At 31.2% G+C, this 72,089-nt stretch overlaps 1 protein-coding gene across 1 annotated transcript; it reads left to right on the forward strand.

Annotated features, from left to right (window-relative positions):
• The first annotated feature begins 10,989 nt into the window (after window positions 1–10,989).
• LOC139526261 (acid-sensing ion channel 2-like) lies at window positions 10,990–28,873 on the forward strand. The gene is made up of 9 exons (XM_071321393.1): window positions 10,990–11,121; window positions 11,655–11,746; window positions 12,979–13,142; window positions 14,052–14,129; window positions 15,757–15,862; window positions 20,218–20,281; window positions 21,798–21,908; window positions 24,867–24,942; window positions 26,505–28,873. Exons 1-9 carry the CDS (start codon window positions 11,012–11,014, stop codon window positions 26,907–26,909), a joined length of 1,206 nt encoding a protein of 401 aa, XP_071177494.1. The 5' UTR covers window positions 10,990–11,011; the 3' UTR covers window positions 26,910–28,873.
• The last annotated feature ends 43,216 nt before the right edge of the window (window positions 28,874–72,089 follow it).

Raw genomic sequence — 72,089 nt, forward strand, 5'->3', positions numbered from 1 at the left:
CCAGATCTGTTCATTGCGTCTTTTTGTGTCGGGATGTATAAGTACCGGGCCACGTCCACTTGTATTTTTGTCCATCTGATGAGTTAAGCCTTTTCAACTGATTTTTATAGTTCGTTCTTATGTTGTACTGTTATACCACTGTCCCAGGTTAGGGTGAGGGTTGGGATCCCGCTAACATGTTTAACCCCGCCACATTATTTATGTATGTGCCTGTTCCAAGTCAGGAGCCTGTAGTTCAGTGGTTGTCGTTTGTTTTTGTGTTACATATTTGTTTTTCGTTCATTTTTTTTAAAATAAATAAGGCCGTTAGTTTTCTAGTTTGAATTGTTTTACATTGTTTTATCGGGGCCTTTTATAGCTGACTATGCGGTATGGGCTTTGCTCATTGTTGAAGGCCGTACGGTGACCTATAGTTGTTAATGTCTGTGTCATTTTGGTCTTTTGTGGATAGTTGCTTCATTGCCAATCATACCACATCTTTTTTTTTATATTTATCATATACCTAATAGAAAAATTAAATAAAACATGTGGTCAACGTTAATTTAAGCTTCCGAAAGAAGCATACATTTTTGTTAATATCCTTTTTTTCTGTTGAACTAATAGGAGAAATGTAAGTAATATCGAAATAAAACAGAACTAAACTACGGAAATTGCTTAATTTTTAGAATTATTTAGTTCATGTACAGCTTATTTGAAAACAATAATAAAATATTGGTCACCAATTAGTTAAAAAAGATATGTCAATTTTTATGCCACAAAATGGCATTTTTCCACCAAAGGGAGATACTTTGGTCCTTTTTCAATATAAACACTTTTAAAGTCATCTGGGGCCAAACCGAATCGATTTTGTTGGGTGATTTTTGTACCATATCATAATTACTAATAGTGTAATAAATAATATTTGTAATGAAAAAATAAATATTTATTTATTTTTCTTAAATTGTTGTACCCGCGAGCCTCCTTAAGCTATAATCAAGGATTACGTGTATAAAATTACATTAAAAAAAAACTAAAATATCATTTAATACATTTGAACCAAGGCGTCAAGTCATATGCATCTGCCCAAATATTCATATAACTATATATATTTAATTGTGTATCTCGTACAATTGAGTACTATTAGTGTGAAGTGTGTTCACAATCAATGTTCAGTCTTTGTGTCAATTTCAGCTGACATTGAAATCACAATCTGGGTCGAATGTCGTGGATCCAAGCGTATACGTATCTAGCAAAATATGTATAGTTTAGGCATTTTACTGTCAATCAGCTAAACTAAAACTTGTAGTCAATGTAAACGGAGTAATTCTCTTCAAATGTTATAAATGGAGCTTTGTCGTTACTCACATTTTCAAAAAGACCATTTATTATTAACTCAATCAACAAGAAATAGTGATACATGTAACACGCAAAGTTAAAATATTTTTATCAATATCATGACCATTTACCTGACCTCATCATGCTTTTGAACTTTGGACCTCAAAGAATTTGTCTTTACCACTGACGTTTAATAGGAAGCAATGTGATTTCATTTCACTAATGCAAAAGCAAAAAATCAAAGACATTCATTAACGTGTAATGGAATCGATTCTGTCACAATTGACTGAAACATCCTGAGAATTAAGCAGATAGATGAAAAAAGAAAACAAATTAATAACTTTTACGGTTTCAGAGATTTCTCAATAATAAGAGCAATACTATACGGTAATATAACTTCTAAATTAAAATGAGTTATGTTACAATGTTAAAGTTTGAAGTTTTTTTGTTAATTTGTGACAAAAAAAAAGGAAATTGACAGGTCTATCCATCTATCCATGGAAATGTCCTGCAATATTCAGTAAGTTAGTGTATACTAATGCATGTCAATCGTACACTCATACGTACGTATTTAGCGAGAGTGCACAAATATGTGTCACACTCCCAAATGTGTCCTTCCCCCCAAACGTGCCCGATTCCCCAAACGTGTCTATTCTCCACAAACGTGTCCGTAATATCAATTATATTCCCCAAACGTGTCCAATTTCAGAACCCCAACCGTGTCCAATAATTGTTAATCGCCAAAACGTGTCCACTATTACACGCCAGAACGTCTCACGTCGTTTATCGCTAATACATGTGTGTCCAAATGAAATCGATAACGTTTACGGCAATTCTATTAAGAGGGAAACAAATGATGAGGTAGCCATTTATTAGCATTAGTTTGTTCAATGCCTGTTGTTAATGATTATCATAATTACAAATTTAATCTGTATCATATGAATTAAATTTTGACTGAAATTATTTATTGTCCAGTTGCAAGTATTTTATGCTCATTAATAGCGAACATACAAAAAATTAAAGGTAGTTAAATTAATTGTTTACTGTGTAAATTATTTGTGTATTATAAACTCCGGTGATGTCTTTTATATCAATCCAACGGCGATCGTTCAGCAAAATTTACTTCCATTTATTCAACAGTTTTTATATTTTAAAAACTCTTCAAATCAGTAATTGTTATTCAGTTTTTTTTTAATAAATTTTAGGTTTCGAGCGTCACTTAAGACACACGATTAAACATAACGTCCAGTGCCAAATATTTCATGCATTATTTGATTGACATCATGTTAAAAATTTAGATAGGTTCTCCAAATGTATTATAATACCGAGAGCCAGTCCACATTTGTCAAAACTGGTATCACGCAGTATTTTGATTTTTGACAAATGTGTCCTGTGGAATTGTTTAGTAAAACTTCCTGGACGATATGACCAGCTATAAATATTACAATAAAGGAGATATCATTGATTACAGAAACAATCCTGCTATGAACCTGTTTTTAGTAGCGGTTTCCAGCGAAGAGTTGTAGTAATACAAATAGATAATTGTCCTAGACGAGGCACTTTTTACACTGTTAAAGATGATATAACAGACTTCTGTTTTCAAATAAACAGACACTAGATAAAAATGGCACAATAAAAATGTATTTTTACTAATTGCAAATTAAATTTGTACGGTTTCTATTAACTTTAGACTGTTGATTGCGTATTTCAAGTTTCAAGTATGTCATGCATATTTAGAGAGAACATACAAGTTTTAACGTTTAAAATTTTTACAGTTGTAGTGTATAAATTAACTTTAAACTGTTGATCGCGTATTGTCCAGTTGCAAATATTTCATGCATATTTAGAGAGAACATACAAGTTTTAATGATTTTACATTTCTAGTATATAAACTTTAGACTGTTGATTGCGTATTTTCCAATTGTTTCATGCATATTGAATGAAAAGAAAATTAAGTTCTAATGCGCAGAGAAAGGGACATTTTGACCAAGTATATGTACAGTTTATATAAACATGTTTGCTTACATACGACATAGCCGAAATGACGCCCCCACTTTTACCCAGCTTATACTGCTGGTTTAAAAAAGACCTGACGATTTATCTTTATTTCTAATGAAATGGTAAAATTATTATACATTAATGAAATAGCAATAACCAAATAACGCTTGATATGGACACGTTGGGGATTGGACACGTTTGGGTGTTAGTTGCAAAATGGACACGTTTGGGCGCCCATACATGTTTTGGTTTCAGTGACGTCGATATGGACACGTTTGGGCAAATCGGACACGTTTGGGGGGAAGGACACGTTTCTGAGTGTTACATATGTACCAAAGGCAGGGGTGTAGGAGTAATTTCAAGCATTTTCATTATCAACTTTTGGGTAAAATACAACATCATAGGTAAAACTGTTAAAAATAGGGGTACATCAGTTAAAATGGTGTTATAATCTTAATCAAGAAACTTTTAATTTACTTCTGTCATTGTAGTTACAAGATAAATAGAAAGGTGTCAACTCTCAATGCAGATCCTTATTTTCCATCCATATCATTTTGCGACTTGAATCCACTGAGCCATAGAAAGATAGAAGAATACAAAGATGATGTCGAACTAGCGACCCATTTAATAAAAATAATACAAAGAAACCAAGCTGCAGTTGATGGATTGAAAAATGGAACTGTTGATATACGTAATGTATGTGTTTTATATATCAATTAAGAATAGAATGCTTCTTTTTGTAAATTTATTGGAGTGAAAAAGCGTTGACCGAAGTACATTTTGTATGAAGCTCGGAAGCGCTTCATTCTAAAAATGTACGCACGGTCAACGTTTTTACAACCCTATAAAGTTACAAAAAGAAGCATTCAATACTTATAATTACATTTTTTAGCTAAGATCATGAAAACACAAATTTTATATATTTTATTATTTAATTCACCTGAGCACTTTATTGTTGGAGCACGTGTTATCATGAGTGAAAAGTTGTATTGAGCAATGCAACTGCTTACGGAATAACACGTGATGTGCAGTTAGCCAATCAGAATAAAATATTATAATGAAACATACATCTAATGTAATTATTACCCAATACAACACATCATTCTGCATGTTCTGAACATGTATTACATATTTGCCACTGAATGATAAGTATTAAACAAATCAACTAATCAACAAAACAATGAATATGAAAAACTATAAATATATATAAAAGATTTAATGGGAAAGGCTTTTTATTTAGTATGTTTAGTTTCGTTTTTTATCATCTTTTATCTGATTATCGTAGGTATTGAGATAACCTATTTACTTTACATGCATCATATGGAGTGTTAGTCTATTACTGTATCCCTGTACAAACTGGAAAATGTTATCTCTTTATAAAACTCCTCAACATATATATCAAGCTGACTATGTGTTGTGCCTATAAAATATACGTCTAATTCGAAACAATTAGCACATTAACACATAAATGCTTTGTAAATCGATGATGTATTTAGTTTTTGTGGCAATGGTCTAGGTATTCGTACAGTTGAACTTCCTTCATGTAATAATAGTGATGAACACATTTCACATAACAAATGTTCACATAAAACTTGTTAACACTTTTTACAGGCTTTTTTTATTTATAGTTAAGCTCCTTAGTTGATATATATTAATATAATGAAATTCCTGTACCAAGTCAGAGATATGACCGTTGGTTTCAATTCGTGTGATATGTTACAGTTTTTAATTAGCCTTTTGATAATGTACTTTCAGTTTTGAATTTTAATTGGATTTTAGTATTTAGAGGTTTTTTTTTTATCTTTTGGTCAGATGTCATTGTCCGAATAACACACGATCTTGTAATGGTCGCAAACATATATAACTCAATTAGCTTCAAGATAATTGGATATACACTACATCCTTTTAAACTATGAGCCTCACTTCATATGTCTAAAGTTGTAGAGTGGTTAAAGCAGAAAAGGAATCATTTAATTTAGGTTTGACATCATTGTTTTTACGTGCTGTCAATCATATGTTTTCCTTTGATCTCTGTATTTGTTTTAGTTTTTAGATAAGTAAGGGTGATGGGGTTTTAGAAATCGATATTATTAGTAAATTATCTTTTGTAACTACAAAACTGTATATACAGTATAGGCAAAAGTAGCTAGTTTGAAGGAACCATTAGTTCATCAAGTATATGAGTTTAGTTAATATTTTTTATACTTCAAAGTGTCACTGGAAATAGAACAAACTGAATCTATATAGCGCGTTGCTTGCACAAAATAATGCAAATCAGTGGCACCATTGCTCAATTCTATGATTTCGACAATGATGTTCATTGTTTAATCATTATGTGTACTATTATGTGTGTAGTAGCAGTTTTTGTTAGTTATTGTTGTGTTTTTTGTCATTTGTTGTTTGTTTGTTTTTAGAAATAACATGCAAAAAAGAAGAAAATTACAAAAATATTGAAACCGGAGGAAAATTTAAAAAGAAAAGATGGCAAATGGTAAAATCAAAAGCTAATACAAATGTAAAATAAATGTTATATTCCTGACTTTGTATAGGCATTTTTTTGGTAGAAAATGGTGCACTTAACCTTGTTTAAAAGCTAGCTTAACCTCTCACGTCCTTTAAATCTTCATCAAATTCTATTAAATTGACAACGATGTGTGAAAAAAACAAATAGACATTATAGTAAAAATGTCAAAATAAGGAGTACAGCAGTGAACATTATGTTATAATCGTAATCATTATAAAAACAAACACAGATGTAACAAGTGCAATATAAGACAACTATACACAAATGTATCTTGGTACAAAATACAATGACGGAATGTTTAATTACACAGCCACGCCATAAATGTATCAAAGAATCATAAAAAAGGGCATACTCGGTATAGACAAATCACATTAGCAAAAATTAAGACAAGAATACAAAATAGTTTTACCAAAGCACAGGCAATCAGCACTAAATAAGAAAGTAAATGCGATTCAAGTTGTAAAAAGACAAACACAATAATTAGTATGATTTATCAAAATTGTACAATATTACAATTATATTTTGTCACGAATAAGAATATATCCTGTAGCCATTACGTCAATTCTTTTACAGATGCTGATATAAAATGAAAGTGGTCAAACTCATTATAACATTTGAAGGTTATATTCATTAATGCCAAATTAGATCAAAGCATTGTTTTGACAGTAGTTTTCCGTTTGCGTGATTTGTTTAATGAGGAAAATTTATTCGGCTATTTACTTAGTTCACATGGATAAAGTAGACAGAGCGCTATAATCAAAGAAAAACTGACAAGTTTATGTAACCACAAAATCAATCTAAGCGTCATTTGAAGGATATTAAAATTATAACAACAAAAAACGTTGTCTGTATCTTAACAGGTCTGACAAGCTGTTAATTATCACAGATCTGGACATCTATAGCTCCCAATTTGTATGTTACAATACTCCAAGACGCAAAATGCATATACAATTTATCGTAATCATTTATATACGCATCCTGAATTCATTAAGTGGAGGGAAAACTTTGACATTAAATATTCGATTGAGGATTAAAATGAGGGTGGCCAGGTGTTATCATATTACTTTTTTTGTGAAAAAAAATTTATAAGTTGGTTGTATCTGTTTTAATATATTGATTGAGTATCTAACGTAGTATTATTGCCAATGAGACAATTTTCAACCAGAGACCAAATGACGTAAAAGTTGACAGGATCTGTTTACCCTTCCGGAGAACCTGAGATCACCCATAGTTTTTGGTTGGGTTCGTGTTGATTATTCTTTAGTTTTTTATGTTGTGTCATGTGTATTATTGTTTGTCTGTTTGTCTTTTTCATTTTTAGCCATGGCATTGTCAATTTATTTTCGATTTATGAGTTTGACTGTCCCTCTGGTATCTTTCGTCCCTCTTTGTTAAGTATTGTTCACCGTACGACCTTTTCAGTGATCAGAACAAATGTTCATAATAAGAAATATCATGCATTTAATTACTTTTGATACACAAAAAAACTATTAAAAAACCTTATTAGTTGAGTGTAATTTTTCATTGTTGACGTTTGTAGAATTCAAAATCAATTTTACATAAAGGTGTTTTTATAGTTTAATAGCTTACTTAAGGTTTTTAAAAATATTTACATTACATCTTTATCGTTGCTAGCTATACAAAATGATTAACGAAATTTGATCAGAGAACAACGTAGTTTGCCTTTTATGTATTGTGTACAAGTGCACACAAGCTACTTCAATGCCCTATGGAAGTAATAATGCTAAACGTGTCAGGATTTCAAAAACAATCACTTTTTGCATAGTGTTTTTCGTCTATTCGAGGTCGTTTAAACAATGGAATGCATATCTATTGTTCCGGATCGAATAGGTTTTTTTTGGGGGGGGGGGGGGATGTAGATATTGTTTATTTTAAGAAAAATATACTTGGCATATTCTGCGGCTTTACAATTGTTCACCAAAACTCATCAAACTGACCAACAGCCTAGTCCTATGATAAAGTTTCAACTGATACATTTTGTGAATTGACACACGGCAAAACCGGTAGCACTATGAGATTACTTGCCATGAAATTATTCCTTTTGATTTCATTATTTTGCAAGTGATTTTGTTCGAAGCATTCAGATCAGTACGTTTTAGTTTTCCTGGTGCCGTTGGAACTCAGAATGAATGATTTCGGGGAAAAAAAATATCGAATATTTTACCCTGAAGATAAAGTTGGAGACAGCATTTCATGATGCACAGGCATCATGCACTGTTTTCACTATTATTACTCGTTGTTATACACAATACTTTAAGATGTTTCAAGGTATCGTCAAAAAGAGTGTTTAGGATGACTTTATCACATATTGTACTTTGTATAATCTTATGAATATATATATGAAAATTATAAGCCATATCAGATAATAATTCGTTACATTGAATCAGGCAAATTCTTCGATATATTCAGATTTTGTATATCTCTACACGATTTCAGTGGTATTTTTAGACTTATGTGTGGTTTGTTTTAATCAACGATGATTTTTTTTTACGGCGAATGTTTTGTGTTTCCAATGATTTTTAAGGTAAAAAAGTATTAAAAAAAATAGCAAGATTTCGTAAGGAAACACTTGATGAAATGAAAATGTCCACAATGTTCTTTCATTTTGTTCTGTATTTTGCCTTTTAATTTTCGTTTTCAGTCGAGCGTCATTGATGTCTTTTTACACGATACACGATATAGTCGAACACAATATGAAACCTGGTGCATTAAGAGTTTTTTTTCTAACATAACATAAATGTACCGTTCGTTAATGGTGGATTCTGAAAAAAATATATTTGACAAATATGAATAAATGACATGTCTGCATACCGGTACATCATCGCAACGACAAGTGTAGGTATACTATGTCAAGCTCATAGTCATCAATTTAACGGTAAATGACTATGACAGCGGCAATCACAGATCTGCAATGATTTTTTTTACCATAAATAACTCAATATCTAAGGATATTATTCTTTGAATTTCTGACAATTACTGGTATTGAGCTATGTGAAGAGTCGAGTTGTGATATTATCAGAAATTGATTGACGGCATGAACGAGACTGTTTAAAGCCCTGAATGTAAAGAATTAAAACCGATGACAGTAATCAAATTCAAAACAAGATATTTCTTGTTCAGATATGTCAAATCGGTTAAAATAATACTTTGCGTTTTAGCGCTTGCTTATTAAGTATACAAATCCCTGTTGATGGGATATTGCAGAGCTTGTGTTTTCCAATCATAAGCTCCTTAACAGAGAGTAACTGCTTATATAGAAGATAAATCAAGAGTTTTAAATGATGAAGTTGAAAATTTTACCAATCATGTGACGACAGATATCTTCCTCTAAACCATAATCCCACATCCCCCCGAATGTTACTTACCGAGTTTGACCTATCACCAGGTTTGTACTTAAAAGAGCAATACGGCCGCACAATCAGATGAAACAGGATCTGCATATCCTTTTGGGGTGTTTGCGAAAACCATTGGTTTTGGTGGAGTTCGTGTTGCTTAGTTTTCCGTTTTATATATACTGTCATTAGTCTTTTCGTCCTTTATTCGTTTGTTTCCATTGCATTGTCAGTTTATTTCGACTTATGAATTTTGATATCACTTAGTTATATATCGCCTCTTTATGTCTTAATTTTGTTTACTTGATTTAACCATGATATTCATAGTTTAACTACAGTGCCGAGGATAGTTACGTACCAGTTCAGATCTTACCTTCTGTAAAAATAAAACAATTTGATTTGTAACATAAATTTGAGAACATTGTTTGTTGTTGTATATGCATTTGACTATATTTCATATGACTATCACGTCGGCTTGCATGTTAAATGTACTATGCTAGCATTTGATTTATTTTATTTAAAAAGAAGTTTAAAAAATCACACAGAACACCCATGTAAATGCTAAATTTTAAGTTTTTCTTTTATTTGCATTTCTTTGAAATATATATATATATATATATATTTGTTTTGTATTTTACTTTATGCATCTTACCCAGACATTATTTAATAAAGATGACCTGCACAGTGAAGGTATGTATCAATACTAAAACTATTTCTTTAAACATGTTTATTCTCTTGTTTTGTATTCTCATGTTTTTATTTATTTAACTATTTTTCTATCTATTTTTTTATGTTATCATATCTAACATTTTGTATGCATTTTTGTAACTTCTCTGTAATCTTTGCAATTACATTGTTTTATAAAAATAAACTATCTATTACAGCAAAATCATATATATTGACTAATGAAAACAAAATGCCACATTGACATTATTGACATATTCTCCATACATTATGAAACAATCATATTTCATTAATGTGATTCGTTAAAATATAATATATTTAAATGAAAATATGGTACAATGAGACAACTCTTCACACTACACATTATGTCAAAGAGATTAACATTCATAGGATAGGTCAACCCGTCTTCAATAATGTGCAAATCTAATACCGTATCGATTTGTCAACTGTGTGCTTGAAATAAAGTATTAAAAGAAAAAGATAACGGAATTATATGAGCCATCAAATTTATAATATATACAATGATTTGTGCATATTTTCATTATAACTGCAAAATTGTGGTGCTTTTATAAAAAAAAATGATGTCATTATCTCTTTAATTCCATGCTAACGAAGAGCTTATCTAGATTATCATTCATCAGGAACACACACATCGACATATTTAAATGCAAAGAGTGTGTAAGAAACGAAACACTCGAAGAGCAATATGACAAGCTTAAGGAAACACCTAGAATAAAACCACATTCAACTACGATCAACTTTCTATAGATATAAGAAGATATGGTATGAATGCCAATGAGACAACTCTCAATCCAAGTCACAGTTTTATTGTTATACTCCCTTTTGAGACTTGGATATTTATCACTGAATTTACTTTTCAACGCGAAATTGTAATCAAAACCAAAAAGGATCATTTCAGGACAAGCACTTCACTATATCTTATTAGAAGAAATGCGAAATAAACAATTTAAAAGAAGACAATACAAAACCTTAATTTTCTCACTTTGACAGAGTATATTGTTGTTCTGACAATAAATGTAATGTTCATAATATAAACAAAATAATAATTGCTGGTTGCCGCGTAATAACTAATTTTTTTATTGCATTTGTAGAAATTGAACAACAGTTCCGGAGAGAAATGAATTATTTTGATATCAACATCACGAAGAAAGCCGTGCGGAAGTTATCTCCGGACTTTAAGGAGTTCGTTTTAAGTTGCAAATATGAGGGTGAATTGTGTAATGAAAGGTAAAAGTATACATAATATGTTTTTCATAACAACAAATATTGATTATGGTTGTAACACCTTACCTTTGCTTTTGATAGCGTTACTTTTACTTGAAAAATTTTATTCAAAATACAAAATCATGCAAAGCAAAACACACATAAAAGCAAGGTAGAGGCCCTTTTAAATGCTACTACATAGACCTTATCTGACCCCATGTCGAAGGTGAACATACTAAGGGTGGAGTCCATATACCGCTATTTACACATCAAACTGTACCCCATATCTGAGAAACAGGTAAGGATGTCATCAAGATCGATCAGAATATGTGTTCAACGTAGTTGTTATACAGTCAAGTCTATTTTTCGAATTGTTTTAGTTTGTACTTTGAAAAATTCAACATCTCATTAATTTCCGTATCTTAAATTTAATCAGCATCGTTGTCGTATACATGATATACATGTACTTCAATTCAATCTCCATTCAAATGTATATCTACGTTAATTCCAATGTTTAAGAAAAAAACATATACATGTATGTCTATTTCTTATTGTAGCTCTTTTATGCCATTTTTCGATCCGTATTATGGCCAATGCTATAGGTTTCCTCGAAAACCGTTAGTAACAAAGCACGTTGGACAGTTATTTGGTAAGTATGGCACGTCGAGATAAAATAAGATTATATTCACATCCTTCTACTGACACTGTTTCCAATAAAATACATCATCATAGTGTAAATTACGACTGGAAGTTTCTGTTCAAATAACCTTCAATATAAATATTTATTAAATTATGTAGGATCAAACACATTTTTAACTGGGGTGATTAAATCATTTGCAATTTTGATTAACAATTTTCGTTCTATAATCTACTATTGTATAATGCAAAGAATCTAAATAAAAAACAAACACAAAACATCATATGCATCAAAATTACATTTTCCTGATATATTATTGATATTTGAAAGATCTTAAAAGGGTATCAGAAACGAAATTATCGACTTGCTTAAACCCTTTTAATCCCGTTATCCATGCATCTGTATTGCACATAAAGAGATCAAAATGAAGGATACGAAAATAGTTTCGGAAACATGACTAATCGAAGTGAAAACCAAGGGGAAAAAACTAACGGACCAATCCAATTTTTACCTATTTGTAAATATGTAAATAATATAAGAATCATAGCGCATTATCATACTACTATATTGTATTTATGACTTTGGAATACTTGTACTAATGTTGTGTCACAAAAGACATATTCTAATAGTACACTATTTTCACGATTGCACCTTACATTTACAGCAACAGTGGTCTTACGTAATTAAACAAGTTACGTCATAATGCAAATGAGGTTAAAAAAACGTATAACGAACCTATTTAAATCTATTGCAAATTTGAGAAGGGAAAGTTCATAAAAACTGACCATATAAACGGAACTTATGAAAATCAACTGTATTAATCCTGACTTGGTACAGACAATTTCAAATACATAAGATATAATATATAAACATGACAAATAGAAAAATAATATTTTATTAAAAAAATTCCTGATTTAAAACAGGACTATAAATTTTATATGGGAAATAATATCATTTCTACTGTTCAACTTACAATCTGTGATTCACATAAACACAAGAGTATTTGAGCCAGATCTAGATATCACCTATAGCTGCTAAATACAGTAGAAATGAAACCTGGTATCATATGGATGTACCGCAATTCACATACTCGGCATGCATATCACGTAGGTCGCCATAGCAGAAATGCATTAGTTAGATGCATTATGGTTGACCTTGTACACTCAAAACGTAATTCATGTTATACTTTTACGTCGAAGGTGTATATGTTATGAAACTTAATTATTTACCATTTTTCCTAAAAGCATTCCAACTATTTCTGAATGTGAATCAGAGTGATTACATACCATACGTCGCTGATGACCCAGGTGTCGTTCTGTCGATACATGAAAATGGCTACAGACCATATTTACAAAGCAATGGGTTCTCAGTATCACCAGGATTTAAAACAGATATTTCATTGTTTCAGGTATGTTGCTTACATTTGATATATCATATACATGATGTTTTATTTTTGACGAAGTATGTTGATGCCTCATATAGAATAGCATTACGAAATAACAGAAAAAACATGCCCTAATGTAGGTCCCTTATAGCTTGTTGTTCGGTGGGGGCCAAGGCTCCGTGTTGAAGGCCGTACAAAGACCTATAATGGTTTTGTTTTATAAATTGTTATTTGGATTGAGAGTTGTTTCATTGGCACTCACACCACATCTTCTTATATCAACCTAAACATGTTTTAATGAATTAAATGAATGTGAAACTTTTTTGCCTAAGAAATTTTAGAATATCGTTTTTTTCAGAATTAAATTAATTCGCAATATGTTTGTGACGTCTTCAAAAACCAGTATTCAATTACAAAAATGTTGTAATCAGTATCTTTATTTTAATCAAAGATGTGAATTGATGACGAGTACTGCTAATTGTCAGTTTGTATGTTGACGAACAACACAACTTCTTACACCAACAAGACATTAAAAATACATCGTATAATGATAACATGACAACACCAACCTTAAGAGAAATGTATGCAATGGAAAAAGCACGCCAACGTAGGCTTTATTAATTGAAATGTATACATCACAGTGCAGCTATATAATAACGTAGAACAACGGTAAAAATAGTAAGAGTAAGATCGAAGTGCATTATTTATCGATAATAAAGTGTTATGCTCGAAAAACAAATCAAAAGCGAAATGTAAAATAACCAAAATGTCGAATAAAATGCCAATATATTGATAATGATGTGTAAGAAAACAAACAGACGTTATAGGTGTAAATTTCAAAAATGGGTTTTATATTATTTCTATTTCACTAATTTTGCTAACGATGTCACTGATTAGCCACGTTGCATTTCATTTTCATTTGTCGTTTGGTAGAAGAGAATGTTGAGGAAAAAGGAGGTATTTGGTAATACAGATTTATGTGATGACAGCGGTGAATTTACAAACATTCAGGTAAAAACAAAATACAACTTGTTGATTAAACACACCAACAATCAAAAATACTAGGTAATAACGAGTTATTTTTATCGTTTTGCTTCCATAGATGTGTAAGCGGTTTTGTCTGTAATAGAGGTACTGTAAAACACGTAGCGTAATGCAATACGAAATGTACAGTCATAAAGCAGTTTTCTGGACAATGAAGGAAATACTAATCAGAACTCCATAAAAAGGATCGTCGTGACAGACATTTTAAGAGACATTAGACACAAAAGGTTTGGTGTAGTTCATAACGAATTATCTCGATGTACATATTAAATTTAAAGACACAAAGAATGAATAAATTTAGCATTATGGTCATAAAGGCCACAACTGTTATATTTTTCACAGAACACCAATAATTCTTTGTCTTCTTCAAAGAAGAAAAAACAAGAATTCGAACTCCAAGATGAATTCAAAAATGGTGAATTCTATAAAGAACTGACAAAAATTTTAACTTCAATACACCAATGTGGAAAGTTTGAAAAACAACTATGAAATTCCGGACTTGGTACGGTCATTTACCAAGAAAATGTTATGTTAAAACTGGTTTTATAGACCTCTTAATCAAATATTTAACATATAACTTAAAACATGTGAATTTCAAAATTTTTAGATAATGTTATTGAAATTTGTTACGCACTGTATTCAAAAGACTTCATTTGAAACTGAGTTTGCTTTATGACATTCATAACATTAAATAACCCAAACATTGTTGTATTTCCAGAAAAGTAATTAGTCAAGACAATGAACATGCCACATTCTTCTTGTATGCTGTTTTCTAATTGTTTATTATCAACTTTTATAATCAATAATTATATTTGTACGTGATCACTATCTCTGTAACTTTTCTATATCTAAAGTTCTTGCGTTATTTACAAAAGAGTATTTCGAGAACGCGCTAATATTGATTTAGAATGTCACAGGGGGGAAATATATTAACATCGCTACTGATTTAGTTAGTAGGGCATGTGATTTGGTATGATAAATATAATCTCTTTTGGGCCTCGGGTTTGCTAGTTCATATTTACTTTTGGTTGAGCTAAATTGGTGTGAGACTATGTAAGCAAAAAAAAGGTAGTAGGAGGATGACCCTTTTCCGGTATGTGATTTTGTATTTAAATGAAATTATTTGATGTTACAAAAATGTAATATCAATTTTCTATCGTGACATGATACATTTTGGTTCTTTTTTATAATTCAGATATACCCGTCCCATACGGTTTGTAGTTGATCTCATTAAGGAAACTAGGCTTGTAATTTGTAGGCAACGCGTGTATTTCGCAATTCGTCTAAAAAAGACGTGTTGGTGTCTCGAATAAAGAACGGACAAAAGGACAAAATAAAGCTTTTCCCTTTTGTCTCTAAAAATGTGTTTGTTTTATTTTTATTACATTGAATAGCAGAACCTGTCAGTGTCTAAAAAAAGGGACAAAAGGACAAAATAAAGCTTTACCCTTTTGTCTATAAAGATGTTTTTGTTTTATTTCTATTTTACTGAATAGCAGAACAATAAATTGATGTGGTATTTCTGTGTCGCTAATAACCTAAGTTTTTACAATATCGTTCTATAATTAATATTAGGAATCAATTTTTCTTTTAGGCATGCTTTGAACTATGTATAGAAAAAATTATAGAAAAGAATTGCAATTGTTCGCCTACTTTATCAGATGTTAGTTTAGGACTGTGGATTTGTGATGACGCTGAAGGTATATTAAGTAAATATATATCTTACATAAATCTTTGTCACTTTTGCGCATTTGGGGCATATACAAAATTTCAAGACTGGTATCTAGGATGAGTTTAATGAAAGCTGTATTCGTGTATTGACAATAAGGTATCAACCTTTATTCATAAGTCACGGGAATATTTGACATCAATGTGTGTTTGTGACAGCTTAGGAATTGTCATCTAAAGTGAAACAATTGACATCATTCATTATATGAAACATTGTCATAAATAGAATTGTTATAATTCTGTCTGCACCGAATAGTTGATAATTTAAGATCATCCATTAAATGTATTGGATTTATTATCAACTGCTGTGGGGAGCATCTTTCTAATTGTAATATAATCTGAAATGATGCAGTTAAGGTGGTATGGGAATCTAAAATAAAAATGATAGAATTTGTTCATACTTTGCCAAAACGTAGTATCTATTGATATATGTCGAAAAATATAATAAAAATGATAGGTCACCGCGCATTTTCTCAAGCTACAGGACGGGACAATATGACACATTTTGTATGGATTATACAGGAAAAAACACCATTTTGTGATTAAAAATGATAAAATTGTTAAATACTACAGGAAAAGATAGCTTTCAGACACTGCTTTGAGAATATCAAAAGAAAAGAAAGGGTCACCGTACGTTTTTTCCGGCTAAAATACAAAATAGGAAAATTCCATGTAGAATCCTTCAGAAAATGCACTGTTTTAGAGTTACCTCCCCTTAAAATGCCAATTTAAAAAAAAAAAAAAAAAAAAAAAAAAATAGTTAACATTTGCAAAAATATTAATATTTATAAGTTATATTCTTATAAATTAGTTCTGATAAATGAAAATTCACATTAAATATCTGCATTCCTGCATCAAATTTGCTAACTTGATGGAAAATCTAGACCTTTGGTTCTCTGTTTTTTACGATCCAAGATGGACGAAGACACCCATACCACCTTAAAAAGCTGTTTCTGTCGTGTTAAATAACTACAAAATTAGCACAAAGTTTAGTAACATTTCAATCGTCCGTTCATAAATGTAAGCCATTACAAGTTTCAAATCATTATTCTATATACCGTTAGTATTTGTTGTCACAAACTATAAATACGTGGCCCTTTTTTGATTGTCGTAAACCTTCACACACTTCCAGATTTAAGATTGTATGTCTATAGCACTTTAAAATCAAAGATAACAAAATAGTACAAGCAAGGAAAAACTATTGCATTGTATTTCGATTCATTTCAATGACAGGTTAAAAGCTACTGAATCACCAAAACCTTTTGAAATAGTAACCCCTTAGAGTTTTAATATCTCCCGTTTGATGTTTGAACATATTATCGATATGTTTTAGTAGAAGTGCAGCGGTATGTTAAAAATTGACATTTAAAGACTTGGAGGGTCTAGAAGTTAATATCAATGTACATCATTGCAAGTGTATTAATAGTCGAAAAGTTTATGGGGAAAACCGTGGCATCTTGTCAAGTTGAAAACCGATTTGCAACTAAAATTTTTGTAACATGTTTTTATTATTAACTTATGAAAATGCTGCGTTTTACTTTGTCACGTTTTGAACAAAATTTGTATTTCTAAACAAATGTAGTCGTTCTAAAAACTTATTGACTTTTGTCTAACAACCTATAAAATTCGTCAAAATGTTCGTATACATCAACTGCTAGCTTTTCTGTCCAGCTGCATACTTCTGTTTGATTTGATCTGGGTTTGAAAATTACATATGCGTCAATGGATATTTTATACTACAGTATCGACGTAGTTGTATTCTTAATGTTTTCTATATTGTGTAATATTATTTGTCTGTTTGTCTTTTGATTTTTTATCCATGACAATGTCATTTTATTTTCGATCTATGAGAGTGACTGTCCCTCTGGTACCTTTCACCCTTCTAGTCAACATACTCGTGATAGGTTTTTGTAAATCTTTCAGAGGTATGATTTTTATAACTATTTTCAACCGAAAAAAACCCGAACCAAATGTTAAATAAGTCAAATACAGTATTCCACCAAAATTTCATACATATCTATAGCCTGCAATACATTCCCCTAGGGTATCACCAACCCAGTAGTCTACACTTCGGTGTTGACATGAATATCAATATACAAAAGTTTGATTTTTTGTTCGAGAAATAAGGATTTTTCTTATCCCAGGCATATATTACCTTAGCCGTATTTGGCACAACTTTTGGGAATTTTGGATCCTCAATGCTCTTCAACTTTGTTTTTGTTTGGCTTTATAAATATTTTGATATGAGCGTCACCGATGAGTCTTATGTAGATTAAACGCGCGTCTGACGTACTAAATCATAACCCTGGTACATTTAATAACTATTCAATACTGTCCAGACAACTCTTCTAAAGTTAGAGTACAAACTGTTCACTCTTGTTATTTTAATGTCCTTACTGAACTGCATGCAGGTCAAATGTCAAACGTCAAAACAGCATCTGAATGATATTCGCTGCTTAGTACAAAGTTTTAAAAATATTAAAGATTTTAAATTCAGAAATTAAAGAAAACACATTTTGTATCAATATTTAGTCGATCAACAAATTGACATCGTAAATCTAAACTATTCCCGTCTTATTTTGTAATTAAATGTTTGTTTGTCGATGACTCAATAACAATCCTTTTAATGAGTGCTTACAACTGATATGTATCAATGACCTTGAAATGTCTTAGATTGCAAAAGAATCAAGAAGGTTTAGGTCATATCTTGACCTCTCTTAAAACAAACTTAGGTCATGTTTTTCTCTGGCTGTTTATGACGTCTTAACATTGAATCCATTGGATGTTGGATGTGTACGGATTGGTAGTTTAGTCTTAGATGTATTATTTGTTTTATTAGTTGTTAGTGGCTTTGAACTAGCAGTCAGATAACTGCGAGTACTCTCAGATCTGTTCCTAGTGTCTTTTTTTTTATTGGGATGTACACGTACCCGGCCACGTCCACTTGTATTTTTGTCCATCTGATGAGTTAAACCTTTTTCAACTGATTTTTATAGTTCGTTCTTATGCTGTACTGTTATACCACTGTCCCAGGTTAGGGGAGGGTTGGGATCCCGCTAACATGTTTAACCCCGCCACATTATTTAAGTATGTGCCTGTCCAAGTCAGAAGTCTGTAATTCAGTGGTTGTCGTTTGTTAGTTGTTAGTTGTAACATATTTGATTTTCGTTCATTTTTTTTTATATAAATAAGGCCGTTAGTTTTCTCGTTTGAGTTATTTTACATTGTCTTATCGGGGCCTTTTATAGCTGACTATGCAGTATGGGCTTTGCTCATTGTTGAAGGCCGTACGGTGACCTATAGTTGTTAATATCTTTGTCATTTTTGGTCTCTTGTGGACAGTTGTCTCATTGGCAATCATACTACATCTTCTTTTTTATATTAGATTTTTATCTTTGACAAATGATAACTCGTCTTTGAACCAAAAAAACGTCTATAACAATGATGAAAAACCCGTATGAAATAGGAAGTTCGGTTCACAAATCACTATATAAAACTGCATGACTTAAACGCAAGGTAAATTATTAAACACTTCTAATTTTAACGCACCAGATGCTTTCGACAGATAGAACTCCTACACAGATAATGGATCAAAAATTACATTGAAATTCAAAACCTTATACAAATACAATATTGAAATCCAAAACCTTATACAAATGTCGTAGAGCTACTTGGTTGATGAGACCATCGAGGACTTACAGTTCATCAACAAAGATATCACCCGAATAGTAATTAAAACTTTAAGCAAAATTCATCAATAAAACTAATGAAATGTTATGTGTTCGGTGCATGTGGAGTTTACATGTTCTCCTAAGGGTTTGTTTATTACCCTGGTTCTCTTTTAAATCAATATATGATATCTGAAACTTATAATGTCTTCTTTTTAGGTATTTGATTATAAATACAATAATTCAGTGATGAATGAAACTGTAAATAAGGTGTTTGATCTATATCCAATTCAAGTTTCTTTTATATAATTCGGAGTTTATATATGACGACCATTATCACTGAACTAGTATACATTTTTTTAGGGGCCAGCTGAAGCACGCCTCCAGGTGTGGGATTTTCTCGCTGCATTTAAACCCATTGGTGGACTTCGGCTGTTATCTGATCTTTGGTCGGGATTTTGGTCTCTTTGGCACATTCCTCATTTCCATTCTAAAGTTTATTTTCAGCATGATTACCTATTTATGTCCGTTTAGCAATCGCGGTATTTTGACAGAGACTGATTCCTTTGCTAAACATAAATTTCACGTTTGTTGTTTATGGTAATTATTTTAGCTTTCAGTAAAACACGAAAATAAAACATGTCTTTTATATATTTTAGAGCTTCAATGTATGGCACAAGCTGAAAAAAGTAGCGACAACTGCAGTTGCAAAGAGCCTTGCAAGTATGATATTAACTTTATTATTAAAAAAGAAAACACTTTTATTTTTGCCAGTAATAAATGAAAAATTAATTCGATAATTTTTCCTGGTGAAACATTGAATGCTGTAGTTATCCATGATGTTTGTAATTAAATATGTAAACCACTTAAGACCTTATCTTATTATGCTGATCATTTTCATTCATTATTTTTTACCACCTCAAGACTACTAACCTTATTATGCGAATGACCAACGTTGACATCCCGCAGTGAATGACATACCCCCTCAAAATTGAGAACCAAATGTTATTCATGTTAGTTTCTGTGTCTCTGGATTAAACACGTCTTCTAATTAAATACATGAAGAATTATATCATAAGTTGAACCCTAAACTAAAATTTTCAAGTTTAAATGAATAGTGTCTATACAAATATGTTACGAACTAGATCACATTTCAATAAGTCAATTAGTTATATCTAATTCTAACTGGTATAATTAAACATATGCCATCAACACAAACGTTGTGGAAAATTAATCTGTTAGGATAATTAAATACAAGTACTTTAATACGACCTACCTTGTGACATTTTTGGGGTAAACGAACGTGCAGCGAGATTAAATTGATAATTTAGTAAAAAAAAATCAAACTGTGTTCTTTCCGTTATTCTTGGACGAGATCGGAGCCCCTCATCTAAGTATATCAGTGATTCTCTAGTTGAATGTATGTCTGCATAAACAAAAACGTTTTCCAAATAGTAACGGTAAAGGTTAAATGAAAATGTAATCCAGACAGTGCTTTTTGTAAAAACATACGAAAAGAATGTCTGAAATGTTTCCTCCCTTATAACCTTCATTGTCAGTAAAGGGCGTAAGGGCTTGTAATACTATATTGTTCAACAGGCAACTTGATACAAGAAGCTATAACTACCACTCCGACGTAGAATGTAGACTTACCTCTTGATCTTTATTAAAAGCTACAAATCATGCTGTCTTAACGGGTGCAACAAAAGATCTACATCCCCTTCAGGTCATTCTCCTCCAATTTGTTATCTACGTTTTTGGAGTTTTACATGCATGCATTTGTTAAGATATTTAGTTTCTTTTTTATTGCATACTGTTTTATTGTCCTTTCATCATTGATTTTAGTTTATGAATAACATTAAAATCTTTTACCAGAAATAAACAAACATACGCTAAATTTTCATCCCATTTGTCCCTACAACTATGAAGTGTCTCTACACAAATGTAAATAAATCATAGAAGGAAAAACAGTAACTCAAACAACAATCAAGTATGAACAATCTAACCATACTGTCAAATATATGTAAACTGAAATATTGTCTGTAATTATAGACAAACATCTACAATATATATGTAAAACTATAAATAGATCCAATGTAACAATTCTTCGAAATACCATTTATGTGCAATTTAAATCAATTTTATAGATAAGGGTACGTCAACCTAAATTACGTTTCTTGGACAGATGTACTATTACAAAAAGTTTATCTTTAATACGAATATCCGATTTTTTCTACAGCGAAATAAAATATGAAACATTTCGTTCCATGACAACATGGCCAGGAAGAAGTTATGTAGGAGTGTTGGATGCAATTCTCAAACAAAGAGGTGTGGCATACCAGGACTTAAGGTAAATATATTTTTTTATTTCTTATGCAGTGACAATCCTGTGATATGATTGGTTATTACCTTTTCCTCGAATACATGCTTCAGTGGGTAAGATATTTGTTTTAAATGTTACTTCGGCAGATAGAAATTAAGAACCAAAAATTCAAAAATGCAATAAATTTAAAAAGATTTTGAGGACTGTAACAATAATCTCAACCCCGGCAAAAGGAAAAAACAGTTGCATGGTTTAATACATAAAAACAAACAAATAACAAATATGCAGCAAGGAAAGGTTTGATAGACATATTCTAAACGAATGTCTTCGTAAACTTTATGACAGTAAGACGCAAGATGGGAAATATCATTGTATTGTAACCTTGTAGTTACAATCAAACGAAGAATACCTGATTTTCACTTGTTGAATATTATTTCTACTTGGAAGTGATATTTTTGCGATTCAAGTGGTAATTTTGCTGTCACATCAGAGGGCTGGTGAATCTTTTCATTTTATTTATAAAACGTTAGTTTGAGTACTTTTTCTCAATAATTGGTCAATGCATGTCTTAAAAATAAGCTCAAAACATCGCTGATGTATTATTTCAATCCGAATGTTTGCGAATATTTTTCGACCTTATCTTGAGATTATTTACGCAAGCCATGTGTTTTGCATATTCAATTGTTAAAATAATAAGAATGTCAATATTGAAAACTGAAATAATGAAAGTACCATTTTGTTGACTTATTCTTTCCAAATAAAAATCAATCTTGCTTTGTTTTACGTTAGCCAGTTTGGCCCTTGAAAGCAATTGGTGTGAGCCAATGCTTCGTGTTGAAGGCCGCACTTTGAATTATAATGGTTTACATTATACACATTGTAACTAGGATGGAGAGTTGTCTTATTTTCACTCATACCACATCTTCTTATATCTAGTAGGTAGGGAAAAAAATATAATAATAAAAATACCGAACTCTGAGGAATATTCAAAACGGAAAGTCCCTAATCAAATACCAAAATAAAAAGCTCAAACACATGAAATAAATGGATACCAATTGTAATACTCTGACTTAGAACAGACATTGTATCATTAACCTGGTTTTATAATGCTAAGCCTCTCACTTTTATGTCAGTCGCATAAAATTCTATAAAATTGACAACGATGTGTGAACGAAACAAACAGACATAATACATTGAACATTGTTGAAGGTAAAAATGTCAAAAATAGCAGTCAACATTTGTGTTGTAATCTAAACCACTATTACACTAAACAAATATGTAACAAATAAACAAAAAGGCATATAGACAAAGCTCATCAGCCAACATAAAATACAAGACTACAAAAATGTACCATAGCACAATAATACAATGACGAAATACAAAGCCACCTTATATGTAACAAAGAAACACAAAAAGGCATATAGACAAATGACATTGCTACACAGAACCACGTCAAATGGGTATTACCAACACAGATTAAACAGTAAAAACAATATTTATAACGACTAATAAAAGTATACTGTAACCTGTATAACATGTTATTAAAACGATAAACAACATCTGTATCCATAATCTTATTTTATTTGTGATGTTGATACGGAATACTTATCAATAAGGTCTTGGTACCGTCCGATGAACCTTTTTACAAAAAAAAAAAACGAGACGTTCTTTGGTATACCCTTGGTGCATCAACTTTCTACTGAGACATTGGTGATGTTTTACAAAGTATGAGAAGTAGCTTCAAGCTCTTAAATAACGATTAGTTAGAAAATATATATACCCTACGCAGGTGCATTTGGTATATTGCTATTAAGATGGGGGGGATATGATAATTTCAAAATTTAAATCGTCTCGATTACCAACTTACCAATATATGGGATATATATTTCTAAATATGACAATAGTCATTCATTCATTTGATGTGTTTGAGCTTTTGATTTTAGCATTTAATTGTGGACTTTTTGAATTTTCCTCGGAGTTCAGTAATTTTGTGATTTTATTTTTTATCAAAGTTTCTGGTAAATAGATGACCGCGTATGTCTAAATCGAGGTATAAGTCTGAAAAGGAGGCTGCGGCAAAATCTATGTCTGATTTTTCTTTAATTTCTAGTTCTGGGGGATATATTATTGGAATCCAATTAGAAAAGTGTGAATTGTTAATGGAAAGAAAAACATCAACATATTCAAATGTAATTTAAAGGATTATGCTACTTTGATCTTCTTGTTTTTGACAATTGTCTAAAGGAACTCCGACTCGTATAAAATAAGATGGGGCCGCCAAGGAGAGGCACACAGTTCGTTCTTATAGGAATGCCGACAATTTGGTAAAAAGACTACCTCCAAATTTAACATATATGTTGTCAATAAGAAACGTCAGTATACTTATCACGTGTACCTCTATGTAGCATATTTTACCTTTTTGTTCACTATAACAAAATACACAGTGTGGTATCCCAAAGTAATACATTTATAGTGTATGCTACCATTTTTATGCTGAAAAGCATTGTGAGTTATCTCTTTTAGACGATTTTTCAATTGCACATCGGCAATGATAAAATACAGGGTTAAAAAACTGAAATTTTGATAGAACTAATTTGTTTTACCTTTTTTTTTCGCTTTTTATAAAATATGCCGAATGGTATCCAGAAGCAAATAAACTATTTTATGTCTATTACAATTGTACAATTGTCGTCTTTATCCCAAAAGGGTTGCATAACGAACGTAGTGCGTTTCAACTCCTGTTTATTGATTGAAACCAATTTAAAGGTTTTCGATATTTGTTGATAATGCTTGATCTTCTCATATTTAATGTCCATTGCCATTGCTGAAGTTTGAAATATTGATTTATCAAAGCCAGTTAATAATTGCATATGACTACTTTTGTTCAAGTTATCATGAGTAATTTTAATGTTCATATGACGTAATACAAATGAGGAAAACAAGACTTTCCTAGCTATACATGTACTTTTTTTTACTTTTAAACAGGGAAAGCTTATTGTTTGTCAACATATACTTTTCCTCCCTACAAGAAGAGGTAACGGAAGAGGAACTTGCATATACGGTATATATTATATTAAAACTCTAGTTCTGTCAATTGATTTAACAAATTGAGACTCGCATTTTTAACAATAGTTAAATAAGGTTTCATATGGAATAGTTCAAAGATTGGTCCATGATACTTAAATAAGACCGTTATAGTAAATACATTTATGTATGATATGTTTTTATTTAAATTATTACTGCTGTATAATTGAAAATGTTTGTTTTCAAAATTTGTGAAGAATAATTGCAAGGTTCCATTAAAATAAATTCTAAACTTTTAATTGCATGGTTTGCTAGTTCTATCATTCCATTCTGCTATATGAATGGAAAATAAGACAAGAGTTAGCATAAGTGTCTATTGTGTTTTGTTTTTATTTTAAAATCGATAATATAGAAGAGTAAAATAAGTCTTTAATCTGATCTAAAGTATAACCTAGCGTAATTTAACCCCTAAATTTAAGAGGTTTGCATGACACACAACATTTGGATTGCGATGGACACAGATCGGTACACTTCATTAGGATCCATAAAATAGTTGTTAAAGGATTTCTTATATTTCTTTTAATGTTCAGATAGCACTCCACAGTTTAAAAGCGTTATTGAAATTAAAGAAAAGTTTAATCATCTACAATTCCTGGCTTTCTAATATGTTAAGTTATCTATTAATGTCATACATGTGTCTGTGTATGTATCAGTATCTTCCATTTATTTGATTTTCTGAAAATAAAATGGTGAAATATGAAATTGTTTGTGTATCCATGGTAGCATTCTGCATTTATTTACCGTACAAATTTGCAAAAAAGTAGCATTGAAATGTCACATATCTGCACCCAGTTTGTTTCAAACTACTATTTAAATACCTTCTAGAGATATCTAGTCTAGCATAAACTGTCAAATGATTAGTTCAAATGTAACGTCAGGAAAAATACCTCGACCAAAAAAATGTAACTTGACTCAACCAAAAACTTTAACCTGAAGCGAGAGAGACGGACGGATAGACGGACGCATAGACTAAAACGTGATGCTTCTAGTTTGGGCTTAAAAAAGACATTTGTCTTTCGCCTCATTTTAACGTATTATCAAAATTCAAAATTCTTGAGACAAAAAGACAAAAAAACATTACATTAATTTCTAGACCAATGTCAGGTATGGATATAAAAATACGGAAACATCCCATAATGCATACATCACATAATCTTGAAGTTCATATAAAACCACTGAGAAAACTATTTTGATTTTCAGCTATCCAAAAAATAGATTGCATTGCACACTAGCTTTCATATTTGAAAGACCAAATTGCGAAACTCCACACTTAACTGTGGAGTGCTCCCTAAAAATTGTCAAATCAATTATATCAACTACAAAAGTATTTAAGTTCTTTTTCGACACCGATGATAGGAATTGACGTTTTTTCGCTTTTCATATAATTAAACTTTTTAATTACTTTAGTTAACATGAAACAGTTTATTGCCAATAACCTTATAAATGAGATGCAATTTCTACGCGTAAAGATGTATCTGTTAAAATATGAAAACATAAACAATTTAAAATTGAAAGAATATTTGTTATGATGTTTTACAGATTGAAAACTTTTGGTCTGATATTGGAGGATCTCTAGGACTGTGGGTTGGCATGTCTGTAATTAGCTTGGGTGAAGTTCTAGAACTTGGAATTCTTATTCTACGATTCATTAAAAAGCGAAGTGTCCGGTTGCTTTCTACTGATCATAAAAGAGGTGAAGCTGAAGACAAACTGAACGATGGTTTAAATCAAATAATCAAAGGTTTTAACGGTATGAATGAGGAGAAACAAGAAGGAAGAACTGAATTTAACGATGGTTTAAATAAAATCCTAAAAAGCATCAACATGCTAACTGCCGAGCAACAAAAGCGAGAAAATGATGAGAATGCTAATTACAGTGAGATCTCCATTGTTGAAAATGCACTACCAAAACAGTATAATGTATTTCCAGATCATGTATTGTAATGAAAGTATCCACACTCTTTATATATAATTATATTAATTATATAGAAATGCAGTTTACACTGTTAAGTAACCATACACAACGTATTGATATTTTAAGATATTGTTTTACATATAGTTTTTTAATTGTTTTGACATGAGTCCACGTGAAGTTTTGTTTGGTGTCTAGATTTTTGTCTGTGATGTAAAAAGTATGAATCATTATGTATGACATTGTATATTGTGATTATGTAGTTAAGAACTATGATAGACTGTGAATAGATATGTACCTTAATCTTTCAGTAACTTTAAATTTTAGAAATCATACGTGTTAGAACGGTGAAGTTGGATAGTCGATTTAAAAATGATTGACTTTGATGTTTATACTTTTTAAACGCAAATGGAAAGATTTACTATCGTTAAAAATCAATTTAATAAATGGTGTATGGTTTACCAATGTATAGGCCAGGTATCTTTCATCAACTTTTCAAAATATGTATTTAGTCTAGATGCATGATTTTTTTTATTAGTTGTTAGTGACTTTGAACTAGCTGTCAGTAACTGCGAGTACTCTCAGATCTGTATTTAGTGTCTTTTTGTTGTGCGGATGTTCAAGTACCCGGCCACGTCCACTTGTATTTGTAGTATTTGTATTTTTATCCATCTGAAGAGTTAAGCCTCTTTCTACTGATTTTTATAGTTCGTTCTTATGTTATACTGTTACACCACTGTACCAGGTTAGGGGAGGGTTGGGATTCCGCTAACATGTTTAACCCCGCCACATTCTTTTTTCTTTTAACGTGAGTAATATATTTTATTGCACTCTATTGCTGTTAACAATTTACTTAGTGTACATCATTGCACTAAGTATCCCTGATATATTAGTTATCCAGGGAGAATATCTAATAAAAGTAAATTGATGTAATATTACAATATGTTACCATCTGTATGTATGTGCCTATCCCAAGTCAGGAGCCTGTAATTTAGTGGTTGTCGTTTGTTAATGTGTTACATATTTGATTTTCGTTCATTTTTTGTACATAAATTAGGCCGTTAGATTTCTCGTTTGAATTGTTTTACATTGTCATTTTGGAGCTTTTTATAGCTGACTGTGTGGTATGGGCTTTACTCATTTTTGAAGGCCGTACGGTGACCTATAGTTGTTAATTTCGGTGTCATTTGGTCTCTTGTGGAGAGTTGTCTCATTGGCAATCATACCACATCTTCTTTTTTATATTGTGATTATTCATATTGAACACTAATTAATTGTATTTTGATTCCTTATTGTCTCATATAAATTAAACTGTTAACTATGAAATTATGCCAAGTTTGTTTGGTGCTTAATCATAGTGTAATCTTATTGTTTCTAACAGCTATGACATCAAAATAAAAATAAAAATCTTTTAAGATTGTCATGTAAACAAATTATGTCAGTTAAGGTTGCTCATCCTATTGATATAACGGAACTGTAAGCACCTGTCGTGCAGGTGAGAGGTTTAGCTAGGTATAAAACCAATTTAACAAAGAATTTTCTTCGTAGATAGGCTGTACCAAGTCAGAAATATATCGGTTGTTTTCCCATTCGTGCCTTTGGGTGATATATTCTAACTTTTGATTTTGTCAGGTTTCACAAACTCCCCCCTTTAGTATTTACGTTGGAGTTCGGTATTTTTGTAAATTCATCTTTGTTATACTTTTTTTAATAAACAAAGTATTTGTTATTCAGTTTACTTTCAATAATAACTATGTCAGAACATTATCAATATAATCGCCTGTATTGAGCAAATAAAATACACAAGAGGCATCATTTTACATGTATATTGTAGATGTAGTAGTCAGTGCGTTTAGAATAGAGGTACAGCAAATTAGTTTCAATACTACTTTTTACCTATCAAAGATCCATCTCTAAATTGACATATTAACAAATGGACACGCTTAGGTTTTTTTTTAACTATATTTAACTATAATGAATTGATACATAGAGATTTGAATAAAAATGTCTATTACAATAAACACATTATTTCAGTTCAAATTAAAAAAATATATAAAACAACGTTTGTTTGAGTTGAATCATTTTAATATATCTGGAGTCATTTTAGACATTTCATTTGTAACATTAAGTTTTTAAGGTGTGTCTTAATTATAGAATAAGGATATGTGTTGTAATTGTCAATTTTACAACTATCCAACTGAGACCAAATGATCACCGTACGGCATTCAAGAATTAGCAAAATCCAAACCGTTTTGTCTTTTTAAAAGCTCTCACATGCTAATTCATAATATCAACCAATTTAAACTTAACATCCATGACAAAACAATATAGACGAAGAACAAATGTAACATACAGCAATCACTAAAAATCATTGAATAACAGGATCCTGATTTGGTATAGCCATATATATAATGTAGCAAAGTTAACATGTCTGTAAGCTGTCAATCCTTCTCCTAACTCCTGAAGTTGTGTAATAGCAAAACATAAGAACAAATAGTAAAAACAGTTGGAAATGGCGTGACTAAAAAAATTGGCCCGAATAACAAAATCAATCAAAATAACGACAATGAAACAAAGTACCGTTCTGAGAGTAATAGCACTTACTGAAAGCTAGTTTTTCTAGTTCATTGTAATAAATATATTATAAAATTTGTCCAGTACAAGATTAATAGAAGCAATATCATTGAAAAGCACTTGAGCACGGAAGGATGAAAGCAACAAGGGATATGTTTCTATTTCATTATAAAAGTTATAAGAATGGCATAAGTGTCCTGAGTTGGAGTTTTACGTGCCATATACATGTACCACATTACCCCTTTTGACTATCTAGACCATATGTAAAAAAATTATGTAGAGTTTTTTAAAATGTTAAGCATTTAATTCATAGTTTTTACTCTTTTCGACAAATTTGAATTGTCTAGCTAATTTTGATCAAAGTTTAAAAGGTCAAATTTGGTAATAAAATTTGTTTACGATTGTATGTTTTAGAATGTTTTTTAAAACATGTATCTCTTTCACTCCAAGAACTCTGATAATTCCTTATCGTATCTATTAATTTCCCAAAAGATATGACAGAACCTCTCCAGTAGCGGTTCTTTTTATCAAATAATCTCTCTTGAATAAATGACTTTTAAGAACTCTCCCTGAAAATCAACTTTATTCTGCAATCACATATTTCCGATACACAAGGAGAGTAATATTGTTGATGTATAGCATTCCAAAAGAATGGTCAAAGTACAAACAATTACAAGCTACAGTCTTTGTGCCAATTTGAGCTGACCTTAAAATCGCAATCTGGGTCGTCGTGGATCCAAACTCATACTACCTAGCAATATGTAATGTATGGTTTAGGCATTTTACTTTCAATCAGCTAAACTAAAACTTGTACTCTATATAACTCGAGTAATTCTCTCCAAATTTAATCAATGGAGTTTTGTCGTTACTTACATTTAAAAAAAACTACCATTAACTTTTCTAATTTACAAGGAATATTGATACAGTAAACATCTTCGTTTTGAACTTCTGAGTTCAAAGATCAGTGCAGTTGTTGTCTTTACGACTGACGCTTAATAGGAAGCAATGTGATTTAATTTCACTGATTCAAAAGCAAAAAGTCAAAAGACATTCATTAGCATGTCACGGAATCGATCATGTCACATTCGACTGAAATGTCATGAGAATAAAACAAATAGATAAGAAAACAAAACAAAATAATAACGTTTACTGTTTCAGAGATTTTTCAAAAATAAGAGCAATACTACACGGGGATATAACCCCTAAATTGAAATGAGTTATGTTACAGTGGGTTTTTTTTTGGTAATTTGTGACACAAAACACAACAACATTTGACGTACAGATAGAATATATAGAAAATGAAAATTGAAAGGTCTTTGCATGTGAATAGCCTGCAGTGTTCAGTAAGTTAGTGTGCAGTAATGCATGCCAATCGTACATTCAAACGTACGTATTTAGCGGAAGTAAACAAACATGTACATGAAGGCAGGGATGTCGGAGAAGTTGCAAACATTTCCATTTTTTTTTAAGATAATTATAATCATTCATAAATACTAAAAACAAACATTTTTTTGTTTATTTTTATTTAAATATATTATCTTACTTCTTCAATTTTCTCAGGTTTTCTTTTAACCTTGAAATGTTTGATCTCAGAGAATTTTTTGCTGATATATTAATGATACCTAAATTTACATTGATCTCTTAATCGTGTTATCGCCTCTGATCGAGGATAAAAACCAAACAGATAAAATCATCAGTTATAAGTTGGTTCTTTTTTTCAAAAAGTCTGATTTAAAGGTAAATAGAAATTCAAATTACAAAAATACTGAACTCAGATGAAAATTCAAAATCAAATCTTCCTAATCCAAGGCAAAATACAAAGCTACAACACATCACATGAATAGTTAACAATAGTTCTATTGCTGACTTCGTACAGGTATGGTCTTCTGAGAAATAATGGATTGACACCTTTCTATTTATCTTGTAACTACAACGAAAGAAACAAATTTAAAGTTTCTTGATTAAGATTATAATACCATTTTACGTATCATGCTAGCTAAACCTCTTACTTGTATTGCAGTTGCAACAAATTCCATTATATTTACAATGATGTGTGAAAAAACAACAACATCATAGGTAAAACTTTCAAATATAAGGGTACATCAGTTAAAATGGTGTTATAATCTTAATCAAGAAACTTTAAATTTACTTCTGTCATTGTAGTTACAAGATAAATAGAAAGGTGTCAACTCTCAATGCAGATCCTTATTTTCCATCCATATCATTTTGCGACTTGAATCCACTAAGCCATAGAAAGATAGAAGAATATAAAGATGATGTCGAACTAGCGAGCCATTTGATAAACATAATAAAAAGAAACCAAGCTGCAGTTGATGGATTAAAAAATGGAACTGTTGATATACGTAATGTATGTGATTTAATGATAATATATCGATACACAATGCAACACATCGTCCTGAACATTCATTACAGGTTGCATTTCTGTAAATATTTACAATACAATTTCCCATAGGAACTCCTTTTACGGCTAAAACTGTATCACGTTTACTATGAAGTTTTGAAAGAAATCTAATCCTAGAATTGAAAGTTCATATGCACCACAATTTTTTGCAAAGGTCAAAATATAGGGCTGTGCGGCATATTTCAAACGTGTATATGCCCCGAACTTCTCAGAGTTTAAACTAACAATAATTTTCTTAACTACCCCTACCTCGAATGAAAGGTTACCAAAGATTTTAAAGTAAATAATATGCACATGTATATTTACTGGTAACATTCCCAAGTTATGTCTCTGTGAGATGGAACCCAGAGAGCATAACTGGGATCCAGTATGTAAACAAAATTAATTTTCTATGAATATTCAAGATCTCCCCAAAAGAGGTGTGTTTTAAGAAACAGCTGTATTTACAAAGTGCAACCTACATACTTGCCACTGAATGATAAGTAATCGACAATGAACTCATCAATAATACAATGAATATGAAAAAAACTATAATAGATTAAAAGATATAATGGGAAAGGCTATTTATTCAGTATTTTTTGTTTCGTTTTTTATAATTTTTTATTCAATTATCGTAAGTATTGAGATAGCATTCTCAATTTACATACATCATATGGTGTGTTATTTTATTTTTGTACAAACTGGAGAATATTATCTCTCTATAAAACTCCTCAGACATATATACCAGGATAATAACTGGTCACACTAACTATGTATTGTGCCTATAAAAGATATCTCTAATTCGAAACAATTAGCACATTAACACATTAGTGATTTGAAAATCAGTCATGTATTTAGTTTTTGTGAAAAATGCAAATTTTTCATATAACAAATATTCACATAACATTTGTAAACACCTTATTCAGTCTTTTTTTTATTTTTAGTTAAGCTCTTTAGTCGATATTTATTAACATTATGAAATGCCTGTACCAAGTAAGAGATATAACCGTTGTTTTTCATTCGTTTGATATGTTTGAGCTTTTAATTAGCATTTTGATAATGTACTTTCAGCTTTGAATTTTCATTAGATTTTGGTATTTTGGGTTTTAATCTTTTGATCAGATGTCTTTGTCCGAATTACACACGATTTTGTAATGGTATAGCAAACATGTATAACTCAATAAGCTTGACAATAACTGGATATACACTACATCCTTTAAAATTATGAGCCTCACTTCATATTTTAAAAGTTGTAAAGTGGTTAAAAGCAGAAAAGGAATCATTTACTTTAGGTTTGACATCAATGTTTTACGTGCTGTCAATTAAGAACAGTATTGAAGCTCCTCTTTTATTCATGCTATATATGGAAACGAAGATTTGTTTTTCGATATACATGTTTTCCTTTCATCTCTGGATTTGATTTAGTTTTGGATTAGTAAGGGTGATGGGGTTTAAGAAATTGATATTAGATGTAAATTATCGTTTTGAACTACAAAACTGTATATACAGTATAGTCAAAAGTAGCTAGTTTGAAGGAACCCTAAGTTCATCAAGTATATGAGTTTATCTAACAATTTTTATACTTCAAAGTGTCACTTGAAATGAACATGATGAACACACATTGAATCTAAATAGCGTGTTGCTTGTACAAAATACAGGCAAATCAGTGGCACCATTATTCAATTCTATGATTTCGACAATGATATTTATTGTTTAATCATTATCTGTAATATTAATTTGTGTGGTAGCAGTTTTTGTTAGATATTGTTGTGTTTTTTTGCCATTTGTTGTTTGTATATTTTTAAGAAATTACATGGAAAAAAGAAGTAAAACTACAAAAATAATGAACTCCGTTGAAAATTTAAAAAGAAAAGATGGCAAATGGCAAAATCAAAAGCTAATACAAATGGAAAACAAATGTTATATTCTTGACTTGATACAGGCATTATTTATGTAGAAAATTGGTGCATGAAACCTGGTTTTAAAGCTAGCTTAATCTTCACTTATTTGACAGTTGCATCAAATTCCATTAAATTGTCAACGATGTGTGATCAAAACAAACATACAGTATAGTACAAATGTCAAAATTAGGGGTACAGCAGTCAACCTTATGTAAAAATCGTAATAATTATAAAAACAGACAACTATGTAACAAAGAAGCACAATATAAGACAAACATACACAAATCTACATTGGTACAAAACACAATTACGGGATGTTTAATTACACAGCAACATCATACATGTATCAAAGAAACATAAAAAAGGCATATAGACAAATCACATTTAATCTAGCAAAAATGAAAGACAAAAATACAAAATAGTTTTACAAAAGCACAAGCAATCAGCACTAAATAAGACAGTTAATGCGATGCATGTTGTAAAAAGACAAACACAACAATTGGTATGATTTATCAAAACTGTACAAGATTACAATTATATGTTGTCACGAATAAGAATATATCCTTCAGCCATTACGTCAATTCATTTACAGATGCTCTTATCAAATGAAAGTTGTCAAACTCATTTTAATAATGAAGGTCATATTCATTAATTCCAAATTAGATCAAAGCATTGTCATGACAGTAGTTTTCCGTTTGTGTGATTTATTTACTAAAACTAAATTTGGCTATGTATTCTCTTTGTTTAAGACCAGCATATATGCGCAGTTACTTCAGTTCACATAAATAAAGTAGAAACAGTGCTATAATCAACGAAAAACTGACAAGTTTATGTTACCACAAAATAAATCTAAACTTCATTATCATGAAGGATATTCTAATTATAGACAACAACAAAACACGCTGTCTGTATCTTAACAGTGATCTGGACAAAGTATGGTTGAAAATTATAGAGTCCATATCTATAGCTACCAAAGTATATGTCATTTTTACTCAATTTACTCCTAGACAAAAACTCATATACAATTTATCTTAATCATTTATATCCTAAAATTTAATGGGGGAAAAGCTTTAACATTAAATATTCAATTGAGGATTTAAATGAGGGTGGCGAGGCGTTTTCATATTACTTTTTTTGTGACAGAAAATTTGATAATTTCGTTGTATATTGATTTAATGTTTTGATATATGATAATAAATACAAGAATGTGTGGTGTTATTGTCAATGAGACAAATTTCAACTAGAGACCAAATGACGTAAAGGTTGGTAAGTATGGTTCATCGTACGACCTTTTCAATGATAAAAACAATTGCTTATATAAAAAATTTCATGCGTTTAATTACTTTTAATATACAATCGACTATAAAGAAATCGTAGTAGATGAGTGTAATTTTCATTGTTGACGATTCTAGAAATAAAAATCAATTTCAAATAAAAGATTTTAGATTTTATAGCTAACTAAAGGCTTTTAAAAATATTTACATAACATCTTTATCGTTGTTAGTTATACAAAATGATTTACGAAATTTGATCAGAGAACAACGTAGTTTGCGTTTTATGTATCATATAAGTGAACACAAGCTACTTCAAAGTCCTATTGAAGTTATAATGCTAAACGTGTCAAGATTTCAAAAACCTTTTTGCATAGTGTTTTTCGTCTATTCGAGGTCGTTTAAACAATGGAATGCATATCTATTGTTCGGGATTGGATAGGGGTTTTTTTGGGGGGGAGAGGAGGGGGTCTCTAGATATTGATAATTTTAATAAAAATATAAATATTTGGCATATTCTGCGGCTTGACAATTGTTCACCAAATCTCATCAAACTGACCAAAAGCCACATCCTATGTTTTAACTGATACATTTTGTGAATTGACCCACGGCAAAACTGGTAGCACTATGAGATAGCTTGCCATGAAAGTATTCCTATTTCATGCTGATTATGTAACTCCTTTTGATTTCATTATTTTGCAAATGATTTTGTTCGAAGCATTTGAATCAGTACGTTTTAGTTTTCCTGGTGACTTTGGAACTTTGGATGAATTTTTGAAATAAAAACCTATACCATCGAGTGTTATACCCTAAACATAAAATTAGAGACAGCTTTTGATGTATCACAAATCATGCACTGTTTTTCTGCTATCTTTCTTTTCACTTTGTTAAACACTTTAAGTTGTGTTTTATGATGAATTTATCACAGATTTATCTCCGATATATATAGTTTTGATAATCTCCGACTGACGAAAAAAAGAAATCGGTTAACAAAATCTCATTTTGTATGGTTTCCAATGCTCCTGCAATTCGTACTTTATTTTACCGTTTAACTTTCTTTTAATTTGAGCGTCACTGATGTGTCTCTCGTGCACGATTCACAATCTAGTCAAAAAAAATGTTAAACCTGGTTTCTTAAGAGTTTTTAAGATACATTACATTAGTATTTGAACCGTTATTGGTGGGCTTTGAAAACACAAATTGACAAATATGAATAAATAACATACATCAGCGTAAGGACAAGTGTAGGTATAACATTTCAAGCCCATAACCATCCATTAAACTATAGATGACTACATCAGAGTCAATCACAGTCAATCACAGATCTCCGATCGTTTCTTTATACCATACATGCCGATACATTCAACATAATTCAATATCTAAGCATAATATTTCATAAGATTAATTTCCCCAGTAACCAATATAAATTGGCATCCAGCCTTCAAATATGATTTACAGATACTGGTCTGAAATTGAGCAGCCACGTACTTTGAAATAATTACACATCGGTTTCATATGATGGTTCTTATGAGCAAACAAACTTAATTCTTTAAATATATAAACAATAAATCAGATCGATGCCCGGTGTCATATCTAATTTTTTATTGTTTTAAAGAGTTTTTGAAAATCACCAGAGTTGTTAATTTCGAAAAAATCCCAATTTCAGAAATGTTGAAAATATGCATTTTTTCGCAAAAAAATTCAAAAAAATTACAAATTTGGTTGACATGCAATCTTCACTAAAATGAAGCTTAAACCAAGTTCTATCAATGTTATATTTGAACATTAATGAAAAATGCATGATTCTATTCATAAGCAGGCTCTGATTTGTGGTGATTTAGCTGTTTTTTGAAAGATTTTACCAAGCTTAACGACCAAAAAATAGAGTGTCCGTTACCATGGCAACCACTCATATTTTCCCACTTGAATTTTTTTTTTGAGCAGTATTCATTTACTGCTTCTACTAGGCCAATTATAGATAAAATCTGAAACCATCATGTCTCGCACTTTGCCTGGTTCTTACAAAGAGCTGTACTTAATATCTCCCTCAAGCGCTGCCTTCACGGTACACAACTATTGAAATTTTGAATGTCCCCAAATGATACGATATTCCATAGCTTGCATTTCTCATCATGGTTTTTTGATAGTGGGTTGTAATTTACAAGGCCGCTATTGAACAAATAGTTTTAAATGGTGAAGTTGAAAACTTTACAGATGGTGGACAGTAATGGAATATCCGTTTCACATAGGACAGCTGATATCATCGTATTGTTGCCATTATCCTGTATTTTCCTTAAGTAATGTTGCTTACCATACTTGAATTATCACAAAGTTTGTAATTATATGAGTAACATGACGGGTCACCCGGATGGATCAGGATCTTGTTACACTTTAGGAGTACCTTAATTCATCTCTGGTTTGGGTGGGATTCGTGTTAATAAATTTTAATTTTGAATGTAATGATGTATACTGTTGTTTGTCTATTCGTCGCTTTTTGTTTTTATTTGGGGTTTTTTTGCCATGGCAAAGTCAGTTTTTTTTACTTATGGATTTTTTTTATACCTAAGATGTTTTTCACCTTTTTTCTTCTTAATTTCGTTATGTATATTTACCCATAGTATTCATTATGAAACTGCGTTTTCGAGAAAAATGTGACTATTCAGAGCTTGCCCTTTCTGAAAGTAAAATGTGATTGGTAATGTACATTTGAGAACATTGTTTTTGATGTATATGTATTTAACAATATTTATAAAGGATATCATGTAGGCTGGCATGTTTAATGTACTATGCTAGCATTTTATTCATTTCTTCCATAAAGGAGTTTTTAAATTCTCACATAATATCCATGTATTTGCTAGATTTTAAGTTTCTTTTTTATTTGCATTTCTTTACAATATATATATATATATATTTGTTTGTATTTTATTTTATGCATCTTACCCAGACATTTATAATAAAGACGACCTGCACAGTGAAGGTATGTATCAACACTAAAATTATGTCTTTAAACATGTTCATTCTCTTGTTTTGTATTCTCATGTTTCTACTTGTTTAACTACTTTACTATGGTTTTTCTTTTCTCATAGTATATATAACTATTTTTTATTTTTTATGTTATCGTATCTAAAATTTTGTGAGCGCGTTTGTATCTTCTCTGTTACCTTTACACTTCCATGGTTTTATGTGAATACACTATATTTTATAGACAAATCATATATATATATTGACAAATGAAAAGAAAATGCCACATTCATTGGCATGGTTAACATATTCTCCATACATTATGAAACAGTTATTATTTATGTATGTGCCTCGTACAAAAATACTATATAAAAAAGAAGACATGGTATGATTATCAATGACACAATTCTTTACATTACACGAAACCGTATGACAAAGAAATTAACAATCGTAGGTCATCATACGGTCTTAAACAATGAACCCCTTCCACATCGATTTGTCAACTGTATATTTGCAACAAATTATTAAAAGTAAAAATAAACTGAACTATTTAAGCAATCAAATGTATATAAACTCATCATAGATACCAGGACTAAATTTAGTAAATACGCCAGACGCGCGTTTCGTCTACAAAAGACTCATCAGTGACGCTCGAATCCATATTGATCATGATATGTGCACGTTTTCATTAAGATGACAAAATGACGACGATTATCTCTATCAACATTCACCAGGAACACACAAAGCCGACTATTTGAATGACAATAATGTATAAGAACTGAAACGTTTGAAGAACCAAAAATAAAAACCAACTTCATCTAAGATGAACTTTCTATATTTATATTTCCTAATTAGCCGTTGCTTTTAATCACTGAATTAACGTCTTTAAAATATATTAAGAAGAAAACAAAGTGAAGCCTTTAAGTAGGCTCGCGGGTATAAGATTTTCAGAAAAAAATAAAACAGTTATTTTTCATTACAAACTTTATAAATTACCTTTAGTAGTTGTTACTTTATCATATGGTACAAAGATCATTCCAAAAAAATTATTCGTGTTGGCCCCAGGTGACTTTTAAAATGTAGATATCATTGAAAAAGCTCCAAATTATCTCCCTTTGGTGCAAAAATGCCATTTTTGTGGTATTACAATTGAAATAATTTTTTTTAACTCATCGGTGACCTATATTTTTTATTGTTGTTTTCAAATAAGCTGTACATAAACTAAATAAATGTGAAATTTAAACGATTTCTGTAATTTAGTTCTTTATTTATTTCGATATTACCGCCTTTTTTCCCATTAGTTCAACAGAAAAAAAGGACATTAACAAAAATGTTTGCGTCTTTCGAAGGCATATTGTGAGCGTTCATGAACGGTGATTCCTTTTTTATTTCATTTTCCTATTAAGTATAAGATTAAGTTCATTTATAGAAAAAAAATTAGCGAAATCCTATATTGAATACAAAAATTGATTAAGAACCGCGAGCCCCTACAAATACAAACAAATCACTATTTTTGATAGAAACACAATACAAAACCTCTCTTTTTGGCAGTAAATATCGTTTCTCAGCCGACGATAAATGTAATTTTCGTCACATTATCAAAATGATAAGTATAACTTGTATTTTAAATAACTTATAATTTTACTGCATTTGTAGAAATTGAACAACAGTTTCGGAGAGAAATGAATTATTTTGATATCAACATCACGAAGAAAGCCCTGTTGAAGTTATCTCGTTTTAAGTTGCAAATATGAAGGTGAATTGTGTAATGAAAGGTAAATCTATAAATAATTTTCATTAGAACAAATGTTCATTATGTCGTAACATGTGAACTTTTCTTTTGATATCGTTACTTGTAATTTAAAAATATTAATCATAATAAAACAAAGTGAGGTATCCATCCATGACACAAAAGCTATACATATAAGAAGATGTGGTATGAGTGCCAATGAGACAACTCTCCATCCAAATCACAATTAGTAGAAAGTAAATCATTATAGGTCAAAGTACGACCTTCAACCAGAAGCCTTGGTTCTACCCGAAAAGTAAGATATAAAGGGTCTCAATAATGACAAGTGTAAAACCATCCAAACAGGAAAACAAACGATCTAAACTATATAAAAAACGAGATACGAGAAATACTTTTGAACAACATCAGCAACCGACAATCAGTGAATAACAAGTTCCTGACGTTAGACAGGTGCGAACAAATGTAGCGGGTTTAAATGTTTTGACAGGCGTCAACTGTCACCAAAACATAAAGTAGTGGAGTAACATTACAATATAGAAAGAAACACTTTAAAGTACAAATTAAAATGGCTTAACTTTATCAAAAACACGTATCAACAAGAACAAATAAACATATATTGCACGGATAATTTTGATATTTAACAATATCAAAAATACAATATTGATAAAAAAAAATAAATAGGGAAGATATTGAACAATCTATAACCTTGGACAAAACGGCGTTCAATAAAATTACGTACACATTATTTTTTTAATTTTATTGTAAAAATAAAAAAGCACACAGACCACGGAACCTTGGATACACAAAACCAGGTACAAGGCAATAATTATATGTTCTCAAGACCAGTCTTGAAATATATTCAAATGAGTACATATTGTCAAGTCTTTTTTTTTTTCGTCTGAAACAGTACTGTCAAAATCAGTACTGAAACAGTACGGACAAAATCAGAACTGAATTTATAGAATTAGTAAATGTACCGTTTTTGTATAATGAATTAACAGAAAGTATAACATTACAAGTTTTCTGTCTTGCCGAACAGAACTGATATATACGAGGGTAGAAATGTACCAACAAACGTTAGTAAATTCTTGGTATTTCATTGATTTGTTTTTATTTTATATTTAGTCAACATCTGAATAATTTCCATTAGTTATAATTCAATCAGCAACCTTTTCATATATTTCATCTTCAAACAATTTTGAAAGAAACCGAATATGTCTGACTCTTATTGTAGTTCATTTATGCCATTTCTAATCCATATTATGGCCAATGCTATAGGTTTCCAAGAAAACCTTTAGTAACAAAGCACAATGGACAGTTATTTGGAACATCACAATAAAATAGAAATATAAGTATTTTAATTTAAGTATATACAATATGTAAATGTGGATAATAGAACATTTTTTTTTTATAGCATACTACGATACTGGGTTCATGACTTTGGGTTGAAAAGTTGTGGTACAAGATACATATTTCAAGCATCAATCGTTATCAAAAATATGTATTCAAGTTAAAACGAGTTAAAAAAAATGCTTACAAAAATGCCGAGCTAATAAGATAAATAAATTATTTCTTGTCGAAGGGTTATATTCTATGAATCTATAATGTGTTTTGTTAACACAACTCCTTATGTTTTATAACCACTTGTTTTTAAAGCATTCCAGCTATTTCTGAATGTGAATCAGAGTGATTACATATCATACGTCGCTGATGACCCGGGTGTCGTTCTGTCGATACATGAAAATGGCTACAGACCATATTTACAGAGTAATGGATTCTCAGTATCCCCAGGATTTAAAACAGATATATTATTGTTTCAGGTACGTTGCTTATCATTTGATATATTATATGATGATTTCATTTTTGACGAAGTATGTTACATTCTCATATAGAATAGCATAACAGAATTACAGAAAAAAAAATATGACGTAAATTTATTTTAATTGGCTAAATGAATGTCGACAAATTTTAATAAATTTTTGGGAATGGAAATGGGGAATGTGTCAACAAGCCAACAACACGACCATAGAGCAGATAACAGCCGAAGGCCATCAATGGCTCTTCAATGCAGCGAGAAACTCCTGCACCCGGAGGTGTCTTCCTGCAGGCCTCTTACAAATATGTATACTAGTTCAGTGAAAATGGACGTCATACTAAACTCCAAATTATACACAAGAAACTAAAATTAAAAATCATACATGACTAACAAAGGCAAGAGGCTCCTGACATTGGACAGGCGCAAACAATGCGACGGGTTTAACATGTTTTTTGAGATCCCAACCCTTCCCCTATACCTCTAGCCAATGTAGAGAAAACACACAACAATACATACAGTAAAACCCAGTTTAAGAGAAGTCCGAGTCCGATGTCAGAATAGGTAACAAAAGAAACTCAACAAAATTAGAATAATACATCAATTAACAAAGGACTACTTCCAGTTACTGACATGTCAGCTCCAGACAACAATTACACTGATTGAAAGATTATCTCTTCATCATATGATTATCAAGCACACTCCCTCCTGTTACAGGTTTATTTTTATACCATCATACATATATGAGAAGAACATAACCTGTGTCATGACAACAAATGGTTTTAGAATAAAAGTGTTTAATTCCGATGCAGAGACCCTATAAGAGAATCAATATTTTAGCCAAAATATGCAATTTTTAATTACTTGACAACAGTATCGTAACTATAGCCCTTCTAAAAAGTCGGTTTAAAGGTTTTGTTAGCTTTTTAGGGTGAATACTGACATTTGTGTGCTTTGTAAAGAATATTAATATAAAAGATTAGATGTGAAATACCTGAACGAATATGATCTGTGCTTGTTGCGTTATATTTTCGAATGATGGCCTTGAACCGATGATACAATTTAGTAAATGTTTTGACTAGTTTTTTGTTTGTTGCTTCTAAAATATGACCTGAAAGAGTTTGAACGTATGTATTCGCATTCTGACTTTTTAAATGCCCATTGAATTAGGTGTGTGAATTTTTTTTTTAATAGGAATATGAGGCAAACTGGTATATAGGGTAGAAAATGAAAACTTTGAACAGGTTCAAAATCATCAATATGTGCGGTCAATTTATCAAGTACTTCCAACAAGTTTTGCCTTCGAAGTTTTAGAATAGCATATTTTTTTATAATCAAATGCATACGCAATATGTTTGTGACGTCTTTAAAAACCAGTGATCAATTACTGAAAATGTTGTATTCAGTTATTCTTTAGTTTAAATCAAAGATGTGAATTTATGACGATTACTGCTAATTGTCAGTTTGAATGTTGATGAATGACACAATTTCTGACACCAACAAGAAATTTAAAAACACGTTATATGATGAGAACATTACAACACCAACCATCAAATAGACGAAAAAATTGAAACAAGCACGAGCCCTTATGCTTTATTAATTGAAATTTGTACATATTCCTTTAACGATGCAGCTATATAATGACGACAAACAACGGTAAAATATATTAAGAGTTAGCTCAGCAGTGAAATAATTGTCAACAACTCATAAGCAAAAGGTTAAATAATAAAAAATGACGAACTCAAATTTAAAACGGAAAGTTCCTAATCAAATGGCACAATCAAAAATTCAAACATTATCAAACGAATGGATAAGAACTGTCATATTCCTGACTTGGTACAGGCATTTTCTAATGAAAACAAGTCTGTGTTGGACCTGGTTTTATAGCTAGCCAAACCTCCCACTTTTGTGACTGTCAAATAAAATATTTGTTTTTCGTTCATTCTTTTATATAAAAAGACCGTTAGTTTTCTCCTTTGAATCGTTTCACATTGTCATATCGGGGCCTTTAGTAGCTGACTATGCGGTATGGGCTTTGCTTATTGTTGAAGGCCGTGCGGTGACCTATAGTTGTTAATGTCTGTGTCATTTGGGTTTCTTTTGGACAGCTGTCTCATTGGGAATCATACCACATCTTCTTTTTTGAAGGCAACAACGAGTAATTATAAACGTTTTGCTTCCATAGATGTGTAATCGGTTTTGTCTGTAATAGAGGTATTTTAATAACAAGTAGCATGATGCAATACAAAATGAAAGTCATAAAGCAGTATTCTGGAAAATGAAGGAAATACTAATCAGAACTCGATAAAAAGGATCGTCGTGACAGAAATTTAAGAGACATTAGAAAAGAAAATCTTTGGTGTAGTTCATATCAACGAATTCTCCCGATGTACATATTACATACAAAGACACAAAAAATAAATACATTGCGCTTTATGATCTTGAAGGCCACAACTTCAATATTTTTCACAGAACACCCATAATTCTTTGTCTTCTTCTTCAAAGAGAAAAAAAGCAAGAATTCGCACTCCAAGATGAATTCAAAAAGGGGAATTCTTTAAAGAACTGACGAAAATTTTAACTTTAATAAACCAATGAGGAAAGTTAAAAACTATCAAATTCCGGACTTGGTACGGTCGTTTACCAAGACAATGTTATGTTAAAAGTGGTTTTATAGCGAGCTAGACCTCTTATTCAAATCTTGAACATATAACTTTATACATCTGAATTTCAAAATTTTTAGATAATGTTACTGAAATTTGTAACGCACTGTATTCAAAAGACTTCATTTAGAACTGAGTTTGCTTTAAGACATAAAATAAATCAAACATTGTTGTCTTTCCAGAAAAGTAATTAGTCAAGACAATGAACATGCCACATACATATTGCATTCTGTTTTCTCAATTGTTTGTTGTCAACTTGTATGATCAGAAATAATATTTATACGTGATCAATATCTCTGTCACTTTTCTATATCTAAAATATTTGCGTTATTTACAAAAGAGTATTTCGAGAACGCACTTATATTGATTTAGAATGTTCACAGGGGTAGACTATATTAACATTGCTATTGATTTAGTTAGTAGGGCATGTGATTTGGTAAGATGAATATAATCTCTTGTGGACCTCGGGTTTGGTAGTTTATATTTACGTTGGGTTGAGCTAAATTGGTGTGAGACTATGTAAGCAAATGAATGGTAGTAGGAGGATGACCTTTTTCCGGTTTGTGATTTTGTATGTAAATGAAAGTATTTGATGTTTGAAAAAAAAACGTAATATCAATTTTCTGTCGTTACATGATACATTTGTTCTTTTTTATAATTCAGAGATACCCGTCCTATAAGGTTTGTAGTTGATGTGGCAAAAATCACATTAAGCAAACTAGGCTTGTAATTTGAAGGCCACGCGTGTGTTTCGTCTAGAAAAGACCTGTCAGTGTCTCAAACAAAAAAGGACAACAGGACAAAATAAAGCTTTTCCCTGTTGTCTCTAAAAATGTTTTTGTTTTATTTTTATTTTATTGAATAGCATAATTAATGTGATATTTCGTTGTCGCTAATTAACTAGATTTCCACAGAATCGTTCGATAATTATTATTAGAAATCAATTTTTCTTTTAGACATGCTTTGAACTGTGTATAGAAAAGATTGTAGAAAAGAATTGCAATTGTTCGCCTACTTTATCAGATGTTAGTTTAGGACTGTGGATTTGTGATTTGCTGAAGGTACATTAAGTAATATATATCTTACATAAATCTTTTTCACTTTCGTGCGTTTGGGGCAAATACAAAATTTCAATACTGGTATCTAGGATCATTTTAATTTAAGCTTTATTTATGTATTGACAATACGGTTTAAACCTCTATTCATAAGTCGCAGGAATTTTTGACATTAGTGTTTGTTTGTGACAGCTTAGGAATTGTTATCTAAAGTAACACAATTGACATCATTCATCATATGAAACATTGTCATTTAGGCCACACCAATTAAATTTCTTGTTCTACGGATTTGTGGACTCAAACAATTGGGGCGAGCGAGCGATTTGAAAATTTAAATAAAAAAATATTTAATTTGCAAAGTTTTGAGGCGAAGCTAGAAAAGTAAAGGCGAGCGATTATAAAGTTTTTTTGTAAACATAAAATAGTAGGCTTTGACAATATAAAAGCTTGATTTATCACTCATCACTTGTAATTTGACATTTCTTTAGTTTATAAAGTAATAATTGAATAATCAAATCTGGTCTATGTATGTGTGACTGACAATGAGACAATTCTCCATCCAATTCATAACCCCTTAATGTTATAAATTTCCCTGTCATGCCTGTTATGAGGGATCAATATACATGATATAAGTTATAATATATTTTGTTTTGAAAAAACACTTTTTAGTATAAAAGGGCTTATATTTTCCCAAAGAACTATAGATATATCTAGTACTAAATAGTCAAAACATAACCAAGAATTTTGCAATATTCCTGAACTTTAACTATGTTTACACATTTACTTTAACAGTTTAATATTATTCACAATATATGGACTCCTCTTATAGTAAAGTTGTTTAAAATATGATGTTTTTCTCATCTTTGTGAATAAACAAATCTAAGTTTTCAAAGGTTTTGTATAGTAGCACTATACAAATCCTTGGTATTTCTATTTTCTTTTCTACAACAGTAAAATGACCCCTTGTCTGAGGGAGGGTTGTTCCCAACCTGATAATAACAAACACCGGTCAAAGTACGGTCTTTTACACAGGGCTATGATCCAGACCAAACAGCAAACTATAAGGGACCCCAAAATTATTAGTGTACACAATTCGAACAGGAAAACCAACTATCTAATTTATCTATGATGAGTTAATTGTATACCCAAATGCCTTAAACGGGACAATACCAATGAACCACATCAACAAACGATAACTGCTGAACGACAGGCCCCTGAATCAATCAGGACAGGTGCATAAACATTTAGTGGCTTTGGATAGTTTTGCTTCTCCAGCATACAATATAGTTGAAGGCAAATCTTTCGGAAGTTCTTTGTTTATTCTAACAACGAACTTTTTTTGATAGGGAATATAAGTAAGGGGGACTGTGATTTAAAAAACAAATGCTGATATCCATCATATATTTACAAAAACATGATGCGAAAAATGGACATGATTACATTTTCGGATGCGGAAGCGGGAATATAAAAAAAATAAAAAAAATCCGTTTTGAAAAAGGTGCGGGCGGGTCCGTCGAACAAGGAATTAAATTGGTGTGGCCTTATAGAATTGTTATTATTCTGTCTGCACCGAAAAGGTGATAATTTAAGAACATCCATTTATTGTATTGGATTGATTATCAATGGCTGTGGGGATCATACTTCTAATTTTAATATAATCTGAAAGGATGTAGTTCAAAAGCTGTTTATGTCGTGTTAAATAACTACATAAAGTAGTCCAACAGTGCAATCGTCCTTTAGGATATGTAAGCCATTACCATGATTACTAGTTTCAAATCATTATTCCGTACCGTTAGTATTCGGTCACAAACTATAAATATGTGGCCCGTTTTTTGATTGTCGTAAAACTTTGACACACTCAACTTACTTCCAGATTTAACGTTTTAATGTCTATAGCACTTTAAAAATCAACGATTACAAGGTAGTACAAGCAAGGCAAAACGATTGTATTGTATTTCGATTCGTTTCAAAGACAGGTTAAAAGCTACTGAATCACCAGAACCTTTTTGAAATAGTAACCCCTTCAGGTTTAATATCTCCCGTTTGATGTTTGAACATATTATCGATATTTTTTAGTAGAAGTGCACCGGTATGTTAAAAATTGACATTTAAAGACTATATTGTGTAATATTATTTGTCTGTTTGTCTTTAATTTTTTTATCCATGACGATGTCATTTTAATTTCAATCTATGAGAGTGACTGTCCCTCTGGTACCCTTCTTTTGAGGAGCTTAATTGAAATGAAATAAAATTTGATTCATTTAATCAACAATCCATCAATGATTAGGTTTGAATTCGGATGTAAAACTAAAACCAACTATCTCATCTTTAAATGCGATTTCATATAAGAAACGCTACATTTAAGATGTACCATTCATACATCGAAAAAAAAAAGTTGGAGGTTCTTTGTATTGAGTTTTTACTGTAGAAAATCCTAATTTAAGTAGTTGTTGCATAAGATAATGATTGATAAGCAAGTTTACAGTTCTAAGACATATAAAACAATTTTTGCGTCAAAATTTATGTAGCAGTGTTTTAATTTCACATTGAACATTACATACTGATTGAAACGTCAGACAAGAAACGTATATAGCTAGAATATAATTAATCAGTGTTTAAATATTAATTTTGTGTAGTTTTTTTTTACATAAAAAAGAGGCTTAAGATAAGACAAACATTATACAAATCACAATATAGACAAAAAGACTGAGCCACAAAACCCCCATCAAAAACAGGGGGTAGATATCATGTGCTCTAAAAGGGTAAGCAGATTTTGTTTGACATATGATACACATCGTATTGCTCCCATGAGTACAAACCCTGTGATAAGTATAATTTGGTAGGTCGCATTCGGGACAATTGGAACAGATCCATATATCATCATATATGAAACAAATATTTGATAACGGTCAACATATTTGTGGTTGTGTCCGTAAAGTTTTCAAAGGAATAATTTCAACATCTATTTTTAACCGTTTTAAAAAGGACGAATCAAATGTTATAAGTCAACTGAAGCATTCAAGGAAAATTTCATACATATCTATAGACTGCAATACATTCCCCGAGGGTATCAGCAGCCCAGTAGTCAACACTTCTATCAATTATGTGGTCATTTTTATAAATTTCCTGTTTTCAAAAGATTAAATTTTTCGAGAAAAAAGGATTTTCTTATCCCAGTGCATAGATTACCTTAGCCGTATTTGGCACAATTTTTTGAATTGTCGATCCTCAATGCTCTTCAACTTTGTACTCGTTTGGCTTTATAAATATTTTTATATGAGCGTCACTGATGAGTCTAAAGTAGATTAAACGCGCGTCTGACGTACTAAATTATAATCCTAGTACCTATATAACTATTCAAAACTGTTCAGACAATTCGTCTAAAGTTAAATTACAAATTGTTCACTCTTATTATTCTAATGTCCTTACTGAACTGCATGCAGGTCAAATGTCAAATGTCAACACAGGAACTGAATGATATTCGCTGCTTGGTACAAAATTTCAAAACTTCAAAGATTTTAAATTCAGAAATTAAAGAGAAAACATGTTGTATCAACTAAAATCAATTGATCAATATATTGATATAGTAGATCTCAGATATCCCCGTCTCACATTATAACTAACCATGATATGATGACTCAATTACAAACTGTTAAATAATGCTTACATATGATATATACTTATGCCCCTGAAATCTCTAAGATTGCAGCCGTATCTAGAAGGTTTGTGTCATATCTTGATCTTTCTTGACACAAACTTAAATTTTGATCTCTGAGAACCATAAATATCTCTATAACAATGATGAAAAACCCTTATGAAATAAGAAGCTCGCTTTACAAGTCAATATATAAAACTGCATGACTAAATCTTAATGTAAAATAATGAACACTTCCAATTATAACGCACCAAATGCTTTCGACAAACAGTATTACTACAGAGATAATGGATCAATAATAACATTGAAATACAAAACTTTATACAAATACAATATTGAAATCCAAAACCTTATACAAATGTTGTAGAGCTACTTGGCTAATGATATCCTCGAGGACTTACAGTTTACCAACAATGATATCACCCAAATAGTAATTAAAACTTTAAACGAAATTCATCGATAAAACTAATGCAATGTTAAGCGTTCGGTCTCGATCCTTGTGGAGTTCATATGTTCTCCTAAGTGTTTGTTTATTACCTTGGTTCTCTTTCAAATTGATATATGATATTTCAAATTTCTGATGTCTTCATTTTCGGTATTTGATTCTAAATACAATATTTCAGTGATGCAATGAAACTGAAAATAAGTTGTTTGCTTTATATCCAATTTTAGTTTCTTTTATATATTTCAGAGTTTATATATGACGCGTCCATGATTACTGAACTGGTATAATTGTTTTAGGGGCCAGCTTACGCACGCCTCCAGGTGTGGGATTTTCTCGCTGCATTGAAGACCAGTTGGTGGCCTTCGGCTGTTATTTGCGCTTTGGTCGGGGTTTTGGTCACTTTAAAACATATTCTCCATTTCTAAAGTTTATTATCAGCATGATTACCTGATTGTGTCCGTTTAGCAATCGCGGTATTTGACAGAGATTCATTTCCTTAATATCAGTATCACGTTTGCTGTTTATGGAAATTGTTTTGTTTTAACTTTAGTTAAAACAAGAAAATAAAACTTGTCCTTTATATATTTTAGAGCTCCAATGAATGGCACTAGCTGAAAAGAGTAGCGACAACTGCAGTTGCAAAGAGCCTTGCAAGTATGATTTTTACTGTATTATTCGTAACGAAAACACTTCTATTATGTTTTAACAGTAATATATCTCCTTCATATTTCTTTAATAAATAAAAATTAGTTCGATGATTTTTCCTAGAGAAACATTGATTTCTGCAGTTTTCAATGATTTCTGTAATTAAATATGTAAACCACTTACGAATGTATCCTATGATACTGATCATTTGCATTCCTTAGAGTAAATGCATCACTTCTTTACCACCTCAAGACTACTAACCTACTTATGAAAATGACCAACGTTGACGTATTCCCTCAAAATTGAGCGCCAAATTTAATTCCTGTTAGTTTTTGTGTCTCTGGATTAAACACGTCTTATAATTGAATACATGTAGAATTATATCATATGTAGTACCCAACATTCCGTAAAGAATAGTTTAAATGAATAACAATGAATATTGTCTATACAATATGTAACGAACAAGATCAAATTTAAATAAGTCATTTAGTTATATATAATTATAACTGAGATAATTAAATATATGCCACCAACTCAACCTTTCTTGGAAAACAATCTGTTAGGATATAATTAAATACAAGGACTAGCGACCTACCTTGTGACATTTTTGAGGTAAACGAACGTGCAGCGAGATTAAATTGATAATTGTGTAAAAATAAATCAAAATGTGTTCCTTCTTTTATTCTATAACGAGATCGGGATCCCTCATATAAGGATATCAGTGATTCTCTAGTTAAGTGTATGATTGCATTAACAAAAAGATATTTTAAATCGTTGTTGCAAAAGTTAAATAGAAATGTAATTCAGACAATGCTTTTTATGAAAACATACGAATGTAGACTTACCACTTGATCTTTATTAAAAGCTACACATCACGCAGTCTTAACGGATGCAACAAAAGATCTACATCCCCTTCAGGTCATTCTCCTCCAATTTGTTATCTACGTTTTTGGAGTTTTACATGCATGCATTTGTTAAGACTTCTTGTCGTCGCAACAATCAACTATTTTTTTTTTTATATTTCATACTGTTTTATGTCCTTTCATCATTGATCATAGTAATTGAACTACATTGAAATCTTTTACAAGAAATAAATATACGTTAAATTTTCGTCACATTTGTCCCTGCAACTATGACGTGTCTCAACAAAATTAATGCGGGATATGAAAACAAAATCGTTGATAAGAAAACAGTAGCTCAGACAAGAATCCAGTTTGAACAATACAACTATCTAAGCATACTGTCAAATATGATTATTAAAATATTTTCTTCAATTATAGACAAACATCCACAATATATATGTTAAACTCTGAATAGATCCAATGTTAACGTGCTTCGAAATACCATTATAACGAAACAACGTTTTGAAAGTTCATTTAGACTAGATAACGTCACCAATTTTCATGGCATCAATTGAAAATTGGTGCTATAGAACATACATGCAAGCGCAGAAGTTATAAGACAGATTTTAAATACATGTTTTAACGTTGTTTTCTGTCAGTTTCATTAGAATAGAGATAACAATATTGTATGTTAAGCTCCGACAGCATCAATTTGTGATTTGACGCAAACGCGTGGCCAATAAACTTAATTTGACACCATCAAATCGCCAATTGATGCCGTCAGAGCTTTAAATACAATACAGTTATCTTCTTTTTTTTAATACAAATATCTTTTTGTTTTCTACAGCGTAATAAAATATGAAACATCCCGGTCAATGACAACATGGCCAGGAAGAAGTTATGTAGGTGTATTGGATGCAATTCTAATACAAAGAGGTGTGGCATACCAGGACTTAAGGTAAATATCATTGTTTTATTTCTTATGCAGTGACAATCCTGTGATATGATCGGTTTATTACATTTTCCTCGAATACATACCTCAATGGGTAAGATATTTGTTTTAAATTTTACTTTGTCAGATAGAAATTAAGAACCAAAAATTTAAAAAGGCTATACATTTAAATATATTTTTAGGCCTTCAACAATAATCCAAACCCAGTCACACCAGAAAACGAAATTTCGCCCCGGCATTTCAACATGTAAAAACAGCAAAAGGAAAAACAATGACATGGTGTATATGCAACAAGGAAAGATGTGATCGACATATTCCAAACGAATGTCTTCGTAAAAATTATGACAGTAAGACGCAAGATTGAAAATATCATTTTGTTGTAATCTTGTACGTAAAATAAAGCGAGGAAACCTGAATTCACTTATTGAATATTATTTCTACAGTGAAGTGATATTTTGCGATTCATGTGGTAATTTCACTGCCACCTCAGAGTGCTGGTGAATTTTTTCATTTGTTATTTCAAAACCTTAGTTCGAGTTACCTTTTCTCAATAATCAGTCAATTTCTGTCTTAAAAATAAGCTCAAAACATGGCTGATGTATTATTGGCTGTAAGTCACCACTTTCCAATCTGAATGTTTGCGAATATTATTTAGGATTAGGTTGTTTTATGTAATTTATCCGTTTTTATTCTGTAGTAAATCACAACTTCGGTTGTATCATGTATATCTATCATATAGTCATTTTATAAAATTTACTGTTTGCAAAAGTATGAATTATTCTAAATAAAAAGGATGTTCTTATCTTAGGCAGTAACCCAAGCCGTATTGAGCACAACTTTTTGAAACTTTTGGTCCTCAGTGCTTTTCAACTTTGTGCTTGGTTTTGCTTTCGAACTTTTTCATCTGAGCGTCACTGGTTAGTCTTTTGTGGACAAAACGCACGTCTGTCGTATTAAATGTTAAACGCAGTACCTTTTATTAGCTATTATTCGTATGTTTCTCCGTCCTATATGTTCTCCCATTTGTTGGTACTGTAGTCTTGTCATGTTATGTTGTCATTGTAATGTTATATTTAACATTGCCATAAAATCGGGAGGTTTAGCGTGCCACAAAACCAGATTCAACCCACCATTTTGTCTTAAAATGTCCTGTAACAAGTCAGGAATATTGCCATTGTTATATTATAGTTCGTTTCTGTGTGTTACATTTAAATGTTTTGTTTCTGTTGTGTCGTTGTTCTCCACTTATATTTCATGCGTTTCCCTCAGTTTTAGTTGTAACCCGAATTTGTTTTTTACTCAATCGATTTATGAGATTCGAACAGCGGTATACTACTGTTGCCTTTATTTTTCGACCTTATCTTGAAATTATTTATTCATATATTTTGCATATTCAATTGTTTAAATGAAAAGAAAGTCAATATTGAAAACTAAAACAATGAACGTACCATTTTGTTGACTTTTCTTTCCAAAAAAAAATCAATCTTGCTTTGTTTTACGCTCGCCAGTTTGGTCCTTGAAAGCAATTGGTTTGAGCCAATGCTCCTTTTTGAAGGCCTTTTTTGAATTATAATGGTTAACATTATACACATTGTTACTTTGATGGAGAGTTGTCTTATTTTCACTCACCACATCTTCTTATATATAGTAGATAGGAAACAAATATATTAATACAAATATAATAATAAAATTACTGAGGAATATTCAAAACGGAAAGTCCCTAATCAAATACCAAAATGAAAAGTTCAAACACATGAAATGAATGGACAACAATTATAGTAATATTCATAACTTACATAACAGACATTGTATTATTAACCTGGTTTTATAATGCTAAACCTCTCACTTTTATGTCAGTCGCATAAAACTCTATAAAATCGACACCGATGTGTGAACAGAACAATCAGACATCATGCATTGTAAGTAAACATGTCAAAGAAGGGGTACAGCAGTCAACATTTGTGTTGTAATCTAAACCACTGTTACAACAAACAAATATGTAACAAATAAACGAAAAGGCATATAGACAAAGCACATTGGCTACATAAAAGACAAGACAACAAAACATGTACCATAGCACAATAACACCATGACGAAATGTATTAGTACAGAGCCACATCATATGTAACAAAGGAACACAAAAAGGCATATAGACAAATGACAATGGTAAAATGAAAGACAATGTTACAGAAATTTACCATAACACAATAACATAATGACAGGATGAATAAGTACAGAGCAAGGTCAAATGGATATCACCATACCAGATTAAATATTGAAAACAATATTTATAAAGACTAATAAAAGTATACTATAACCTGTATAACACGTTATTAAAACGATAAACAACAACTGTACCCATAATCGTGTTTTATTAGTGATGTTTTGATACGAAATACTTATCATCAAGGTCTTGGTACCGTCCGACGAACTTTTTTAGAAAAAAAAGACGATACGTTCCTTTGCCTTGGTGCATCAACTTTCTATTGAAACATTGGTGACGTTTTACAAAGTCTGCGAAGTAGTTTCAAGCTCTTAAGTAACAATTAGTTAGAAAATATATACCCACTTCGCAGGTGCATCTGGTATATTGCTACTAAAATGGGGGAACTTGATAATTTCAAAATTTAAATCGTCTCGATTACCAACTTCACCAATATCATGAATATATGAGATATATATTTCTAAATATGACAATAGTCATACATTCGTTTGATGTGTTTGAACATTGATTTAGCATTTGATTCTGTTTTTCCTTCATTTTTAGCCATGGCGTTGTCAGTTTATTTTCGAGTTTTGAGTTTGACTGTCCCTTTGGTATCTTTCGTCCCTCTTTTGTACCTCTATGTAGTATATGTTACCTTTTTGTTCACTATAACAAAATACACAGTATGGTATCCCAAAGTAATACATTTATAGCGTATGCTACCATTTTTATGCTGAAAAGCATTGTGGGTTATTTCTTTAAGACGATTTTCCAATTGCACAATGGCAAAGGTGGAATACAGGGTTGAAAAATCGAAATTTTGATAGAACTACTTTTTTTACCTTTTTGTTCACTATTTACAAAATATGCCGCATGGTAACCAGAAGCAAATAAACTATTCTATGTCTACTGCAATTGTACAATCGTCGTCTATATCCAAAAAGGGTTGCATAATGAACGTACTGCGTTTCAACTCCTGTTTTTTGATTGAAATCAATTTCAAGGTTTTCAATATTTGTTGACATAGCTTATCTTCTCATATTTAATGTCCATTGCCATTGCTGAAGTTTGCAATATTGATTTATCAAAGCCAGTTAATAATTACATATGACTACTTTTGTTTCAGTGATCATGAGTAATTTTAATGTTCAGATGACGTAATATAAATGAGAACAACAAGACTTTCCTAACTATATTTGTACTTTTTTACTTTTCAACAGGGAAAGCTTATGTTTGTCAACATATACTTTCCTCCCTTCAAGAAGAGGTTACAGAAGAGGAACTTGCATACACGGTATATAATATTTTCCAAATCTAGTTATGTAATGAAATCTAAAAAAATGAGATTCAAAAATATTTAACAAGAGTTTAATCAAATTTTATAGTGCAATAGTTCGGAGATTGGTCCATGTTACTTTAATTTTATTTGTTAGTTGCATCATTTCACTCTTCTATGTGAATGAATACTTTGACTGTATGCGTGTCTATTGAGTTTTGTTAGAAGAGTAGAAATAAGTCCAACCTAAAATTAATTACTACCTTATGTCATTTAACTCCTATTCAAAACAGGTTTGAATAATACACTAAACAATTTTGATGTTCTTATCCCAAGCAGAAAACCCTAGCCGTATTTGGCACAACCTTTTTGAACTTTTGATCCTCAGTGCTGTACAACTTTGTGCTTGTTTTGCCTTTCGAACTTTTGTATCTGGGCGTCACTGGTAAGTCTTGTTTGGACGGCACGTTGTCAGTTTATTTTCGATTTTTTGGTTTGACTGTCCCTTTGGTATCTTTCGTCACTCTTTTATACCTCTATGTAGTATATGTTACCTTTTTGTTCACTATAACAAAATACACAGTATGGTAATCCAAAGTAATACATTTATAGCGTATGCTGCTATTTTTATGCTGAAAAGCATTGTGGGTTATTTCTTTTAGACAATTTTTCAATTGCACATTGGCAAAGGTGGAATACAGGGTTGAAAAATCGAAATTTTGATAGAACTATTTTTTTTCCTTTTTGTTCACTATTTACAAAATATGCCGCATGGTAACCAGAAGCAAATAAACTATTCTATGTCTACTACATTGTATAATCGTCGTCTATATCCAAAAAGGGTTGCATAATGAACGTAGTGCGTTTCAACTCCTGCTTATTGATTGAAATCAATTTCAAGGTTTTCAATATTTGTTGACATAGCTTATCTTCCAATATATAATGTCTATTGCCATTGCTGAAGTTTGCAATATTGATTTATCAGAGCCAGTTAATAATTACATATGACTACTTTTGTTTCAGTGATCATGAGTAATTTTAATGTTCAGATGACGTAATATAAATGAGAACAGCAAGACTTATATATGTACTTTTTTACTTTTCAACAGGGAAAGCTTATTGTTTGTCAACATATAATTTCCTCCCTTCAAGAAGAGGTTACAGAAGAGGAACTTGCATACACGGTATATAATATTTTACACATCTAGTTATGTAATGAAATCTAAAAAAGAATTATTTAACAAGATTTTAATAAAATTTTATAGTGCAATAGTTCGGAGGTTGGTCCATGTTACTTTAATTATACTGTTTTGGTAAAAAAACATTAATTTTATGATTGATATGTTTAAATTCAATTTATTGCTGCTGTATAATTGAAAATGTTTGTTTCCCAAATTTGTGAAGATTAAATTGAACAGGTTCCATTTAAAACATATCTTCACTTTCAATTGCATATTTTGTTAGTTGTATCATTTCACTCTTCTATGTGAATGAATACTTTGACTGTATGCGTGTCTATTGAGTTGTGTTAGAAGAGTAGAAATAAGTCCAACCTAAAATTAATTATTACCATATGTCAATTAACTCCTATTCAAAAAGAGGTTTGAATGATGAACTAAACAATTTTGATGTTCTTATCCCAAGCAGAAAACCCTAACCGTATTTGGCACAACCTTTTTGAACTTTTGATCCTCAGTGCTGTACAACTTTGTACTTGTTTTGCCTTTCGAACTTTTATATCTGGGCGTCACTGGTAAGTCTTGTGTGGACGGTGCGTTTCTGGCTTATTGAATTTTAAACCTGATGCCTTTTGTTACCTATTATTTGTGTGTTTTTTTGTCTAATATGTTCTCCTATTTATTTGTATTGTATTCCTGTAATATTATGTTGTCATTTTAATGTTATATTTAACATTGCCATTAAAGTGCGATGTATGGCATGCCACAAAACCAGGTTCGACCCACTATTTTTTTCTTTAAAAATGTCCTGTACCAAGTGAGTAATATGGCCATTGTTATAATATAGTTCGTTTCTGTTTGTGTTACATTTTTACGTTGTGTCGTTTGTTTTCTTTGTGTATGAGTGTGAATTCACATTTCTATAAGACGTGTCACGGTACTTTCTATCCCAAATTCGTGTATTTGGTTTTGCATGATGTTATATTTGTTATTTTCATCGGATTTTGTCTAATGCTTAGTCCGTTTCTGTGTGTGTTACATTTTTATGTTGTGTCGTTGTTCTCTTATATTTAATGCGTTTCCCTCAGTTTTAATTTGTTACCCCGATTTAGTTTTTTGTCCATGGATTTACGAGAATTGATCAGCGGTATACTTCTGTTGCCTTTATTTGTTAACTGCGAATGACAATGATCGGTACACTTTATTTAGGTCCATAAAGATTCATGGATTTGAAATATTGCTTTAGTATTAAGTTGGCACTTCACAGTTTGAAAACGATATTGCAATTTAATCGTCTTCTTTTCCAAGCTTACTTATGTATACGTATGTCATCAATATGTTCCTCAAATTTGATTTTCCGAAGTAACAAAGGTGAAAGTAATTCTGTTTGTGTTTTCATGGTAACATTCTGCATTTATTTAATATAAACATATTGCTAAAAGCGATTAGTTCAAACTAGATTTTGATCCCTTCAGGTGATACAATGTCCTTTTTTGAAAATATTAATATAAATCTATCAAATGATCGAAATAAAATTGGGCTTCTTTCGGCTCTTCTATTTCGTAAAATTGAATTTCGTAGCTCGTGCGACAGAAAGTTAGAAAAAATCATCACAGTGATGTGTGGACCAATGTCTGGTATTGATATGAAAATAAGGATTGTCATACAACCCATAGAAAATACATTACACAATATTGATGTAAATATAAGCCCATTTTAATGTTCAGCTATTAAAAACTGAATTACATTGCACAATATCTTTCATATATAAAAACAATCCACCTAAGATTATCAGGTCAATGATATCATCTACCTAAAAGTTCTTATTCGACAATATTGATAGGAAAAATAATAGCAAATAATCAACATAAATCCTTCTTTTGTCAATACCTTTCTCTATGAGCTAAGTTTAATTCTATCCTAGGAACATTTAAAACATTTTCTTCCTTGTATGCAAATAACCTGTCTGGAATGTCATTTCAAATGTGAAAGGTACACGTCATGACGAATATGATCGCATGTCGAATCTTGCAACACAAAATTGAGAAGTTAACAATACGAAAATTAAAGTAATCGCTTTTGTCGTGCACTTGCGTTCTTAGTCGATTTTGAATTGAAAGTGTCTTGATGTAATCTAATAAAATGCTGAGACATAAGATTTAACAGTATTTGTCAGTTTCTACGTATAAATATTTATATTATAAAACATGCAAACATTAACAAATTAAACAATGTTGAAAGCATTTTATACGACGTTTTACAGATTGAAAACTTTTGGTCTGATATTGGAGGATCCCTAGGACTATAGGTTGGCATGTCTGTAATTAGCCTTGGTGAAATTCTAGAGCTTGGAATTCTTATTCTAAGATTCATTAGAAAGAGAAGTGTCCGGTTGCTTTCTACTGAGTACAAAAGAGGTGAAGCTGAAGACAAACTGAACGATGGTTTAAATCAAATAATCAAAGGTTTTAACGGCATTAATGAGGAGAAACAAGAAGGAAGAACTGAATTTAATGGTTTAAGTAAAATCCTAAAAAGCATCAACATGCTTACAGCCGAGCAACAATAGCGACACAATGATGAGAATGCCAATTACAGCGAGATCTCGATCGTTGAAAATGCTCTACAAAAACAGTATAATGCATTTCCAGATCATGTATTGTAATGGAAGTATACACACTCTTTATACATAATTATATTAATTATATAGAAATACATTTAAAACTGTTAAGTTACCATACATAACGTATCGATATTAGAAATATTGTATATAAAATAGATATTTAGTTTTTTGTTATTGTTTTGACATAAGTCCACATGAAGATTGGTTTGATGTCTAGGTGTTCGTCTGTGATGTAAACAGTGTGAATTGCTTTCTATGACATTGCATATTGTGATGGTGAAGTTACCACATGTGGAGCAGGATCTGCTTACCCATCCGGAGCACCTGAGATCACCCCTAGTTTTTTTTTTTTTGGGGGGGGGGGGTTCGTGTTGTTTATTCTTTAGTTTTCTATGTTGTGTCGTGTGTGCTATTGTTTGTTTTTTCTTTTCATTTTTAGCCATGGCGTTGTCAGTTAGTTTTAGATTTATGAGTTTGACTGTCCCTTTGGTATCTTTCGTCCCTCTTTTACTCCTATAATAGACTGTGAATATAAAAAAATGTTCTATTAGAACTATAGATCACGGTCGGATTTAAAACAACAAACTTTTCTCGTTTGAACTGTTTTACATTGTCTTATCGGGGCCTTTTTATAGCTGACTATCCGTTATGGGTTTTGCTCATTGTTGAAGGCCGTACGGTGACCTATAGTTGTTAATGTCTGTGTCATTTTTGTCCTTTGTGGATAGTTGTCTCATTGGCAATAATACCACATCTTCTTTTTTTATATTTGTCGTGTATGTTGTCTATAGCTAGATGCATTAGAATATACATTATGATTAATCATATTGAATACACTCACAGAATAAACATTATGATTATTCATATTGAATACAGTAATAAATTGTATTTCCATACATCATTTCTTTCTATATATTAAACTTGAACTAAAGTGCTTTTTAATTGTTTGACTTAAAATTAAATACCATAATTTTCAAGCAGTTCTGACATTATCAAACTACAAGCTTTTACAGTAAACATTGGAATATATTTACGAAAACTACATCTTAAATGTCCTGTTGAACAGGAGCGCACTTAATGCTAAAAAAAACGATTTTAAACATGATACGTATACAAATTAGAAAAAACACAAATCGAGTACCCAACAGTGGGCCAATGATCTACAGGTTACATGTAAAGTAATGTTCAAAAACTTAAGACATTTGCTAACAATCAAAAGAGTGCCATGGGTTTTTAAGTAGCATATTGATAAACTAATGTTTCTCTTCATTGGATAAAGAAAAAAGTGAAAAATGGTTGGTAAATATTTCTACAGATAAAAGAAGCCATTTATAACATTTGAATTTCTCGGGAAGTATTATAATATTCCCGAAAGATCAATTTTACTTTAACTTCGTTCATTGAATATTTTTATGTAAATACAACAAGATAAACGCATTATTATCAACACTGTTAATGTCTTCAATAAAATTATGTTTGCGTTTGCGTTTACGTTTACGTTATAGTTCGATATTTTTGTTAAATTTTATGACTAATAAATTACTTGTTATTCACTCTTATGTCAGTAATAAATATATCGGAAAATAATAAATACAGAATTTAAGGGACTTCGAAGCAGGTTCAATACTAATATTTGTTATATCATAGATATTAGTTAAACGGCTATTAGTCAATTGACATTGTTACGAAAGGAATATTTAGTCGTTTTTTTTTCATTACATGTAACTATATTGAAATCATAAGTTAGAGGTCAAAATTATGTACCGATAAAATATTATAAACTTTTAGCAAGCCAAAAGAGACCAAGTGATGTGGATATAAGCAGCTATGGGTCACCGTAAATCATTCAAGAATCAGCGAAGTCTATTCTATAGTCAGCCAAAGTGAGAAAAGGTGGATATTATTCTAGATGGAGCCATACGATACAGTAAAAATCCCATGGCATAAAAAAAGAAAAACCACAAAATGACAATGGAACAACGTCTACAACTAATGTTTGAGCATCGCAAAATCTAGCAAGTTCTGAAAGTAATGTCGGGTGCTTCATCAGGTTAATTAGATCCTGATCTGAATAAGGCACACTTCGTGTTGCTCATTTAGGTAAACAATCAATGATAATTTTCACTCTGGGACGTCACATTCGACAAATTCGGGGACGGGATTGTAATTGCTACATTTACAAGTGCAATATTTGGGGCGTCATATGTCAAAATGATATATTCATATGAAATAACTCTTTATGTCGTCGGTAAATTTTCTTGGTTTTATAGCTCCTTTATAATCCGCAACCCTGTATCAGGGTAATCATGATATGAAACGCTAGCCTTGATCCATATCATTATCTGAAAGATGTTTACCTTTATTGTCTTCGATAGGTGCTTGTACCAAGTCTGAAATATGGCAGTTGTTTTTGACATTTTCCGTTGATTGATGTCGTTTGATTTTGTCGGTTTTAATGGAATCCCCCTTTTTTAAATTGTCTTGCATGGAGTTCAGTATTATGTTATTCTATTTTTTTCTCCATATGTAGCAATCTCCGGCGCAGAGCTCACATCCGTTCCGTACTTACTTCGTATCACTACACTAAATATGTATTGTAGTGTATTAAGTATACGGAAAGAAAACGAGCGCTGTACGGAGATTGCATATGTAGGTGCCGATTCAAAAGAAACGAAACAAATACTTGTCAATCAAGAAACTAGGAGTCATAAGAATTTTATAATGTCAGTTTCAGTTATTTAGATAAGAGTATTTGCCTGGTTGCTTTTGATCTTTCCGTGTTATAGTGCTGTTCAATGAGATATTTTCAATTAATATTAAGATTGAAGTTGAAAGAGTAAATGATATAGTTTTTCAAACGAAGAAGAAAACATGAACTAACTGCAAGTAACCGTACGATATTTCAGATGGATACTTTGTTTCGTTTGGCTGACTGATTGTTTTTGTGCTTTGTGTCCATGTATTGAGTCGTGCCATTAAAAACTAATTTTACAGTTTGTTCTTATGTTTTGATGTTACAAGTTGAAAAATACAAGTTTATTAATACACTTAGGCACATATTGTGAGCAACAAGAGCAACATGACATAGTATTCAAAATAATTAATTGGTTAATCATTATGACAAAGAAAACAAAACGCAACTCTTTTACTATACATTAAGAGGCAGATTGACCGCTACATTCGTTATGTATCTTTCCCAGATCATAAGCCATTAGTCAGTAAATGTCCTTTTTAGATGTCTTTTATATTGGGTTTTTTTCGTTCATTGGTTTGCTATAAAGGAGACCATTGGCTTTTAGAATTGAATTGTGTCATATTTTTTAATGTTTATTAAATACAAGTTATTAACGGAACTCTCTTACAACTTGTAGGGGTGGATCTGGTAACATTCTCATTGGGTCTCACTAATAAAAGAGCCCATGCAAGTATTAGCTTGAATCGATGTAAACGTGCAAAACCAGGGAAGGGTGCATTGGGTTTCAATTTAAACAATAGAAAGACATCTGATTCTGTAATGCTCATACATGTCATATGAGAGTAAATTGGTAATTATTGGTCTGAATTTAATCAGTTTGGATGCGTTATATAAAACATGATCATTCCTTGATTTTTAATTGACATATTTGAAACTGGCGGTAATCAAAGTGGGACGGCCGTCTGGTTCTGTTGGATGTATAAATTAGTGAACACATTCAATCAAATTGGGACGTTTAAGACATTGCCGTTTTAAATGCACGGTTAAGACATCCACTTGTTGATGGGTCTAAAGGTGTATCTGGTGCAAGGCTTGTTTTCTAAACTTATCCAATTCCTCGTATTTTCCAGTAATACATTAGTTGCAATTCATCTATTCATCCCGATTAAACCATACACAGAAGGAACATATTGTAACATTAACATCGAGAAAAATGGATATTTCCTATACAAACGCTTTAATTCACGAGTGTAAGGTTCCACTTATCATGCAGACAATATTTAAAATGACAGATATAAGCTACTTTTGAAATGCTAATTTTTTATTTTGGCTTACTTACGGGTTGTATGTTAGTCATCACTTTCGAACGACAATTTACTCGGGATATACATAGCCGAGTTCTTAAAAAAACAAGTTTGAAGTTTTAAATTTTGTACCGTGCGACATAGTTTTTGGTATTAACAAAGTTCGGTCTTCGTCATATTGTGTATAATTCAATCAACAATATAGAAATACTTGTCTGTTTGGATTTCTGTCACATTGATAATTATCTTCTGTAATCTATGAAATATAATATTTGGGTTTGTTCGTATGTTTTTTTTAAATATATTTGCTTTTTTTCTAGTATATTTTATTAAAGAAGATAACGTTCTACTTTTAAACTCTCAATGGGGTATGATTGTACAACACCTGTACAATGAAGACATCTTCGTCATTTGAATCATTACGTTCAGCAATGAAGACATTTTCATCAGTTATGTCTTTAAATTACCAACCATTGTGTGCCAAAACATTTAGAAAAAGATGTCAGAGAAAAATGAGAAGAACATTAAAAAAAACCTCCTAGTTTTAGACTTGAGTTGTACGGAATTGAGGTGACGAAAGATATATTTTTTTATAAACTAAATAGAATTAGAAATGGGTTACAAATAAAGGCAACAGGCCAATTGGAAGTACTTGAAATTTTGTTGAAGAATTGGTTTGACTTAAAAGATGAAAATTCTTTGCCAACATAGTGCCCAGGCACATATATTAGAATCAAAAGGACTGATGTTATCAGCAACACATTTTGTTTTATCTGACGAATTGTTTCGCCATTGAATTAAAGTTTTAGAATGGCATGCAAGGCAGTACAGTCATAATATTACACTTATTCAAAGGGACATGTAGTTAGCACCACATATTTTTTTTTTATAGTTGTCTTCTCCTTATTTACCGACAAAGGAGTTAAGGAATGACTGTAATATTTTTTCTGGCTATGAAGAATTAACATAAAAAATGTGGTGCACACTGAATAACGCGCAAAGCGGGTTATTTAACAGTGTGCACCATATTTTTGTATGTTATTTCGAATAGACAGAAAACATATTACAGTAATTTCTTATAATTTAATTCTAAATTCCATTTTAAACCGTAGAAAAACATGAAAAAACCTTTATGACGTCACGGTCACATGACTAAATTGTGTCCATGGCCTGATAACAAAATAACGTCAGCCAATCAGAAGACGCGTTACATCCAAAATTAAATTATTATATAATAAACAGCATAGTAAACCATTGTATTGTAAACAGTTGTATACTTCCTTCATACTACAATCGATTAGTAAGTGGTTCTTGAATGGGGATGTTAAATGAGGAAAAGAAAACAAGCTTCTTCAAAAAAATATCATTTGTAAGGCTCGTATAGCTTGCTGGTTTGTGTGAGCCAAGGATCTATGTTAAAGACTTGTCTTCGACCTATAGTGGTTTACTTTTTTAAACTGTGATTTGGATGGAGAGTGGTCTCATTGGCACTCACACCACATCTTCTTACATCTATTACCAACATTACCTAAGAGGAATATAACGAATCCATTGACACTGCCTCGTTAAAGAAAATTGCTTTATATGACAAATTTGATTCAATAAACTTTATGGTCGATGCACGCCATTAATGGAGGGAAAATGCAAAATACACTAGTGTGGTATTAATTTGAGAAAAAAAACACCGCACAAAGTTTGAAATGTGGCATGATACAAAGGCACCTGATATCGTTTCATAGTGGCATGAAAAAGTTAGAGCCGTGCGTATTTACTAGTACGTAAAGAATTAAGATGTCAAGTCGATGTTCAGTGCGACGTCAGAAATTTGTCAATTAATCAAATACATCCGAGAAGAAAATAATAGACTCAACCAATTTGACACTTGACATTATGTGAAGGCAATCAACAGCAATGAAAAAGATTTCATTCGGACCTCAATATCATGGTCTTTTCAGTCGATTGATAAAGTAGAGTCAGTTGCAACACACGCACATTGGTGCATACTAGATTGTTACAACCAGAACCTGCAGAAATAAATTTTAAAATAATCATTATTGAATATTTTAGACCACTCAAAATATGTCCGCACTGGTTGGAGTGAAAGTTTCTAAATGGAACGAAAAAACTTGTTAGTCAATTATGTTGCCAAAAAACTGCTTCCTCTCATCGAATATATTTTAAAATATGCAAATGACTATACAGACTTGGCAGATAATTTTTTTATGTATAAAGTTAAACAATGTCAAAAATATCTATCTAAATCAGAGAATAACTTTACAGTACAATGCAAGAAATAATTTTGCCTTGTGTCATTGAAACTAACACGTAGATAGTGAATATACATTAGTGTCTCATTTCAGTGCTCATTAGAGATTACGGAGTAAACACGAGAAGTAAAACTTCAAAAAAAATACGTATAAATGTATAGATATAAAATCTAGTCGCGCTACATTACATGTAGAAAAAAATGTACAAAAGAAGAAAACCAAAGGAAAGAAAAGAAAAGGAACAAAAATTGATTACAATTAGATAGTTCGATCTTAATGTATACGTGTACTTCATATATTCATTATTTTCCATCAATGCAATCTGGTATGCAGAATAATAAGTGGTAAAATTTAACACTTATTCCTTCTTAATTTCAATGATTGAAATTTTTGTCAGCATATAAAAGAGGGACCAAAGATACCAAAGGGACAGTCAAACTCATAAATCTAAAATAAACTGACAACGCCATAGCTAAAAATGAAAAAGACAAACAGACAAACAATAGTACATATGACACAACATAGAAAACTAAAGAATAAACAACACGAACCCCACCAAAAACTAGGTAGATCTCAGGTGCTTCGGAAGGGTAAGCAGATCCTGTTCCACATGTGGCACCCGTCGTGTTGCTTATGTGATAAAAACAATCCGGTAAATAGTCTAATTCGGTAGATCACATTCATGAAAGGGAAGGGGATTGTAGATATCATTTGTGAATTTCCATAACGGTCAACCAACTCGTGATGGCGGCCGTAAAATTTACGAAGGGATGATTTCAACTTCACCATTTGGAACTATTGGTTTAATAGCGTCCTTGTGAGCAGCAACCCTCTATAAGGAAAATCATTATAGGAAATGCAACACGGGCATATCGTATCAATTAGGAGATATATACCCCGTATGCAGGTGCTGCTGGAATGTTGCTACTTAGAAATGGAAAGTTCACAATTGGAAAGCTGAAATCATCTCTTTTGTCGCAAAGTTTTGTTTTCAACCGACCCTCATTGTCAATTTCTAGATGTAAGTCAAGACTTGAGGCCGACTTACGTAAAAAAAACTTTCCAAAACAGAATTTGAAAAATGAGAAAATAGGGGGGCCAAAAACGGGCCTTATCGTACCTTGTCCTTTGAATATCTGACAAAAAATCGAAAACAAAGGGAGCAAACATCCTTAATTATTTAATCAATCAAAAATATCTATCTGATTAGTATTCATTTTATAATCAATGGTAAAAATAAAACCAGACTATTTAAATAAGACTTAAAATTGCAGTTAAATGTTATATATGAATGTGATTTCATTTACTCATATTTCTTTTATTAATGTTCAATTAGTATTTCAAATAGTATTAAATTGAATAATGAAATCAAGAGGATAGTATAAATTGATGAAGGCGATGAAAACCCGATCTACGACGAGGACCTACAATTCTGTTATTATATATCCATTTCACACAAAAAATAAAGCAAAATCGAAGACAAAAATCCATTTTATTTATCTCACTCCATGTACACAGGTTGTGTTGTCCCAACAAATCCATTTTACCGTTACACCTGATAATGTGTTTAAGCGTAAATAAATACAAAAGACGTGATGACTCAATAAGGTATATTTTATTTTAGTTTAAATGGGTTTTTAAATAGAATGTACCGATTAAATGTGTTCATATTTCAAAACATGGCGGATGTTTAACACATATGTATGGACAACAAGAAAGATGAGTTCTGATTGACAAGGTAAACCATATGTTCTATTATTTATATAAGATAAAAAGTGTTAAGTGTTTGAATATATATATATATATATATTTTGAAGCAGGTTTTTTTCCCTTTTACTGTCCGACCGGTATAAGTGTGTAAGTAACACATGTTAGATATAAGAAGATTTGGTATGAGTACCAATGAGACAACTCTCTATTCAAGCCACAATTTGTAAACGTAAATCATTACAGGTCAAAATGCCGTATCCAACTCGAAGCCTTGATAACGTAAACATCAACATTAACATAATTATATATATTCTAAATCAGAAAAAATACGTGGCTTACAAAATTTTATCAAATTTCCCTTATTTTTCTAATTTTGAAATACAGAATAGGTCGTATATCAAATGAAACATCCAAATACACAAATTTGTAGAAACTTGAACCTCATAAATATAAATGACATACATTATTAATTCTTCCTTAAGGTAGATGTAGTTTTGATTTCGAATACTTAATTCATTCGTGATATATCATTTTCACTTCAGCGGGCATCATACTATCTCTTGCAATATAACAAACTGGATTAGATATTACTCATTTATATATCCCTACTTTTAATATATGTACCTATTATGTCTGTTTGGTTTGTGTATGTGCTTTTGATTTTGCCATTTCATAAAAGACTCGCACAAACCGGTTCTAGGGCCTGTGAAGTGATAATATTTGGTTCTACGTTGACGGCCTCGCTGTGGTTTAAGACGAAGAGGAGCAATAAAAGCGCTATACTGATTTTGAATTATATACTGTTGATTAATTGATTGATAGGTGTTGAACGTACCTTCAACACTATTGTGCTATTTTAGAGCGGTAAATTTTTATGAGGGGGGAAGCTGGAATACCCGGAGAGATTCACCATCCTTTGATAGGTCATCTGACAATCCTGGTCAATTAAGATTTAAGTCGAGTGCATCTGCTACACATGCAGGCTTTTATCTCCCAACCTCAGTCTTGACAGGCTAGTGATACAGTAGTTCGACTATCTAAACCATCCTACGTCTATAAGTCTCTTCATCACAAAACATAGTCAACACTTAGACACCTAACACTAACACATCACAGTTCAGATACTATGACTGTAGGTGGTAATATTTCTAACAATGAAACTTTCAAGTTGTACTCATGGAGATGTTTATAAATGCAACGTGTCTTACAATTTACATACGAATAGTATTAAGGTTAAAATGAGTTCCTAGTAACCCGGGATGAATTTATTAATTTGTACCTGTGAGTGTAACAGTAAGAACTGTCCTTCTGTAAGCCTTATCCACAATATGTCTGGCTCATTTTTTTTTTGTGAAATTTTTACATTTGTATCAAATTCTGTAAAAACGATTTAATTTTTATCACGTATTTAGACAATAAAAAGCAATAATGTCCAACTTTGAAAAGTCTGTGTTATAAACTTATGCTATGAAGGTTTCAATGTTTGAGACATTTTTGATACTAATTCAATTGTTTTTATAAATATTATTTCAAAAGAAAGCGTAAGAAGCAGAACACTATAGTTTCAAACATAATGAAAGTCTAAGATATCAATTTTCCTACAAAAAAATATTATAATAAATTATTATAAAAACAAGGAAATATATTGCAAATTTCATTTTAAATTTCTGTTACTGGAACTAAAAAATGAAGACAATTTATTGGTTACAGTACTACATTACAATAATCTAAAGTCCATTTTTTCAAATTAATTTCGTTTCGATTCTGATGTCTTTTAAGGAAAGAATGTCGCTAGCAATTACATATATATACTTTCTAATATCATAGATACATAACATAAAATAGATTATCATAAATGATATGAACACGGACACAAATACAACGTATTGCAAATTTATTGATAGGGAAATAAATATTGGAAATAGTGAATGATCTTATTATTTCCTGTTTGGTTAACTTAAAATCAAAATCATGTCAAAGAGTGAAGTTGACGACGGTTCATAAAAATAGAACTGAACGTTCCGGCAAGTAAGTCCTTTGTTCAATTATCCGTTTCAAAAACCTGGGACTATTATATCATGATGTTAGTATAATAGTCCCAGCAAAATCTAATATGATACTCCGTTCTTGACACCAGCTGTCAAATAGTTTGAGTCTTGCACTATAAACTGTCTGTGTATACTGTTTTCGTGTATTGGAAATACTTGAAGCAATTTTTGGTGAAAATCCTTTTGCAGTGTATGATCTTTTGACACTTTCCACGCTATAAGATTTAGAACACTTGGATTTGGATGATGAATTCAATACTTAATAGATTTTGTTGGACAGGCAGTTGTATTGGAAAGTCTATTACATGTAACAGGTTGAAGAGTTGACTGTACCACGACTGTCTCGGCCACATTGGCGCTATCAGTAAAATTACACAGTCCTCTTTCTGTCTTTTTTGTAATACTCTGTTTAGAATTATCGGTGGAGGGAAGGCATAAGCAAATAGACCTGTCCATTTCATCGATAGTGTATCTACTGACACAGTTGTTTCTTCCAGCCAAAGAGAGCAAAACACTGGCTGCTTCATGTTCATTGAAGTCGAAAACAGATCTATTACTGGCGTTCCAAGCTAGAGGAACAACAAATTCACTATTGTCATATTTAATGCCCATTCTGTCAAACGAATGGTCATTTTCCCCCTTGACAGGGCATCTGTTATAATAATCTTATTCCCCGGAATATGAACGGCCAGTATTTTGACATTGTGATTTATACACCATTTCAAAAGATCCCATGCCAAGTAATAAAGGTCTGGGGATCGGGTACCTCCCTGTTCGTTCAGATATCTGACGACTGTTGCATTGTCTGTTCTCACTAGCACACTTTTGAATTATACTTTCATTAGAAATGTTTGCAGTGCTAACTGCACAGCTTTGAGTTCTAGCCAATTGATGTGTTTAACTTTGTACTGAGGTGGCCACACACCTGCTATCTGTATATTGTTTATATGAGTTCCCCATCCCGACTGTGACGCATCTGTCACTAGAGTCACCTGAGCATATTTCTGTTCTAATAACACTCCCTTGAAAAAATTTCTTCGGTTTAACCACCAGAATAGATGTTCCTGAAATGGTTGATACAATGGAATCAAATTACTTAAACTGTGTACAGCTGGTCTCCACCAAACTAGAAGATAAAGCTGAAGTAGTCTCATGTGCAGTCGGGTTCATGGAACTTAAAAGAGGGACGAAAGATACCAAAGGGACAGTCAAACTCATAAATCTAAAACAAACTGACAACGCCATGGTTAAAAATAAAAAAGACAAACAGAAAAAAGACATATTTACACTTTCTAATATCATAGATACATAACATAAAATAGATTCTCATAAATGATATGAACACGGACACAAATACAACGTATTGCAAATTTATTGATAGGGAAATAAATATTGGAAATGATGAATGATCTTATTATTTCCTGTTTGGTTAATTTAAAAATCAAAATCATGTCAAAGAGTGAAGTTGACGACGGTTCATAAAAATAGAACCTCTATGCATGAAGCCAGTAGACCAATCAGGCTTTTTTTCTTAAGGAATTACATGTACCAAGTGAAGATTATGACCATGTTGACAGTTGTGTTTTATATAATTTTGATTTGTTTGTGCTTTTGTTTTTACCATTTCATTAAATACTCGCGCAAACCAGTACTAGGGCCGGTGAAGTGATAATAGTTGGTTCTGCGTTCAAGGCCTCGCTGTGTTTTAAGACGAAGAGCAGCAATAAAAGCGCTATACTTATTTTGCATTATATACTATTGAAATCATTAATTATTTGATTGATTGATTGATCGATAGGTGTTGAACGTTACTTTCAACACTATTCTGCTATTTTAGAGCGGTAAATGTTTATGAGGTGGGAAGCTGAAATACCCGGAGAAAAATCACCAACCTTTGATAGGGCATCTGACAATCCTGGTCAATTAAGATTTTAAGTCGAGTGCAATTGCTACACATGCAGGCTTTTATCTCCCAACCTCAGTCTTGACAGGCTAGTGATACAGTACCTCGACTATCTAAACCATTCTACGTCTATAAGTCTCTTCATCACAAAACATAGTCAACACTTAGACACCTAACACTAACACATCACAGTTCAGATACTATGACAGTATGTGGTAGTATTTCTAACAATAAACCTTTCAAGTTGTACGCATGGAGATGTTTTTAAATGCAACGTGTCTTACAATTTACATACGAATAGTATTAAGGTTAAAGAGAGTTTCTAGTAACGCGGGATAAATTTATTATAATTTGTACCTGTGAGTGTAACAGTAAGAACTGTCCTTCTGTAAGCCTTATCCACAATATGTCTGGCTCATTTTTTGGTGAAATTTTAACATTGTATCAAATTCTGTAAAAACGATTTAATTTTTATCACGTATTTAGACAATAAAAAGCAATAATATCCAACTTTGAAAAGTCTGTGTTATAAACTTATGCTATGAAGGTTTCAATTTTTGAGACATTTTTGATACTAATTCAATTGTTTTTATAATTATTATTTAAAAAAAGCTTAAGAAGCAGAACACTATAGTTTTAAACAAAATGAAAGTCTAAGTTATCAATTTTCCTACAAAAAAAATTATTATAATAAATTATTATAAAAACAAGGAAATATATTGCAAATTTCATTTTAAATTTCTGTTACTGGAACTAAAATATAAAGACAATTTATTAGTTACAGCACTACATTACAATAATCTAAAGTCCATTTTTTAAATTAATTTCGTTTCGATTCTAATGTCTTTTAAAGAAAGAATTACGCTAGCAATTACATATTTACACTTTCTAATATCATAGATACATAACATAAAATAGATTCTCATAAATGATATGAACACGGACACAAATACAACGTATTGCAAATTTATTGATAGGGAAATAAATATTGGAAATGATGAATGATCTTATTATTTCCTGTTTGGTTAATTTAAAAATCAAAATCATGTCAAAGAGTGAAGTTGACGACGGTTC

Source organism: Mytilus edulis, chromosome 6, assembly GCF_963676685.1.
Source record: "Mytilus edulis chromosome 6, xbMytEdul2.2, whole genome shotgun sequence".
In the NCBI taxonomy this organism is placed as follows: domain Eukaryota; kingdom Metazoa; phylum Mollusca; class Bivalvia; order Mytilida; family Mytilidae; genus Mytilus; species Mytilus edulis.

What these genes read in the sequence shown, in the direction of transcription:
- LOC139526261 (XM_071321393.1), top strand. Translation starts at nt 11,012, where the DNA reads ATGAATTATTTTGATATCAACATCACGAAGAAAGCCGTGCGGAAGTTA. An exon ending in GTGAATTTACAAACATTCAG is followed by an intron (nt 14,130 to 15,756) that starts GTAAAAACAAAA and finishes TTTTTCTTTTAG; the next exon opens with GCATGCTTTGAACTATGTAT. An exon ending in AAGAGGAACTTGCATATACG is followed by an intron (nt 24,943 to 26,504) that starts GTATATATTATA and finishes GATGTTTTACAG; the next exon opens with ATTGAAAACTTTTGGTCTGA.